The following is a 72089-nucleotide window of genomic DNA, read 5'->3' as shown; positions in this document are numbered from 1 at the left end:
GACGATTCACCAATTTCCACCATGAAAACGAAATGATTTATTAGGTTTAATTGGATTTGAAATTCCTAGATTCTTTTGAGATTCATTGAACTTTTCAATGGCATGTTTCAATCTCGATTGTGCCCTTCAAGTTTTGTGACTGGGATGCCGAGGATCACAAAACAAGGTGTGAATAACCATGCTAATTCACTTGGTACTCTTAATATTATCACCTAATCAATGTGTCGGTTAACCACACATGCTCCATTGATCTATGACAAACATTAAGTCACCCTTCGTGATCCTTACTAGTCCTAGTTAGTGTGTCGGTTAACCACACACGCTCCACCAACGACTTGGTAAGGTACAAAGTGTGAATTCCATGGACTAGCACCGTGTTCACATTTTTTCTAAAATAACTAAGATTGGGAATTGAAAGAGTTTAGTAATTTTATAATACTCATTATACTTTTAATGAGGATTTAAAGTCATTGTTCTACCCGTTCGGCTAACGACCCTACACCGATCAAGCAAGCGGTGGGTGAGAGTATACACCCATTAAATCGCCATTTTATAGGCAACAACCTTATACCCACCTTATAGACCGCCTTCGTGAATGAGGCCTCCTAATGGTAAAACAATTTATTCTTATACATATATATAATAATTAACCATTAATGTTATAAATAGTATAAGGTTTGAATTTTAACTATTAAAACTCTAAGAGTTGGAATTAAAGTTTATTAAAGTGTGTGAAACTTTACAAATTCCAAAACTTGAGGGCAAGTTTTGTAACTTTGCAAAACTCTTCATTTCATAACTTATGAATTAAAGGTTCATAAAAATGAAGACTCTTCATTTTCATGTAACTTATGTGTTTTAACTGTGTGTTAAATAAAAGTGACCTTTGGTAATCCATAACTTGAGGACAAATTATGGACTCCATTAAAACACATAAATGATCAAGAATTAATCCTAAACAATTCAGCAAATAATTCCTATCATTTTCTAAATTCATAAGAACATGAACATGATCATCAAAAATTCAAGAATTATATGAACACATAAAATCATGGAATTTTGATATATGCTATTGTAAATGGATTAGAACAACCATTACACCAACTAAAATATGTTTTATAACACCAAAACAATTTAGGGTAATGTCTCTATTCCATTTCCAGCAGGAAAAGTCGAAAAGCTGCATTCTTTCGATCCTAATCGTCGAGTGCATGAACTGACTCGTCGAGTAGGTTGAAGTTTGCCTTGGACTCGTCGAGTCCCCCCAATGGACTCGGCGAGTCCACCATGCAGACAGCAACGATTTCGACCTTTTTCACTATTTTGCATCAAGTATCAAACAAGCAAGCCTAGGCTCTGATACCACTGTTGGGTTTTGAGCAATCTAACACTCCTAAGTGTGCATGCAACCCTAATAAACCTTGGATCTATGTTTGTCTAAATACATGCAAAATAATAATTTTCCAATGTTTATAACCTATCTAACATGACATGGGGAACATTTCAACATAAAAGAGTTAGAATAGATTACATACCTTTTGGTGAGTTTTGTTCTAAGGAGTTTGAGGGCCAAGCACCAATAGTGTGAATGCCTCAAATGGAATCACAAACACCACAAACTCTTGGAAAACTTTGAGAGCGTATACACCTTGTATAAAATCGGCCACACGCATGCACACACACACTAGTTCACTAGTTTTCTCTTAGGCTCCATTTCATGCTCCATAAGCATGCTTATATAGTGTGCATGGTTAGGGTGAAACCCTAATAACCCATGTCTTTTCCTTTCCAAGGATCCATGGGTTAAAAGCTCCATGGATCATCCATGGACTTCCACATAAGCCTAGTCCATTAACAAATGAGTATTAGCCCACACTATATAAAACAAATAACCCATAATCTAATTAGTATTCCTTTTAATCTCTAAATTAGTTCATAATTAATTTAAGACTAAAACTAATTAAATAACGTAACTTTATATTAATATATATAACCCATAATATATTAATAAACATATGTGTATAACTCTCATAAAATTATCCATAATAATTTGGATGAGATGCAACCCAAATGGACCATGCCGGTCGGGTTAAGTATATACCAAATAAGTTATGGACTTAGACACCTTATCCAACAGTAATGTCTTTGCTAATTCATTTACAACAACTAGTTATCAAAATTACAAAAGTTTATGTGTAATTTTTGATTCATGAAAGTGTTCATATTCATGTTCTTGTTCTTATGAAGTTTAGATGATCATAGGAATTATTTGTAACCTATGTGGTAGATTAATTTTGATCATACTGTGTTTTAATGGAGTCCATAACTTGTCCTCAACTTATGGAAAACCAAAAGTCACTTGGATTAAAAAACCATTAAAAGAACACAAGAGTTATGAAAATGAAGAGTCTTCATTTTATTACTCTATTAAACTCATAAGTTACAAGAAATGAAAAGTTTTGAAAGTTTACAAAACTTGCCCTCAAGTTTTGGAACAAGTAAAGTCAAGTTAATCTTTAGTTCCAACCCTTAGAATTTTAAAAGTTAAAATTCAACCCTTATACTTATATTATTATGATTTAATAATTATATATATATATATATATATATATATATATATATATATGTATATATATATATATATATATATATATATATATATATGTATAAGAACAAAGTCGTCTTACCGCTAGTACGCCTCATTCACGAAGCCGGTCTATAAGGTGGGTATAAGGTTGTTGCCTATAAATTGGCAACTTAATGGGTGTCCACTCTCACCCACCGCTTGCTTGACTGGTGGAGGGTCGTTAGCCTAACGGGTAAGACAAGGACTTATCAATTCTCATTAAAAGTATGATGAATATTATAAAGTAACTAAATGTTTTATGAAATTCCCAATCTTAGTTACTTTAGGAAAAATGTGAATAACGTGCTAATCCATGAAATTACACTTTACACTTTGTCTAAGTCGTTAGTGGAGCGTGTGTGATTAACTGGCACACTAAATTAGACTTAACAAGGTAGGTAAAGGGTGACTTAATATTTATCATAGTATCGATGGAGCGTGTGTCGTTAACTGGCACATCGATTGAGGGGTAATTTATTAAGGGTACCAAGTAATTTGCATGGTTACTTCACACCTTGTTTTGTGATCCTCGGCATCCCAGGCACAAAACTTGGAAGGCACACTCGAGATTGAAACATGCCTTTGAAAAGTTCATTGAATCTCAAAAGAATCTTGGAATTTCTAAGCACCAAATCAAAAACATAATATTTACTATTTCGTTTGTTGGTGGAAATTGGTGAATCGTCATTCACCTACCTTTCAAATATGTTATTACTTAGACTACGACATACCTCTTCTAAGTTATAATATATTGTGATTGGATTGTAGCCTTAATACTACATTTAGGTGTTTTATTAAGGACTATCTCTATATCTAAACTAAAACCTTCTTTCTTCTTTTTCAGATGTCTGCAAACACTACTGCTTCTGGCTCTAATCCCAATGGCTCCTTTACTCTTATAAACTTATGTGGGAAAGTCACTTTTGATGGATCCAACTTTAATGAATGGATCAGAAACATCAGAATGATTACTCGCTACGAGGACAAGGAATATGTCCTCGATAAGGAGCTTAAGGAGATTGATGAGACAGTTGCTACTCCTCAAGAGATCGCTGAGTTTAGGGCACATGAAAGGGATGCCACCAAAGTGGCATGCATCATGATGGCCACTATGACCGCAGGTCTCCAAAAATCCTATGAAGATTTCTACCCCTATGAAATGCACCAAGATTTGATGGAAAGATACCATCAAAGTGCTCGTCAAGAGAGGTATGAAATCATCTCCTCCATGATAACAACTCGCATGAAGGATGGTGAACCCATCACGGGCCACATGCAGAAAATGCAAAGATTTGTGGACCGTTTGCTGAATCTAAATGTGAACTTCCCTGAGGAGCTTGCAATAGATATCATTTTGCACTCCTTACCTTCATGTTATGATCAATTCCGCATGACATACCACATGAACAAGGAAGAGGTCACACTCAGCAAACTTCAAGGACTCTTAAAGACCGCGGAAAGTGGTCTTAAGGGTAAGGCGGTTGTTACTACTCCTACTTCTACAAACTCCGCCCCTATCTTGGCAATCGGGAAAGGACGAGGGAAGAAGAGAAAGATTTCTTCGAAGGGTACCAAGGTTAGGAAACTTGATGGCTCTTCTTCAATTGGAACCAAGAAAGGTTTCATTACTCCTTTTTCTGACCCAAAAGAGGTTGAATGCTTTTATTGCCATGAAAGGGCACATTGGAAGTGGAACTACCCATAGTACCAGCAAGATGTAAAGGATGGGAGAGTTAAACCCAACCATGCAGGTATTTACACTATCATTTCTAATAACTCACCCCATTCTAAATCTTGGGTCCTTGATACCAATTGTGGTATTCATATTTGTTGTGACTTGCAAGGACTAAGAAGAAGTGAGAATGTGGAGCAAGGAAGAATAAATTTAATCATGGGGAATAGGAAAGTTACACCTGTCACCAAGATTGGAGTTTATACTTTGTCGCTAAGTAGTGGGTTTAGTTTAGATTTGAATAAATGTTGTTATTCGCCAGAAATAACAAGAAATATTATTTCCTTTCATGCATTGTATAAACAAGGTTTTACCTTTTCATTTAATAATGAAGTTGGTTCTATTGATGCTTTCTTTAATAATGTTCTTTATTTTAAAGCATTACCTTGTGATGGCGTGTATGAAACAGTATTTGTGGTTGATAACTTAGGAAATAATGTGATGTGTATTGATTCTATTAATAATAATAACTTGGATAAAGCATCGTTATGGCATTGTCGACTTGGACATATAAGCAAGAAGCGCATAGCCCAACTCCAAAAGGATGGAGTCTTGGAGTCATTTGACCTAAAGTCAGATCATAGTTGCGAATCATGCTTACTTGGAAAAATGACAAAGTTACCCTTCACAGGCTCGTGTGAGAGGGGTGAAGGTTTGTTGGACCTTGTACACACGGATGTGTGTGGACCATTCAAACATGCCACAAGGGATGCTAATCGTTATTATTTGACTTTTACCGATGATTACAGTAGATATGGATATGTCTACTTAATCAAGCATAAGTCAGAGACTTTCGAAAGGTTTAAGGAATTTAAACAGGAAGTCGAGAATCAATTGGGCAGGAACATTAAGATGCTTTGATCCGATCATGGTGGTGAGTATCTTAGTTCAGAGTTCCTTGAGTATCTAAGGGAATGTGGGATAGTCTCACAATTGACACCACCTAGGACACCACAGTTGAATGGTGTAGCTGAGAGGCGTAATCGAACCTTGTTGGATATGGTTCGTTCCATGATGAGTCAATCTTCGCTACCAATCTCATTTTAGGGGTATGCCTTAGAGACTGCTGCCCATATCCTTAATCTAGTCCCTACAAAGAAAGTTGCCAAAACTCCTCACGAGATGTGGACTGGTAAAGTACCCAAACTAGACCACATCAAGATTTGGGGTTACAAAGCTTTTGTGAGGCGCGAGTCTCATGATAAGCTAGAACCCCGAAGTGAGAGGTGTATTTTCATCGGCTACCCACAAAGATCCTTTGGTTACCTCTTTTGCAGACCTAGTGATAATGTGGTCTTTGTAGCAAGAAGAGGAGTCTTTCGTGAGAGAGAATTTATAAGCCAAGGAGACAGTGGGAGGCAAATTGACCTTGAAGAACTTCAAGAGTCAAGTGGTGAAGGAACTTCAAACCCTAGCCCTCAACTTGAGGAGCAAACTCCTGTTGAGCCATTTGACGATTTTGTACCTCTGAGACGTTCCACGAGAGTTAGGAATGCACCTGAGCACTACTATGGTTTTCATATTACTGCGGAAGGTGAGACACTTATTAGTGATGAGACACTAGTAGGTATGGATGAACCTAATAGTTACGTGGAAGCCATGGCAGGCCCCGAGTCTGTGAAATGGAAAGAGGCTATGGATAGCGAGATACAATCCATGTATGACAATCAAGTTTGGAACTTGGTTGAGAATGTACCAGGTCGTAAGACTGTAGGGTACAAATGGGTCTTCAAGAAGAAGACTGACATGGATGGTAAAGTACACACTTATAAGGCTAGAATGGTTGCAAAGGGCTTCTCTCAAATTCCTGGAGTGGACTATGATGAGACCTTTTCTCCAATAGCCAAGATTAAGTCTATTTGGGTTCTGTTAGCCATAGCTGCATTTCATGACTATGAAATATGGCAAATGGATGTCAAAACCTTTTTCTTTAGTGGAAAGTTGGCTGAAGATATTTACATGAGTCAGCTAGAGGGTTTTATCAGCAACGAGTACCCTAATAGAGTGTGTAAGCTTGAGAAATCCATTTATGGATTGAAGCAAGCACCTCGCAGATGGAATCTTTGCTTTGATGAAAAGTTCAGGGAATTTGGCTTTTCTAGGAGTGAAGATGAATCTTGTGTTTATGTCAAGGCTAGTGGGAGTATAGCCAGCTTCTTGGTATTGTATATGGATGACATACTACTCATAGGAAATGACATCCCAACTTTGCAGCAAGTAAAGTCCTAGCTTGGGAAGTGTTTCGCTATGAAGGACCTCGGTGAAGCTACCTATATCCTAGGGATAAGGATTTTGAGAAACAGGAGTAAAAGACTAATTGGACTTAGTCAAAGCACCTATGTGGACAAAGTGTTGAAAAGATTCAACATGCATAACTCCATGAAAGGTGAGTTACCCATTCAGAGTAATGCCAGATTGAGTAAGACACAGAGCCCTAGTACTGAGGTTGAGATAGCAGAAATGAGTCGACTACCTTATGCTTCTGCTGTAGGATCGATCATGTATGCTATGACGTGTACTCGACCTGATGTAGCCTTTGCTTTGAGCATGGTTAGCAGGTATCAGGGGAACCCTGGCAAGGAACACTGGACTGCGGTAAAGAATATCCTCAAGTACCTGCGAAGGACTAAGGACTGGGTCCTTACCTTCGGTGGGAGTGATGACTTGAGAGTTGTAGGGTATAGTGATGCTAGCTTCCAGACTGATAGGGATAATTTCCGCTCTCAGTCGGGCTTGGTCTTTTCCTTTAACGGAGGAGCAATCACTTCGAAGAGTTCCAAGCAAGAGACAGTGGCTGATTCCACTTGTGAATCGGAGTATATAGCAGCAAGCGAGGCAGTAAAGGAGGCTATATGGCTAAAGAACTTCATCGGTGACCTTGGAGTTGTACCAGCCATAAAAGAGCCAATGGAGATTTTCTGTGACAGCAATAGTGCGGTTGCCTTAGCCAAGGAACCAAGCGATCATGGGAGATCCAGACACATTGACAGAAAATATCACTTCATCAGACATCGAATAGAAGAAGGAATCCTCATGGCGAAGAGGGTATCATCGGATGAGAACCCAACAGATCCCCTCACGAAGGGACTGAGTAGGGTTAAGCATCTCCAGCATGCTCGGAGCATAGGGCTGAAGGATGATATAAGTTTTAGTAGTTAGATAAATTATGAAATTTGTAAAGTGCAATTGACATTTGATGATGAATAAAAGGTGTTTTATTTATGAGTAAAGTGTTGCTATCTCTTGTCAATCGTTTACTTTATTTCTTTTTGCATGTTTTGACTTCCAGAATAATTATGTTGGTATATCATATTATTCAAACCTCCACAGTCGGTCATATGTCGGAAGTAGGTATGAATCAAGACTGTCATGATTGATTGCAGAGGTCTAAGGTGTTGGACATGGCTACAACAATCATGAGTGCTCATAAGTTCTAAGCATTGGACTCAACCCACGCTCACTGGAATCACTTCATGGAATTCTATATCGAGTGATCATGAGACAGTAATATCATATAAGTCTTCAAACCTGGAGATATGATTTGTTACTTACAAGTTGGTTATGCATTCATTGTACGAAAACGCATTGGTAACTCGACATTATAAAACGTGCTTTTGTGTGTAATTCAATGAGTGGTAGAACAAACATATGAGTCGAAGTTTATCTGTTCCTTCTTGGATTAGAAGTTGATATCTGGGCCCCTCGATGATTATGTTGTGACCTATGTACCGGGCTTGGTCAGAACTAAATTGATGTGTTCAGTTAAGTTCTATGTCAAACAAATCGGAAATCGGGAAAAAATGCTGGACAATAAGCAAGACCATGTTCCATGTATTTGTCCGGCTGATATCTAGAACAGAGGATTATATGATCACTTATCTTAAATGGGACGTTCTAGTTCAACAGAGTTTAAAGAGCTACGATTGCTGATCGGTTCCTGAAGTCATACCTGCAACTATAGTTATCAGACTTATCCAAGTGGGAGACTGTTGGATATAGTGTCTAAGTTCATAACTATATTTGGTATGTACTTGACCCGCCCCGGCATGGTCCATTTAGGTTGCACTTCACCCGAACAATTTATGGATAATATTTGAGAATAGTACAAGTTATGATTTATTAACATATTATAAGTTCTAATATATTAATATAAGATCATATTTTTTAATTAGTAGTGATCTATAATTAATCTAGGATTAATTTGGAGATCAAAGATATTACTAATTAAATATGGGCTTCTATATTTATAGTGTGGGCTAAAGCTTATTTGGAATGGGCTAGGCTTGCATGGAAAAGTCCATGGATACTCCATGGAGCTATAACCCATGTATCTCATGGAAATGAAGAGACATGGGTTTTAGGGATGTAACCCTAATCCTCCACACTATATAAAGGAGGCTTTGGTTCTTGAAATGACACTAGTTGACACTTGTTGAGGTGAGGGCAAATTTCAAGATAGTAGTGACTATTCTCTCAAAGTTCCAAGTTTGTGGTGATTTGTGATTTCCACTTGAGGCATCCACACTATTGGTTCTAGGCTCAAAAACTCCAAGCAATCAACTACAACTTCAAGGTAAGTATTTCTTCTAGCTTTATTTGATTCATGTTCCCCATGCCATGCTAGCTAGGATATAAACCTTGGAAAAATTAATTATTTGCATGTATCTTAGACAAACATAGATCCAAGGTTTATTAGGGTTGCATGTACACTTAGAAAGTGTTAGAATGCTCAAAACCCAACAGTATCTCCATGGAGTGTTCTCTGAGGACATGTCTCCAATTTATAACAATAACAAATTTACTAGTAATAATACAAAAATATCAAATGACGATCCTCCACTCTCGTATCTCTATGGAGTGTTACCGAGGACAAAAAAATATTCTAAGTTTCATGTTCAAAGTCAATGTTATGCTTTTAACTGTTATGATGTGGGAAAAACCATTTGTGAAAATATAAAATACAACAATTTATAATGTTTTTCACAAATAATACGATAATATGTTCTGCAGTTCAAACGAGTGTTTGTTACGACTGTCAGTGTTAAAAGCATATGGAATATGAAATACAACACATATAAAACAAGTTTTGAGTACAAGTATTTCTTGTACTTTGCTTGTATTCCCCCTGAAATCAGGGAAAACATTGAAAATGGGTAGGGGTATGAACTCACCAGACGAGAAAACGTGACGGTTTGGATGCTATGTGTCGGTTCGGGGCTTGATAATGCACGAGGTTCCTATGTAATATGAAATGGTATACAAATGTATCTAATTAGACTTTAAATCACTAATTAGATATGATTATACACTCCAATATGAGAAAATACTTCAAATCAAGTGTTTGGAGTGACCCGGGTGACATCTATGGACATATAGGGCTTTGGAAAATGAGTTTGCTCTTCAAGAGTAAACTCCATAGGGAGTTTACAGCACTAAGACCATGAACACATGATTTCACGGCCGTGAACTCATGAATATGGTGTTTTATGGTATCAAACGGTCAAATAACACTTGCGAAGGGTTGTTATGATTTAATCTAAGGCATAGAAATGAGTTAAACCATCAAAGGGAGTTTACAGCCCTAAACTAGGAGTTTACGGCTGTAAGCTCCTATATACCCATTCCTTTCATTATTTGGTGGCCCTAGATCAATCACATGTGATTCAAACCAATTTTACAAGCCTTAGAATGAATTTAGGGCATCATTTGGTTATTGTTTATGAGTTTACGGCCCATGAACCCATTCTATGGGGGTTTACGACCGTGAACTCTCAAATGGTGGTTTTCATCAAGTTTAAGGCCCCTAAATCGATTATGGTTGATTCTATAATTTAATCCAAGGCTATTGGTGTGTTTAAGTGGCATTTAAACATTCAATTTTGAGTTTACTCTCTATGATGATGAGTTTATGGACCAAGCATGTTCTTGGGCAGTAAACTCATGTTTACTCCCCAAAAATTTGATTCAAGGTGTTCTAAGTCCAATCCATTAAGTCATTTAGCCATATCTAAGCTCCAAAAGTGGATTGGAACGGTTTAAGGGCTCAAACACCCATTATATGTGTGTTTACGGCGCAAGCATGTTACAGGGCCATAAACACATGAAAATGGTCCTAAATCATTGTTTGAACTCGGATTTGAAGGTCTAAGATGCTAATCTATGAGTTAGGGAAGTTACCTTGGTGATTTGGAGCTCAAATTTGATGATTTTGGACCTTAGATTTGGTTTGATGAGAGAGGTTAGAGAGAGAGTAGTGAGAGAGAGAGAAAAAAAAAGCTTCAAGTGAAAGATTAAACCACTTTAAATATGTTCCAAGTTTGTGACACGGTGGAATTCTACCCGATACCGGCGTTAAACGATGCTTTTGGTCGCACCCGATTAAGTTACCGTAACCCGATATGGTGGATTCTAAAATGTTTCCAATTACTATTATGGAGTGATAATATGAGTTCTAAACATGTTTAGACACCCATTAAGTCATAATAGAAATCCCACAATTATGACTTAATTTGATGACGTAATGGAAACGAAATTGAAAACGACGAAGATATTAATGAAAAGGGTTAAAATTGATGGAACGAACTTCGGGTTGTCACATTATCCCCCCGTTAGAGAGAATTTCGTGCCGAAATTCAGAATTAAGATACAAATTATGGATCTGGGAAGAGATGCGGATATTTCTATTTCATCGAGTCTTCACGCTCCCAAGTGAATTCTGTTCCCCGCTTGGCATTCCAGCGAACCTTCACTATCGGGTTGCGACTTTGTTACGTGCGTGTAATCTCTCGATCCATGATTTCGATTGGTTCCTCCACAAAGTTTAGATTTTCATTGATCTTGATTCTTGTCTAGGGGAATCACGAGGGTTTCATCGGATAAACACTTTTTAAGGTTCGAGACATGAAAGACGGGGTGGATGTTGCTAAGCTCGTGAGGTAATCGAAGTTTATAGGCTACCAGACTGATCCTAGCCAAGATCTCGAAGGGTCCAATGTACCTCGGATTAAGTTTCCCACGCTTTCCAAAGCATACCATGCCTTTCCAGGGCGAGACCTTCAACAAGACATAGTCTCCAACCTGGAACTCCAGAGGTTTCTGTCGGTTATCAACGTAACTCTTTTGGCGATCTTTTGAAGCTTTCAATCGTTCCCGGATTTGGATGATCTTTTTGGTGGTTTCATGTATAGTTTCAGGACTAGTGAGAGCATTATCGGGGAATCGACTCTTGGCTAGTTGCGTGTCCCCTACCTCGGCCCAGCACAGAGGGGATCTACACTTGCGACCGTAGAGGGCTTCAAACGGGGAAGCCTTGATGTTGGTGTGGTAACTGTTGTTGTACGAGAACTCAATCAAAGGAAAATGTGTGTCCCATGACTGTCCAAAATCGATGACACATGCCCTAAGCATGTCTTCCAGGGTTTGGATAGTTCTCTCACTCTGTCTGTCGGTATGAGGGTGATAGGTCGTGCTCATATCTAGTTTGGTTCCTAGAACCTTCTGGAGAGATCGCCAAAATCTTGAGGTAAACCTACTATCTCGGTTAGAGATAATGGACGTAGGTACATCATGCAGTCAAACTACCTCCTGGATGTAGAACCGCGCAAGTCTTTCCATTTTGAATGATTCTTTAATCGGGATGAAGTGAGCAGATTTTGTCAAACGATCGACAATTACCCAAATGGTATCGTATCCACTCGGACATTTGGGTAACTTGGTGATGAAATCCATGGTAATCATCTCCCATTTCCACTTAGGTATCTCGGGATGCTGAAGTAGACCTGAGGGTTTCTGGTACTTGACTTTCACTTTGGCGCAAGTCAGACACTTGCCCACGAATGTAGCGATCTCGGCTTTCATGTTTGGCCAGGAGTATTGTTTCTTGAGATCCATGTACATCTTATTCGAACCTGGGTGAACATAGTATCTGGTCTTGTGTGCTTCCTCCATGACAATCTCCCTAAATCCTCCGAACTTTGGAATCCACATTCGGTCCATGAAACAGTAGACTCCGTCACTTCTGACCTCAAGTTTCTTATCGATTCCCCTCAAGGCTTCGCTTGATTTGTTCTCGGGTTTGAGGGCTTCTATGTAACGACCTAAAACTTAAGACCAAAAATTTCTTTTAATAAATCATTACTTAAAGTAAAGTCATCATTCCAAAACATATTATGAGTATAAGTTTTCAAAACACATGTTCATTATCAGAGTAAACATTACCAGGCTGTCTAATCTATGGTGTGTGCCATGCGATCACCTCGAGCTTTTCCCTCCGCTACCGGAAGTACCTGAAACCAAAACTAAAAACCATAAGCACGAAGCTTAGTGAGTTCCCCACCCTACCACATACCATGCATAACCACATACTACACATATTGGGCAACACCTACTATCTTGGGCCTCGCCCCCTACCTCGGGCCTCGCCCGCTACAACGGCCCCGCCTGGCTTCGAGCCCCGCTCGGATACAAATCTGTTTTACTTAGGCCCTGCCTGTCACAGGGCCTCACCTGCCAACAAATAATAACACATAAACATTTCACAACTAACACATACAACTGGTTCTGTCCTAAGGCCTCGCCTATCCTGGGCCTCGCCCATGTCCTGCTATTGATGAGTCATGGGACCCCGTCCACGCTCCTAATGGTAGAGAGGTACGGGCCTATCCCACTCTCACTCCTGTTCTAGTTCCGGCCTCGCCCCTATTCTGCTACTAATGACATATGGAACCCCATCCACACTCTGCTACTAGTGAGATACGGGACCTCGCCCACACTCACCTCCCTACCAGGCACATACATGTATCACACAGACAACAAGTATAAACCATCATATAAACAATTCCTTGGGCACCCGCCCGCTATTACTGGACCTCGTCCTGAAAATAATACTAGCATACTGTGCCAAGGGCTAACCCCGGGTCTTCTACTCATAACTACATGGGCCGACATTGTGGCCTTAGACCCATTCATAGAAAGGGAAACTCACCTGCACTGGCTGAACTTGCTGATGATCTCACTAGTTGCTGCCTGACAACTCACGGAACTCCTGCTCCCCTTGCTCCCCGAACTACCAATATCAATGCAACACTGAGTCTAACTGACCCCCGAAAGGCAACCAAGTCCACCCTGGTCCAAAGTCAAAGTCCTGGTCAAAGTCAACCTTCCAGGTCAACCCTACTCGTCGAGTCACCCTACTGACTCTCCGAGTTCAAAATGATCAGATATCTTCCATTTGCGACTCCACTCGCCGAGTTAGTCCATGACTCGCCGAGTCTGCCGATTTTTGAGTCCAGACCTATCCAACTCACTGAGTCTCCACCCGACTCACTGATTCGAGTCACTACTTGAAGGGTTTGGGGGGTTTTGCGACTTGACTCGCCAAGTTCAAGAACAGACTCACCGAGTACAAGGAAATCTTCATACGACTCGACGAGTTGTTCATCCCACTCGTCGTGTTTCTCCACAACTTCATGCTACTCACCGAGTCCACTCAAAGGACTCGCCGAGTCCTTTCAGTTCTCCTTACATGCAAAGGACTTTTGAGTCATGCATGGACTCCAAACTGTAGATCTACCCTTCCTAAGCCTATTCCCTACGTAAAGTTGCAAGCTTTACGTGTAGAGAAGGATATCTAGGAAAAATATGCCAAAAACTAGGGCTTAAGGCAAAAAGACTCCATGATCCACTCAAGGGCTGATAGTTTACGGAATTCTAGACCAAAACAAGCATGGATCTAAGGTAGCAACCTCAGATCTGGACCTCAAGCTCGAGATTGATTTCAAACGTGGCTTATAAGCCCCAAAACTCATAACCAAGGAAAATCTGGAGGAGAGAAATGACTTAATACCTTCAAATGCTCTGAAATGATCCCCAAACTTCGGATCCAATGCCACTCCTTGATGCTTCAAAGATTCCCACTTCTTCTTCTTCCTTTAAATCACTCAAAAATGGCCAAAAGCATGAATGAGCACAATGGGGGCTTAGGGTGCAGCGTTCTGGGTGTGAGAGACAGTAAAGGAGCACTAGGAAGAAGAATGAGGCGATTAAATAGGCTCCAAGCCTCGGATTTAGGGTTTTCGTCGCACGGACCCTACTCGCCGAGTCGTCTTGGCCGACTCGCCGAGTTGGTCACTTATTCCTCGACTCGGATCCCGCTCGGACTCGTCGAGTCCTTCCTTAGACTCGCCGAGTCGACCCTTAAATTAGGGCTTTTCTTTCCTTTCTTGGCCTTTGAAACTTTGGGTGTTACAACTCTCCCCCACTTAAACTAAACTTCATCCTCGAAGTTTACTATACTCTACTGCCGGCGATCTGCCTCCAAAGCCCCACCATCTACTCTAGCACCAGCTGCCTAACTTTGTTGGCCTTCCGTTCAATCATTCAGACCAACGTCAATCCTTACAGATAATAATCTCGGGTCCATCTTGAGCCTGAACATCCTGTAACACAACTTACTCAACCGACAATCATTTTGGTAATTTCCAAATACTGCACTGACCCCGTAGGGGTTCACCCTTTCTTTCCTTACGCGCTTTCCTTGCCTCTCCCAAGGCAATGCTCCATAACCATCTATCCCTTCTGTCGCGGTGAAGACCCTTTCCTCACCAAATCTATTACTGCCGCCACTCCCAGTACGGGTCATCATTGCCAGTACCCACTGGGCATTCTTCCTACTATCATTCGGTGTCGAGCACCCCACGATCGACTAACTGAATTCCACCATACTCTGCATCCCCGCACTGCTATAGACTAGAAATCCTGCTATTCTTATCCGGCTTCCGAATGAACTGAGACCATCATGGTCCCTACCAACCTATCAATATCTGGATTACCGACCCTCACCGATTATTGACCCAGCACAACCACTAGTCGCTCCCAGCGACATTCGAAGACACTTCCGCCACATATATACTGCTCAATCTATTCTACCATGCTGGCACTACAATTTCCTGGGATCCTCGATCCCCTTTCCTACTCGCTAAGATCCTTACCAGGTCCCACCTATGCTGCTAAAACTCACGGGCCTCACCCACGGGTCTCACCCAACCATACTACTGAGCCACCCTGCTCTCAAGTCTCACCTATACTGCTATCCTCATACGGGCCTCGCCCACGGGTCTCTCCCGACTATATCCTAGAGCGGCCTCTTCGAAGGTCTCATGTCTCAATGGCTATACAGGCAGCTCCATACCATTCTCATCCATTCCCTATTCCCGATCCCTATTTGAATGCTAGGAGATAAGGGCCTCGCCCCGACTTCGCCAACGAAGCTAGTACAAAATGCTACTGCTGCCCCGTAGTCTGACGACACTTCCACCACTGACTACTAGTGAATGCTACGGCCGCCCCGCAGTCTTACATCACTTTCCACCACTGACTGCTAACACGAAAACATCTCCTGCTATTTGACCTCAAGATCTCCATTCCGACTCACACGAGTTCTACATGCAGCCCTTTAACCTGAATCCGAACGACATACCCACCATTACTCTTTACACGCACGCACTGATGGGAAGTTCTCAAACTCCCAACCCTGAACTACTCGATTCGTCAAACGCTGAACTACCTTCTTTCCTTCTCAGAATCATATACCCGATCTGGATTTGCATGCCTTTACCCTTATACACTCAGAGGATTCTCCCCCACTTTGATCCTGCTTACACCTCGATGATCGATGAGAAGAAATCCCAATCCTTGCTACCATAATCAATCCGCTGAGGAATCCCAAGCTTACCATAGCGAAGGATCTAACCTGTCCATTCTAAAACTTATACGGCTCCGAACTAGCGAGACATACCGAGTCTCTCCAAGGCATGCTACGGATACTGCGCTCAAAGTAACCTTCTTCAATACAACCCATCCCTTAATTACTAACCAATAACCAAGATATGCAAATGGCATATAACTCGATCACAATGAACCCGCTCGAAAATAAAATGCTCAACCGCTAATGATGAAGAACCATAACAATATAATCATGCACAAAATAAGAGAACTGAAAACGGAAGTCACATACCTGCAATGTCCGGTGCTGCTCGCATCTCCAGAGTAGCCATCTGAAAAGCCCGGCCTCCTACCACAGGCGCCTCCGCACGGCCTTGACGGCCGTCTGTGATCCTCAAAGTTGCAGGGGCAGGTGCCAACACCCGTCCTGCTGAAAGCAAACTGGGGCACTGGGGCTTCTTGTGGCCCCGCTGATTGCAGTGAAAACATATCAAGTCTGATCCCTGAGAGATGGTAGCAGTACAATCTCTGCTAAAATGACCAGTCCGACCGCACCTGAAACAAACAGACTCACCACCACTACCCCTCCTGCGCGCCCCCGTGCGTCCTCCCACACCTTCCGCATCGACTGCGGTCCTGATAATCCCTCGATCTCGATTCTGATCCCTTGGGCCTTTTGCCCAAACTCGTGGCTACCTGAACCACATCCGGATTCCTCTTCCGGATCTCCTCTAAATCAATTTCCCTCTCCCTGGCCTGAGAAATCATATCTTCCGGCGTCTTACAACCGGACCTGCTCACGAACTCCCTGATGTCATCCCTCAACATCTCGTGATATCGTGCCTTCTTCATCTCCTCATCCGCGAAATACTGCGGAACAAGAAGGGCTCTCTCTCTGAACTTGGCGGTGATCTCCGCCACAGTCTCAGTAGTCTGCGTCAAATCCTGAAACTCTCGGGCCAACTGCTGCACCACAATAATCGGCGAAAACTCTGCTCTAAACCTCGCTGAGAAATCACTCCAAGTCATCGCGTCCAACGCGACATCATCACCCAAAGCGTGACCAATCTCCTCCCACCAATCCCTCGCTCTGTCCTTCAGAAGACAGGAAGCGAGTCTTGATGGGTTTTAGCCATAAGAACTTTCCTATGTGCGCATGCAAAACCCTATTGCTTGGATCTAGGCTTTCTAATAAACATGCTTTTGAATCCAAGACTTCTAATGGCTAATTAGGTTAAACAACAATATTAAAACAGATCTAGAATCATACCTTTGAATTCCTTGTTGATCTTGTTTGTCTTGGAGCTTCTAGAGTCACAATTGTCACTCCTCTAATGGGTTACAAACACCAATAGTAAGCAAGATGATTTAGGAGAGAGGAGAGGGGAGGAATTCGACCAGAGGTTCCTTGCTTAAGGTTGTGTGTCGAATTCCCTCATCCATAGGGGCTATTTATACTATTAGACTCCTTAAGGGTTTCACCCTAAACCCTAATTGGATAATCTTCTCTTAAGGATATCCAAATCCATTCCATAGATAACCCTATGGACGATTTGAGCTATCCTAAAGCTATTAGAATCCGTCCGAGATATATCCTAATGGATTTACAGTCTAAAGTCTAACTATCAAACAATTGACAGTTTACACCCTCTTATTTAATTAATCTCTTTAAGTCACCAAATTAATACCAATTAATTTATGACTTATATTAATCAAATAGCTAAATATTATTCCTTATAATATTTACTCTCTCTTAATAAATCATCCTTCAAGTTGCTATGGTGAAGGCAACCCAAAAGGACCATGCACCACCGAATATAGTTATAGCCTTAGACACTATTCCAACAGTCTCCCACTTGGATAAGTCTAGTAACTATACAAGTACAATACAGTTTGCAATCGTAGCTCTCAAAGACGCTGTCAACTCAAATCTAATCAATCTTGTCCTTTAGATAAGGGATCGTACAGTCCTCTGTTAGATATCATGCTGACAATCCTACGGAATGGTTAGTCTAGCATTTAGATTTCTCGATCTCCGATTTATTTGACATAGAACTTAATCGAACACATCAATTCAGTTCTGACCGGGCCCGGCACATAAGTCAAATCAAATCATCGAGTGGCCAAGATATCTCTTCTACCCTCTTAGGATAAAATTTACAGATAAACTTCGACTTATATGCATTTACTTATTCATTAACCAACTATACACAACAATGCGTTTTATAACATCAAGTTACTGATGCGTTTTCGCATTATCAATGCACAATCAATTAACAAATAATAAACCATATATCTAGGTTTTAAGACCATATGATATTATCGTCTTGCGATCACCTTTTATATCGTATTCCATAAGGTGATTCCAGCAAGCGCGGGTTTATTCCAATGCTCAAAACCAGTTCATAAGCACTCATGAACGTTGCAGCAACCCTTGCTATGTCTAACACCATTTAGACATTCTACACACCAATTCATGACAATCTTCATTCATATCTACTCCCAACATATGAACGATTGTGGACCATTTGAATAATTCGATTATTCCTAATAAACTCAATTATTTTGGAAGTCAAAACATGCAAAGTGAAACAATAGTTAAACAACTAACATGTGACAGTAACTTTACTCATAAATAAAACTCCTTTATTTAATCATCAAATGTTAATTACATTTATCTATTATACGTTTCTAATACTATCTAATCTATACTAATATCATCCTTCAGCCCAATACTCCTAGCATGCTTCAAGTGCTTAACCCTACTCAGTCCCTTCGTAAGCGGATCTGCTGGGTTATCTTCTGATGATATCCTCTTCACTACGAGTTGTCCTTCTTCTACACGATGTCTAATGAAGTGATATTTTCTGTCGATATGTTGAGATCTACCATGATCCCTCGGTTCCTTGGTCAAGGCAACCGCACCTTCGTTATCACAGAAAATCTCCATGGGCTCCTTTATGGCCTGCACAACTCCAAGATCACCGATGAAGTTCTTCAGGCATATTGCCTCCTTCGACGCTTCGCTCGCTGCGATGTACTCTGATTCGCACGTTGAATCAGCTACGGTTTCCTGCTTGGAACTCTTCCAAGTCACTGCTCCTCCATTTGGGGTAAAGACCCAGCCCGACTGCGAACGGTAGTTGTCCCTGTCGGTCTGAAAGCTGGCGTCACTATACCCTCGCACCTTCAAGTCATCACTCCCTCCAAGGACTAAGAACCATTCTTTCGTCCTCCGAAGGTACTTAAGGATGTTCTTCACCGCAATCCAATGTGCATTGCCAGGGTTCCCTTGATATCTGATAACCATGCTCAAAGCGAAGGCTACATCAGGGCGAGTACAAGTCATAGCGTACATGATTGAGCCAACTGCGGAAGCGTATGGTACTCGGCTCATTTCTGCTATCTCAGCTTCAGTACTCGGACTTTGAGTCTTACTCAACTTGGCATTCTGACTAAGTCCAATTAGTCTCTTACTTCTTTCTCTTACTATCCTTATTCCCAAAATGTAAGAAGCCTCTCCGAGGTCTTTCATAGCGAAGCACTTCCCGAGCCAGGACTTAACCTCCTGCAGAGTCGGGATGTCGTTTCCTATGAGTAATATGTCATCGGCATATAGAACGAGGAAGCTTACTATACTCCCACTGGCTTTGACATATACACAAGATTCGTCTTCGCTTCGTACAAATCCAAACTCTTTGACTTTCTCATCGAAGCAAAGATTCCTTTCTGCCACACCATTCAACTGTGGTGTCCTAGGAGGCGTCAATTGCGAAACTATTCCACACTCCTTGAGATAATCGTGGAATTCAAGACTTAGGTACTCTCCTCCTCGATCGGATCGAAGCATCTTGATTTTCCTGCCCAATTGATTCTCCACTTCATTCTTGAACTCTTTGAACTTTTCAAAGGTTTCTGACTTTTTCTTGATTAAATAGATATACCCATATCTACTATAATCATCGGTAAAAGTCACATAGAAGCGATTCCCATCCTTCGTGGTTGATCTAAAAGGTCCACATACATCGGTATGTATTAGGTCTAATAGTCCCTCACCCCTTTCACAAGTACTCGTGAAGGGTGACTTAGTCATCTTTCCAAGTAAACAAGACTCGCATGTGTCATCTTCCCTAAGGTCGAATGACTCCAACACTCCATCCTTTTGGAGTTGGGCTATGCGTTTCTTGTTGACATGTCCAAGACGACAATGCCATAAGGATGCTTTATCCATACTAGTGGAAGAATCAATATTCAAAACATCATTTCCTAAGTTTTCAACAATCATAACAGTTTCATATATTCCATCACATGGTATAGCTTCAAAGTAAAAGACACCATTTAGATAAGCCAAAATAGAACCATTCTCATTATTAAAAGAAAATCTAAATCCTTGTCTATATAAACCATGAAATGAAATGATGTTTCTAGCCATTTCTGGTGAATAGCAACAATTGTTCAAATCCAAAACTAAACTATTCTTAAGCACTAAAGAATACACTCCAGTCTTGGTCACAGGCGACGATCTTCTGTTCCCCATGATTAGATTGATCCTTCCTTGCTCCACATCCCTACTTCTTCTTAGTCCCTGCACATTAGAACAAATGTGATAACCACAACCGGTGTCAAGAACCCAAGAAATAGCATGATTAGAATCTTTAGATTTGATTGCATATATACCTGCGAAAGATGGCTTGATCTTTCCTTCCTTGATGGCTTGCAGGTAATCCGGGCAGCTTCTCTTCCAATGTCCTATCTTGTGGTAGTGGTGGCACTCTGCCTCCTTCGGGTTAGAGCAGGGCTTAGAGGGATCAACTTTGGTCCCACTAGAAGAGGAACCATCTCGGGCTTTCACCTTGCGATAGTTGTTCGAAGAAGCTTTCCTCTTCTTTCCCTTCCCTTCACCAATAGCCAAGACAGGAGCAGCGGATGGATTGGGAGTTGGTGCAACAGACTTGTCCTTGAAATTGCTCTCAGCAACCCTCAAGAGACCTTGGAGTTTGCTTAGAGTGACCTCCTCTTTGTTCATGTGGTAGGTCATCCTAAATTGGTTGTACATCGGAGGCAAAGAGTGAAGCACCATGTTGATCGCCAAGTCTTCGCCGAAGTCAACATTTAACTTGCGAAGGCGGTCGACATACCTTTGCATCTTTTGCAAGTGCACGGTAAGAGATTCTCCATGACCCATCTTGGCGGAAATCATGTTAGTGAAGATCTCGTAATGCTCTTGTCTCGCGTTTTGGTGGTACCTCTCCAACAAGTCTTGATGCATCTCGTATGGATACATGTCCTCGTAGGACTTTTGGAATTCGGAGTTCATGGTGGCGATCATGATGCAATGTACTTTCGTTGCATCTCGCTCATGAGTTTCAAAGGCGGTGATTTCGGCGGGAGTAGCAACTTCGGGGTTGATTTTCTCGAGCTTCTCATCGAGGACATACTCTTTATCCTCATAGTGAGCAATGGTGCGAATGTATCTTATCCATTCGCCAAAGTTCGTTCCATCGAAGGTGACCTTTTGGCAAAGGCTCATCAACGTGAAAGAACTAGCAGCAACGTTGTTTGCGTTTGACATCTATAGAAAGGACAAAGATTGATTAGAATAAGAATCCCTAATTATCACCCAATAAGAAAAATTAGGGCTAGGATCCAACAATAACATTTACATACTAGAAAAGGGATGCCGTAATCTAACATGCAAATAAATTGAAGGTAAGTGAATGACGATTCACTAATTCTCCATCACAAAACATAAACTATTAGTCCTAAGTGTTTTTGAGAATTCCTAGGTTCGGATGAGATTCATTGAACTATTCAATGGCATGTTTAAATCTCGATATGCCCCTCTTGTTTGTGACTGGGATGCCGAGGATCACAAAGCGGGTGTGAATTACCATGCAAATTCACATGGTGCCTTCATTGTAACGATCACCTATTCGATGTGCCGGTAAACCACACACGCTCCATCGAACTATGATGAACAATGAATCACCCTTTTCCACCTTCTCTTAGAACCAATTAGTGTGCCGGTAAACCACACACGCTCCACTAACATCTTAGCAAGGTGCAAAGTGTAATTTCATGGGATTGCATCAATTCACTTTTCCTAAAGTAACTAAGATTGGGAAATTTTAAAAATTTAGTTACTTCGTATTTCTTATTATACTTTTAATGCGAGGATGAGGTTGCCCTATCCTACCCGTTCGGCTAACGACCCTCCACCAATCAAGCAAGCGGTGGGTGTGAGTGTACACCCATTAAGCGCCATTTTATAAGCCGCAACCTTATACCCACCTTATAGATCGGCTTCGTGAATGAGGCCTACTAGCGGTAAGACTAGCATTTAGTTATACATATACATATTATTCTAGTAATATCATATAAGTATAGGGTTGCATTTTAAACTTTTCAAAATCTAAGGTTTGAAATTTAAGATGTCTAAATTAAAACTTTTAATCACAAATATAAATTTCATAACTTTAGGGTAGGTTTTAAACATTTAAAACATGGAGGATCAAATAACAAATAATTCCAATTCACAATTAATATTCTAATTACCTTTATTTGATTTATCTTGATTTCTTTGAAGATAATTACCAAAATAATTAATCATTATCATATAAGGAAATTAAATATTTTGTTAGATGATAAATATCTTTAATTAGATCAAGATAATAGTCATATTTATCAAAAAATCGGATTTACATTGATCTAATATGATTAAGGTAAGTTTCCATAAGATAATTATGAAAAAATCCCGAATCTGGCCATTCCTGACGCCTGGACTCGCCGAGTGCACAAGGGGACTCGCCGAGTCAGGCCTACTCGACGAGTCCACCTTGGAACTCTCCGAGTCAGTGACACAAAACCCAAAAAATCGAATTTTGCAGGTTTGTTTCAGTTATTCAAGCAACAATTTAAAGAAAACCAATCTAGGCTCTGATACCACTGATGGGTTTTAGCCATAAGAACTTTCCTATGTGCGTATGCAAAACCCTATTGCTTGGATCTAGGCTTTCTAATAAATATGCTTTTGAATCCAAGACTTCTAATGGCTAATTAGGTTAAACAACAATATTAAAACAGATCTAGAATCATACCTTTGAATTCCTTGTTGATCTTGTTTGTCTTGGAGCTTCTAGAGTCACAATTGTCACTCCTCTAATGGCTTACAAACACCAATAGCAAGCAAGATGATTTAGGAGAGAGGAGAGGGGAGGAATTCGACCAGAGGTTCCTTGCTTAAGGTTGTGTGTCGAATTCCCTCATCCATAGGGGCTATTTATACTATTAGACTCCTTAAGGGTTTCACCCTAAACCCTAATTGGATAATCTTCTCTTAAGGCTATCCAAATCCATTCCATAGATAACCCTATGGACGATTTGAGCTATCCTAAAGCTCTTAGAATCCGTCCAAGGTATATCCTAATGGATTTACAGTCTAAAGTCTAACTATCAAACAATTGACAGTTTACACCCTCTTATTTAATTAATCTCTTTAAGTCACCAAATTAATACCAATTAATTTATGACTTATATTAATCAAATAGCTAAATATTATTCCTTATAATATTTACTCTCTCTTAATAAATCATCCTTCAAGTTGCTATGGTGAAGGCAACCCAAAAGGACCATGCACCACCGAATATAGTTATAGCCTTAGACACTATTCCAACAAGTCTGACCTTGTCCTCCTCAGGACATCGGCTCGTACGGAATGCGTTGGCAACATCAGCCAACCATCTGCTGCTAGCGATGGGGTCCCTAGCCCCATGATAATCTGGTGCCCCGCAAGCCCTGAACTCCCGAAATGTCAAGGTACGTGCTCCCAACAAAGCTATCATCTCAGTACGGAAGGCTCCCAGCCGCTCATCCAAAATCTCCAATATACCCTCCTTGACCATGCCAAAGATCACAGGAGTCTGAGCTAGAATACTGCGTGTAACCTCCGCTGATATGAACTCTCTCATCCGCTCCTCGAGCTGCTCGGCCCCTAAACCCGAGCCTAATCTCTCTCCGGCACCTGATCCGCCCGCTGGTCCCTCTTGGAATGTCACCATACTGAAACATATAACATAACCACTATCAGAATACTCCTCACTGCTGCGAGACCAAACATACTCACTACTAGGTTCCCGGTCTTGTCTCAGCCTTTCCCGAATCGAGTACGGATCCTCTGCTTTCAGTAGTACGGGCCCATACTACCTTCCACATCTATCCGTACTTTCCTCATGAACTGCTTTGACTCAATCAGGTCCCTTTTCTACTTCTACTGCTCCTAGCACTACCTCATCCTAGGCTTACCCTAGGGAAACCTTTAACTCAACTTAAACCAGTCCTCAGCTGCTGAAGGCCTCCTTGCAATGCCCATTATCCATCACCTGGATACCATCACAAGTGACGAGGCTCAGATAATCCTTCAAGTAAAAGACTTGTTCCTACAACGGTTGGACTCAAACAAGAGTTGCGCAATAGGACCAAATCCAACACTCTGAGATTATTCAACCCTGATCACATGTGACGTGACGTATCCACCTAATGGCTAACTCCCATCACTTAGAATCCCACAATGCACAAAGCAAGCAGCATTCAGACAAGGGAAAATCTAACCATAACATACTCAAGCAATCATATCCACATAGCAAGAATCTGAACTAGCATGCAACACAACTCATAAACTCAGGCGTAACCTAATCAGGCTATCCTACTACTGACTATTCAGCACTATCATGCAGATCAAAAGCACATATAAGAGGCAAATAAGGCATCCTCCCTAGATCCTTAGTCCTAGTCTAGCATGTTGTTCTATTAACTGATAATCAAACCATAAACTTGTATGCGTATTTTGGGGTACTTACTTGAGCTCGGTTGATTGCATGCACCACACCTCTTTTCTCTTTTCAAAGTTTTTATCTTTCCGAATTCTTTTTTCTTTTCAAAAATTATTTTCTTTATCAAAACTCCCTTTTTACAAAAATTTCTTTTCATTTGAAAACTTCTTTACCAATTCCTCAGTTTTAGTTTGGACACCCCCGAGGGCATGTCCGAATCCCTCAAACCAAGGCTCTGATACCAACTTGTAACGACCCAAAATTTAAGACCAAAAATTTCTTTTAATAAATCATTACTTAAAGTAAAGTCATCATTCCAAAACATATTATGAGTATAAGTTTTCAAAACACATGTTCATTATCAGAGTAAACATTCCCAGGCTGTCTAATCTATGGTGTGTGCCATGCGATCACCCCGAGCTTTTCCCTCCGCTACCGGAAGTACCTGAAACCAAAACTGAAAAATGTAAGAACGAAGCTTAGTGAGTTCCCCACCCTACCACATACCATGCATAACCAAATACTGCACATATTGGGCCACGCCCACTATCTTGGGCCTCGCCGCTACCTCGGGCCTCGCCCGCTACAACGGCCCCGCCGTTCCAGGCTCCGCCTGGCTTCGAGCCCCGCTCGGATACAGATCTATTTTACTTAGGCCCCGCCTATCACAGGGCCTCACCCGCCAACAAATAATAACACATAAACATTTCATAACTAACACATACAACTGGTTATGTCCTAAGGCCTCACCTATCCTGGGCCTTGCCTATGTCCTGCTATTGATGAGTCATGGGACCCCGTCCACGCTCCTAATGGTAGAGAGGTACGGGCCTAGCCCACTCTCACTCCTGTTCTAGTTCGGGCCTCGCCCCTATTCAGCTACTAATGAAATATGGAACCCCATCCACACTCTGCTACTGGTGAGATACGGGACCTCGCCCACACTCACCTCCCTACCAGGCACATACATGTATCACACAGGCAACAAGTATAAACCATCATATAAACAATTCCTTGGGCACCCGCCCGCTATTACTGGACCTCGTCCTGAAAATAATACTAGCATACTGTGCCTAGGGCTAACCCCGGGTCTTCTACTCATAACTACATGGGCCAGCATTGTGGCCTTAGACCCATTCACACAAAGGGAAACTCACCTTCACTGGCTGAACTTGCTGATGATCTCACTAGTTGCTGCCTGACAACTCACGGAACTCCTGCTCCCCTTGCTCCCCGAACTACCAATATCAATGCAACACTGAGTCTAACCGACCCCCGAAAGACAACCAAGTCCACCCTGGTCCAAAGTCAAAGTCCTGGTCAAAGTCAACCTTCCAGGTCAACCCTACTCGCTGAATCACCCTACTGACTCGCTGAGTTGAAAATGATCAGATACCTTCAATTCGCGACTCGACTCGCCGAGTCAGTCCATGACTCGCCGAGTCTGTCGATTTCTGAGTCCAGAGCTGTCCAACTCACTGAGTCTCCACCCGACTCACTGATTCGAGTCACAAGTCGAAGGGTTTGGGGGGTTTCGCGACATGACTCGCCGATTCTAAGAACAGACTCGCCGAGTACAAGGCAATCTTCATATGACTCGACGAGTTGGTCATCCCACTCGTCGAGTTTCTCCACAACTTCATGCTACTCGCCGAGTCCACTCAAAGGACTCGCCGAGTCCCTTAAGTTCTCCTTACATGCAGAGGACTTTTGAATCATGCTTGGACTCCAAACTCTAGATCTACCCTTCCCAAGCCTATTCCCTACGTAAAGTTGCAATCTTTACGTGTAGAGAAGGAGATCTAGGCAAAACATGCCAAAAACTAGGGCTCAAGGCAAAAAGACTCCATGATCCACTCAAGGGCTGATACTTTACGGAATTCTAGACCAAAACAAGCATGGATCTGAGGTAGGAACCTCAGATCTGGACCTCAAGCTCGAGATTGATTTCAAACATGGCTTAAAAGCCCCAAAACTCATTTCCAAGGAAAATCTAGAGGAGAGAAAGGACTTAATACCTTCAAATGCTCTGAAATGATCCCCAAACTTCGGATCCAATGCGACTCCTTGATGCTTCAAAGATTCCCACTTCTTCTTCTTCCTTTAAATCACTCAAAAATGGCCAAAAGCATGAACGAGCACAACAGGGGGCTTAGGGTGCGGCGTTCTGGGTGTGATAGACAGTAAAGGAGCACTAGGAAGAAGAATGAGGTGATTAAATAGGCTCTAAGCCTTGGATTTAGGGTCTTCCTTACACAGACCCTACTCATCGAGTCGCCTTGGCCGACTCACCGAGTTGGTCAATTATTCATTGACTCGGATCCCGCTCGGACTCGTCGAGTCCTTCCTTGGACTCGCCAAGTCGACCCTAAGATTAGGGCTTTTCTTTCCTTTCTTGGCCTTTGAAACACTGGGTGTTACATTCTATCTGGGCGTCTCGGATTTGCATGGGTAAATGGGAATGGATAGTCATCGTCAGTGTCCTCACTTTACAGCTTGAACTTTCCTTTCGGCTAAGGGCATCTGCTACCACATTGGCCTTGCTGGGATGGTAGCGAATCTCTTACTCATAATCGAAGAGCAGCTCTACCCATCATCATTGCCTCATGTTTAGGTCTTTCTGATTGAGGATGTGTTGCAGGCTTTTATGGTCAGTGAAGATCGTACACTTGATTCCGTAGCTCCAATTCGTGTGTGGTGTAGTTGACCTTGTGTGCCTTCAGCTGTCTCGAGGCATAAGCAATTACTTTTCCTCTTTGCATAAGAACACAACCTAAGCCCTGATTAGACGCATCGCAATAGACAACGAAGTCTTATGTCCCTTCGGGTAAGGACAGAACAGGCGCGCTGCACAAGGCTTGCTTTAATGTTTGGAACATTGATTCTTTCTTTTCACTCGAAAAAAAGGGTAACCCTTTCTGTGTTAGAGTAGTTAGGGGTTTGGCGATTTTAGAAAACTTCTGGATGAATCTCCGATAATAGCTGGTGAGACCCAAGAATTGACGGATTTCTGTGGGTGTCCTTGGTGCCGAACAATTCTCTATCGCTTTAATCTTGGAAGGATCAACATGAATTCCCTCCTCGCTTACCACGTAACCGAGGAAAGTTACATTCCGAATCCAGAATTCACACTTGGAAAATTTCGCGTACAACTTTCTGGATCTAAGAGTTTCCAACACTGATCTGAAGTGTTGTTGGTTATCTTCTTCGCTCCTGGAGTAGACAAGGATATCATCAATAAACACGATGATGAATTCGTCTAAGAAAGGACGACACACCCGGTTCATCAGGTCAATGAACACTATCGGTGCATTGGTTAAACCAAATGGCATCACTAAGAACTCGTAGTGTCCATACCGAGTCCTGAAAGTTGTTTTGGAAACATCACGCTCATGAACTCGTAGCTGATGGTACCCTGACCTAAGGTATATCTTCGAGAAATAGCTGGCTCCATGAAGTTGATCGAAAAGGTCATGTATTCATGGAAGGGGATATCGGTTTTTGACGGTCAACTTGTTCAGCTCGCGGTAGTCGTTACACATCCAGAAGGATCCATCTTTCTTCTTCACAAACAAAACCGGAGCTCCCTAGTGTGAGGAACTCGGTCTGATGAACCCTTTGCAGAGTAACGCGTTGATTTGGCTGGATAACTCCTGCATTTCTGCTGGAGCTAAGCGATATGGAGATTTGGCTACGGGGGTAGCTCCAGGAATGAGGTTAATGCGAAATTCGACCTGACGTTCGAAAACACATAAAGAAAGTTATAGACTTTGGGGATGCTCGCGAGGTCTTTAATGTCCTGTTTCTCGTTGATTACATGGGCTAGGAATGCTTGGCATTCCTTTCACAAGATTTTATGAGCTTTGATGCAGGAAATGATGTGAAGATTGGAGCTGAGTTTATCGCCATAGATCATGAGAGTTTGACCCGTAGGAAAATTGAGACGGATGGCTTTTTCATAACAAAGGATATCAGCATAATTGGGACTCAACCAATCCATGCCAATGATGATATCAAAGCTCTTTATGGAAACTGGCATAAGATTGATGGGAAATGAATGATCGTTTAGGGTAAGAGTGCAGCCTAAGAATATATCACAAGCGCTTTCTTTCTCACCGTTATCCATATCGACGGTAAACATTTCGGTTAATGGTTGGGGATTAGGTTTTAGATAATGTTTGAACGAATGACTAACAAAGCTTCTTTCAGCACCCGAATCGAAAAGAATACTAGCATAAGAGTTGTCGAGAAGGAACGTACTCGAAACAACGGTGGGATCGGCGACAGCCTCCTCCCGTCCCATGGCTAGGTCTCTCCCGATATTATCAGATGTCGCCTTCTTGGGGCAGTTCCTCTTGTAATGCCCAACTTCTCCACATTTATAGCAGGCTTGACCAACACCTGCTCCAGAAGATTGATTTACAGATTGGGCTGGTGCCTTGCAGAATCGAGTCGTGTGCCCCTTTTTGCCACAGTTGGTGCATGTTAGGTCACGGCAGGGGCCACGGTTATGGTGGTATTTACACTTTTCACACAGAGGAAGGTTACCATCATACCTACTTGTAGGGGTTTGAGTTGTAGATCCCACAACAGAAGCAGCAGCAACGGGGGTAGTATCAGCATGGACTGCTACAGTCTGCTATTTCTTTGAGGATCCTTGAGAAGGTTGGCCTTTCTTCTTCTTCCAAAACTTTCTTTTCTCACCACTCCTCTAGGTCGTTTCAAGAGTGGTGGATGTTTCCTCAACCTCATCATTGTGGTCAATCAAGGTCTGGGATAAACTTTTGGCGTTGTCATAAGTATCCGGTCTCGCATATAATACATTTCCTTTAGTCGGTTGGGTTAGCCCCCAAATAAATCTATCTATCTTCTTACTCTTCGGGGTAACCATTCCCGGACAGAGTAGTGCCAGGTCATCAAACCTTGAGGTGTATGTGGCAATATCGGAACCCTTCATCTTCAGGTTCCAGAGTTCGTGCTCTAACGTCTGTATTTTGCCTCGAGGGCAGTACTCAGCTAGCAAATGATCTTTCATTGCTTCCCAACCCATAACATTTGCTACAGGTAGAGTCAGGGATTTGACTCGGCCGTTCCACGAAGTTAGGGCTTTATCGATAAAGGTACAGGTTACGAACTTTACTTTATCGGACTCCGAACAAGCACAGATTTCAAAGATGGATTCGATTTTCTAGAACCATCAAGTGAGGGAAATGACACCTCCAATGCCATCAAAGGACGTGGATTTCATGCTCATTAAGTCTTTATAAGAACCCTCTTTTCGGTGTCTCTGGCTATCTTCTAGGTTTTGGGGCTGGCGACACCTCCTGAACTACCAGGGTTCATTTGTGACATGGCGATTGTCACTACGGCAGTAATAGTTGTTTGAAGCGTTACAAGATCAATTTGAGGAGAAGGTGGTGGTGGAGGGTTGTTGGTCTTTGACTTGGGTCTCTTTCTTGGAGGCATCTTGATCTAATAAGATCAGGAAAGAGAGGATGATAAGTCCTCCGAATTGAATTGAGAGATATGAGAGATGTATATTCCAAATAAGCGATAAAGCAGGAAAGAGTTATCAAAACAGATAAATTATCGCTAAAGGAATGATCAGTGAATAACGTTTGAATGAGGATTTTTACAAAGGATTGGCTTGAGAAATACTCCCATAGTATTTCATGATTCGTTACGACCACGGTTCGATGTTTGGGATATTAGGGTAAGTTTTAGTCATGCTGAACACTATCGTCACTCCCAAGAACATGTTGGCCATGTCTTGAATGAATATAGCTGGCCAGGCTATATTGATCCTAGACACGACTACATAACTGCCCAGGTTTAACCGCAACATACAATACCCATTTACTTATGTTTGGTTCTACTTGTAGTTACGGATCTCGACGGTTAGGGATACTTGTATACTTTTGAAAATACTTATACTTTGAAGTATACTTTTAGTTCAGAGCACTTAGGCCCCTTAGTGTTTATAGTTTTATACAATGTAAGGTTTGGTATACTTTATTCACTATAAACAAGGGCTCTGATACCAATCTGTCACACCCGAAAACCAAGGCGGAAACATTTCCGGGGCGGACTCCACGTTGAGTATCAAATCCAATGCACATAGTAAGCAAAGTAAACAACCATTACATTACTTATGAAAATTTACATTTGTTCAAAATTAAAGTTGAACAAGTGTGATACATATGTATAGATATGAACAAAAGCAAGACGTGTCTTCGACGCACTCCGTCTTCGCCAAAAGGATCATCGGGTACCTGTCTAATGCGGACTTGAGAATACAAGAGGTGTTGTTTTCTCCAAAAGGATCATCAACATAAAGCTGGTGAGTTCATAAGCGGATTTGTTTTCTGAAAATGTACGAGTTTCCTTTTGGTTTCTGAAAATGTTACGACCCAAGAAAATCCCATATTTTCTTATTTGTAAAGGTTAGTTGTCTGTTATGTTACACGGTTCTGGATATGTTCAATTGTTTTCCCAGGAAAATCCCATATTTTCCTAAAAGTTGTCTACCGATCTGAAATGTAATGTGAAAGATGTATACTGAAAACCTAGTTTTCCTTGTGAAATGTATGTTAGTTTACCAACACGAAATATAATATAAAAGATGTATACTGAAATATATTAGTTTTAACACGTATATAAAACTAATAACCACAAAGTAAACCAGTTACTGAAATCCATTATTACTAAAAAGTAAGTCTTTGTTATTCAAATTGCGAGTTCCATAACCATACGATAGACTAAATATGGCAATAAGTAGTCCATCACCCTTTATGAATTTCGTCACCCTTGAACCTTTTGGTTCGACTGTAGCTAGCAGCCAAGTGTGGGGTAGTCAGCCCCATATAGATCTATACACTCAAGTTACGCTCCCTATCTAAGAGATTCTGGTTACGGGGGCGGTCCTCCACTCGTGTATATCTTTGGAGTGTTCTCCGAATACGTGTCTCCAATTTATAAGAATAACAAATTTACTAGTAATAATACAGAAAGATCAAATGACGATCCTCCACTCGCATATCTCTGTGGAGTGTTACCGAGGACAAAACAATATTCTAAGTTTCATGTTCAAAGTCAATGTTATGCTTTTAACTGTTATGATGTGGGAAAAACCATTTGTGAAAATATAAAATACAACAATTTATAATGTTTTTCACAAATAATACGATAATATGTTCTGCAGTTCAAACGGTTGTTTGTTACGACTATCAGTGTTAAAAGCATATGTAATATGAAATATAACACATATAAAACAAGTTTTGAGTACAAGTATTTCTTGTACTTTGCTTGTATTCCCCCGTGAAAACAGTGAAAACATTGAAAATGGGTAGGGGTATGAACTCACCAGACGAGAAAAACGTGACGGTTTGGATGCTATGTGTCGGTTCGGGGCTTGATAACGCGCCAGGCTCCTATGTAATATGAAATGGCATACAAATGTATCTAATTAGACTTTAAATCACTAATTAGATATGATTATACACTCCTATGTAAGTGTTTGGAGTGACCCGGGTGACATCTATGGACGTATAGGGATTTGGAAAATGAGTTTGATCTTCAAGACTAAACTCCTTAGGGAGTTTATGGCACTAAGACCATGACCACATGAAGTCACAGCCGTGAACTCATGAATATGGGGTTTTATGGTGTCAAATGTTCAAATAACACTTGGGAAGGTTTGCTATGATTTAATCTAAGGCATAGGAATGAGTTAAACCATCAAAGGGATTTTATCACCCTAAACTAGGAGTTTAGGGCCGTAAGATCATATATACCCATTCCTTTCATCATTTGGTGGCCCTAGATCAATCACATGTGATTCAAACCAATTTTACAAGCCTTAGAATGAATTTAGGGCATCATTTGATTATTGTTTATGAGTTTACGGCCCAAGAACCCATTCTAGGGGGGTTTACGGCCGTGAACTCTCAAATGGGTGGTTTTCATCAAGTGTAAGGCCCCTAAATTGATTGTGGTTGATTCTAGAATTTAATGCAAGGCTGTTGATGTGTTTAAGTGGCATTTAAACACTCAAATTTGAGTTTACTCTCCATGATAATCAGTTTACGGCCCAAGCATATTCTTGGGCAGTAAACTCATGTTTACTCCCCAAAAATTTGATTCCAGGTGTTCTAAGTCCAGTCCATTATGTCATATAGCCATATCTAATTTCCAAAAGTGGATTGGAAGGGTTTAAGGGCTCAAAAACCCATTATATGTGTGTTTACGGCCCAAGCATGTTCCAGGGCCATAAACACATGAAAATGGTCTTAAATGATAGTTTAAAATCGGATTCGAATGTCTAAGATGCTAATCTATGAGTTAGGGAAGTTACCTTGGTGATTTGGAGCTTAAATTTGATGATTTTGGACCCTAGATTTGGTTTGAGGAGAGTGGTTAGAGAGAGAGAGAGAGAGTAGTGAGAGAGAGAGAGAGAAAAAAAATCTTCAAATTAAAGCTTAAACAAATTTAAATATGTTCCATGTTTGGAACACGGTGGAATTCTACCCGATACCGGCGTTAAACGATGCTTTCGGTCGCACCCGATTAAGTTACCGTAACCCGATATGGTCGATTCTAAAATGTTTCCGATTACTAATATGGAGTGATAATATGAGTTCTAAACATGTTTAGACACCCATTAAGTCATAATAGAAATCCCACAATTATGATTTAATTTAATGACGTAACGGAAACGAAATTGAAAACGATGAATATATTAACGAAAAGGGTTACAATTGTTGGAATGAACTTCGAGTTGTCACAACTATGCAACATGCTATGATGTTTCACACCAAGGAATGGGATGTGTATTAATGCAAACAAATAAGTTCATAGCCTATTCATTGTCTTGTGTCCGTAAATCGCATGGGTTTCATTTTTTGGTAGGGGTAATCATACAACCTTATAATAACATATAATCTCCACTCTATGGGTTGATAACCAATCCATTTCGATAATTACATCGAAACATCCAATGGTCATGGGCATTAAGTCAACATGGAAATGTGATAATTTAGGGTGACAAGGCAACTAGTGATCATTTTTAAAGTGCTTTCTATTGAACCATTTGTTACTTCTACCAAGTAAGCTTCATTCAATTTGAATGATTCATGATTTATCATCTTCCTAAACTTGTTGGAAATAAAGCTTCTATTGGCACGACTATCAAATAAAACAGAAGAATAAAAAAATTTGTTGAGAGGAAACGTACCAGTAGCCACAGTTGGTTCTTGGCATGCATCTCCCACACCTATCACGAATGCTATTCCTTTACCACCTGGATTCTTCAGCATAGGGCAGTATTTCTTCAAAATGTCCGGGTTGGTTTCATTCCAAGCAGGCTCGACTTACTCCTGCAGAAGTAGTTTGGGTGGTGTTGTTCGAGGCTTTTTTGCAAAACGTAGCGGTGTGAACCTTTATGTTTCAGTTGCTATAGTTCATGTAATTTCCAACATGATGTTAGTTTCACTCACTGTAGTGAGGTAGAGATCAAGAGTAGGGCTTTGTTGGAGTGATAGTGTTTGTGACTGTAGCCTACAATATTACATGTTCTGGATTTGGCCTGCAATGTTTGAGGTTCCCTTTCGGCTTTCCATGGGACTTCCTCTTTGTGCCCATATTTGTTTCTTCTATTTTGATGGGGTCATGGTATCCTGAAGGATACATTGCTAATTCAACTAATTGGCCAATTGCTTAGCACTATCAAAAGTGGATGGTTTGGATGCAGTAACCAAACCTTGTACCGATGATGCTAGTCCCCAAATGTACATCTTTGTCTTCTTATCTTCCGAGCTCATCATTCCTGGTTAAAGGTTATCCAGGTCATTGAATCGAGAAGTGTTGGCAGCTACCTCAAATCCTTGCATGGTAAGATTCAAATTTCTTTTTCTAGAGCCTGGATTTCCTGTCAAGGACAGTATTCTATGATCATTATTTGTTTCATTAGTTCCTAGCCCATGAAATAGGCTTCAGTGATTCCCATATATTTTTCATGGTTATTCCGCCAAGTTAAAGTGGATTCCATCAGTATGCAGGTAGTGTACTTGAACCAACACTCATCAAGGAAAGAATAGATGTGAAAAAATACCTCCGTATTTTTTATCTAATAGGATCGATCGACAGCTCCTTTAATACCATAGAAGGATCGAGGTTTAAAGCCCAGGAATTCCTTGTAAGAGCAATGTTTGGAGATGTTTTGGTTAGTTATTCAACTGCCACATCCACTATTCCCAGTATTCCCATTTCGGGGAGCCTCGTATGTTGCAAATGTTATAGTAATTCCTTGATCAAGCACATTTTGCATCACAGTGGGATCCATTTGGAATGTTGGGTTTGCATTTGTTTCTTCTAGAGATCTTGCATGGTTCGGAGTTTCTACGGTTTTTTGAGTTACTTCTAGAGTACTTCTTATGTTACCTCGTGCAGTTAGTGGTGAACGGATCCGTGGACTTTTTCATGAAGGCATTGTCCTAATACGTTTTACATGTAGATGTTAAGTTGTTTTTCACTATGTAATTATAAAAAGTATACATTTATTTTGTATTCATTAATTTTTGTTTTCCGAAATCATACTGATTTACAAGTCATAAATTGAAAGTTTTACTTAATATAGACTTCTGCAAGCAATACATAATAAGGGAAAACATTTAACAAAATACTGAAATATTTTCATTGGAACTGGTTTTTTTGGTTATAAAATTTATCAAACCAGGTAATGTTAGAATTGGAAAAGCTTTACGAAAGATAAATACAAATCAGGTAGTCATAATCACTTGAATAATAAAAGCCGACCTAGATAAAGCAGCTATCTCCTAAAGTTTGCCAACATATAGATGACAAACTCCTCAAACTGATCTAGGATGTAGCATCTCTCCTGTGCAGCGACAACCGCCTGATGCGGAGTTGTAGCAACCTCTCTTTCAAGGATCTATATCATGTATCTTGTGCTATATAACAGGTACCTGACTGAAGTAGATCCTGAGTCTCTGTGAAAACTCTCCAAATACCCAACTCTATCAATTAACTAATCAGTTTGGGACATGAGGCGCAATAGTAGGTCCTTCTCAGGGTCATCCATGAGTAGTGCCGGTGAAGATTTCCCAACCTCGAATTGTAGCGGTAAATTAGTAATCATCCTCTTGTAGAGGAGGTCTAGGAGACAAGATGGCTCATTGGGTCTGATCTGTTTCCCTAATTGACCATAAGTGGGTCGGGAAACCTATGCTGCTGGTCCAAGTGGTGATTAGGAAGAGCACTCGTCGTTGGGGCCCTCATCAACCAGGGACCCTTGTCGTGAAGGAGGTACAACTAATAATATGGTCTAGGTGGATAGACTGGTGGAGTAGGAAGGGTTGGTATCTCATCAACAAGTTCCTCCCCGTCCTCGATAGGACCATAATCGTCATTCTCTTGGGCATCCTGAAATTTAGGATCATCCTCCTATTCATCCTCAGATTGTTCCTCGTCATCTGGGTGATCAGCTAGAGTGTCTTAGGTAAAGTATGTTAGTCATCTTTAATGTATTAAAGTTGAATTAGTGTTTTAAGGTTTACATAAGGACTCTAGGGTACTAGGTAGCTGGAAAAAATCTTGGGAACATTCTTCAACTTCTAAAAATCTCAACCTTTGTAGCCTATCAAACTCCTTGCTTAAGGTTGGTTGTGCACTGTCCCTAACCATAAATAACATAAGGGCGTGTTCCAGGTTAATTTGTGGTATGGATTATGTATGGTACTACCATTAATTGAGGCTTCTAGCCTAAAAGGTTTAGCCAGTAGTTTTATTTGAAGGGATGTTTAGAATTTTATTAAGTGTCCTCATCGCGGGTCAGAGTCTCTATAAATCTTTTATATTATGGTTGGTGGGGTTTATACTATTACTAATCTTTGTTTAGCATTTCAACACTACCAAGCAAATACGAAGGCCATGCATGAATCACAAGAAGGTAAGATCATTTTAGGAATTAAGTCATTCAATAATCCAACAACCCAAGTGTCCCTTACAGCATGATTCCTAGTTGCGTAAGTACTCGAGAAGTACTATTATTATTAATAATACTTTCATTAGAAGCTAGTTGTTATAGTTGTATTTCTCTTTCGAGGATACGAGTTATTTTTAACCCATTTCGCTTGGTTACCAATATGTCACACCCCAGCCGAGGCGGCTGAACATGTTAGGTTGTGCGCCTAAATTCATGGATCACAGATAAACAAAATATATAGCAAAAGTAGAAGAATAAAAGAACACAACATTCGTATTCCATCTTTAGGTTTGAATACAGGGTTCTTATAAATAATAGTAATACATGAATTGCCATAACAGTTAGACTTGACATTACAAAACTAGAAATTTAAATTTCCTACAATCCTTGATTTTCCAATGTTTGAATATGCTTGAAATCACTGATTCCCTGAGAATACATGTAGTTTGAAAGTCAACACAAGGTTGGTGAGATTTTCAGATTTTCTGCTAACCGCAGTAAAATAATTTTAAAAAGTCTAAAAAGTATTTGTCTTTGTAAGTATAACCATACATAGAAATAGTTTGAAAACAACAAAATCCATGGTTTTTTTAAAATGAAAGTTTTTAGTTAATGTTTATAGTGAGTTCTATAATCGAGCTGTGTGACTGCATGTACCCCATACAATGTTTCATTGGACGTTGTAGTAACAAATATAGACCCTTATCACCCGCTTCGTTTGATCAATTAAGGTTGTAGCTAGTAACCATTGGTGGGGATGTCAACCCCATATAGATCAATACATATGTATCTCGCTCGGATGATTAACGGTTATAGTAGTGTGGGTGTACTAGTGTGTTAGACTCAACTAATGAAAAACTCTCACTAAAAATCCCTTAACTACGGTACTTGAAGATCTCACCTTAACTTATAAGTGGATGTGTTATTAGACATAATTAATTTTTATAGAGTATATAAAATACGAGCATAAATGGTATGCATGGGTAATATAAGGTACAATCTTTATAAACTAAGTATGTTTCTTGTATATACTACATAGTAAATAGGAAAATGTTATTTTAATAGTTGTATTATTCTAACAACATAACATACTAGGATATTAAAGTTTAAGACCCTATTTTTTACATATAATATATGTGTTAAAAAATGTTTTGTAACTACTATGTGTAGACGAGGGCCAGACACGAACCATCAAACATGAGTCCCCGTACCATAAGTAGTCAAAAGGTAGTGTTGTAATGTTTTTGTTAATTTATAATACTTACTACATGTATTCTCTCCAAAATTAAGTAAATACAAAAGAGGGGTCGTAACACTCCCATTAACGTGCGGTCATCGAGTGTTTTTTTTTTTTTTTTTTTTTTGGAATATTGGATGCGAGAAACATGATGTATTGTCGTGAATTGAAACTTTCGGGCTTATTTTAATTCTCTAAAATATTTCGATACAAAATAATATTTAGAATGGTATTTGGTATTTTAACAAAGTATAGGACTTATTTAATAATTTTAAAAAGTTTAGTTAATCCAAAAATAAAAAATCAAAATTTATTTAAATAAATTTTGTCTAAAAATTAAGTTTAATATTTTTCAAAATTTTGATTTAGTCAAAAATTTATTTGAAATAATTTTTTCCACATAGGGGTAGTATTTGAAACTTTTAAGTAAAGTTTGAAGGTTTGGATTAGTTTTGTGATAGAATTTCAAAATGGAGGGGGCATTTTGGATAATTTAAATAAATTTATTGTCATTTGGACTGAAATTGTACAGTTTTAAAACTAGATATAAATGGTTTATTTGCAATTGAAGTGTGTACAGTACTTGAAGGAATTGCACAAAAGATAATCCCTCCTGCTTCATCGCTGCCATGTATCGAGAAAAAAAGAGCAACGATTGGCTTCTTGTTCGGGTTAGATAAAAAAATAACAAAGTTGGTCGGGAGGACTTATAGTCGGTGGCGGACACAGAAAGTTGTCATAGCAGTGGCACAATTTTTTTTTGTCCAAATATAATAACATAAAAAAAGATTAAAAATACTAATACATCAAACCGATCCATTATATCTTAATATTTAAATTTGACATCTATGGGTACATATTTTTTGAAACCGATCCATTACATCTTCGATCTTCACTTTCATAAGTGCTTCTTTTTTAACATAAGAAATCATGACATCATTCAAAAAATCATCACCTATTTTGTTACGCAAATCCGTCTTTAACAACTTCATTGCTGAAAACATCTTTCGACTGTTGCGGTTGCAACGGGTAAAACCAAAACCAACTTCAAAAACCTATAAACCATAGGATACGATCGATGTTTTCCCGTTTCCACCATCAAACAAGAAATGTCGGAAATTCCTTGCAAACTAGGGAACCAGTCATCTTTATGTAAAGTGTGATAGTATATTTCAAGTTCACCATCAAGTTACATCCTCTCCACATCATCAAAATCTTTTTTGTACAACTCCATCAACTTTAACTACTTTGTTTTGTCAAATTTAGCAAATGAATCACATGGACTCAAAGCCCCCATGTATTCTAGTAATCGGGTGCTAAATTCACTAAATCGGTCCCCGAATTCTATAATTTGCATATCCATGACGGTGTTGAAAATTTCAACTTCAAATTGAAATTGATTCGTAACTTTAGTCTTACGGCCTCTTGATGTGACATAATTTTCCGTCATCTCCACAATATTAATATCACGTTTTTGACAAAAAGAGAATACCTTTGATAAAAGTTTGGCAAACCTCGTGTCTCTCAAAGACATCAATGCGTCCATTGTCCCTCTAACCAAAGAAGCCGCTTATAATATATCTTGATCATTTTTTTGAAGATGCTTTGAGAATACGTTTGTGAGATGTAAAATTTCATGCATAAAATGTAAGTATAACACGAAATCTAATGTCTTGAAATATTTTAAGATACCAAATGCTTGATTTCGGTTACTTAAAGTGGATCCTTCCTCTTCGACATAAACAAGAACATGACGAACCTCCGAAAATAAGTTCATCAAACTTGTGATGGTTTTGAAATGTGAACCCCATCTTGTATCTCCCACTCGAATAAGCGAGCTCTCTTGATTTAACCCTCTTCCAGTTGCAAGTTCACCATTTCCAATTGACAATTGCACCCTTTATCTTTGACTTTCCCGTAGCATGTCTTGTCTTTTACATGATCCAGCTACCACATTAACCACCAAAGAAAGTTGCTCAAAGAAATCGTCCACACCATCATGCTTCTTTGCTACACCCACAATAACTAACTGAAGTTGGTGTGGAAAGCAATGCACATAATGCACTGAATCATTTTCTTGTAAAATCAAAGCTTTTAGACAATTAAATGCCCTTCGCATATTGCTTGCCCCATCGTAACCTTGTCCTCTTACCTGATAAAAAAAGATATTAAACATTAACTCCAATAATATTCAATTAAAATTCATAATAAGGAATAAAAAGTTGTTATATTTACCTGGGACACACTCAAACTTTTACGAGTAAAAACATCATCTATGGCAGCTTTAGGAGTCAAAGAGGATGTATCCTTCACATGCACCACTCCAATGAATCTTTCCTTTATTACTCCAAAATTGTCGACATACCACAAAACTATGGTCATTTGTTCTTTTTTTGATACATCCCTAGATTCATCAACCAATAAAGAAAACACATCTTTACCAATTTCTTTGCAAATATCTACAACTATATCTGTTGAAAAGCATTCAACAATTTGCTTTTGAGTCCTCGAGCACGTCACTTGATTATCTTGAGGAGCATTTTCTAAGGTAACATTGTGAATGCCTTCATTATGGTCTCTTAAGAAAGATAATAACTCCATGAAAAGCCCTCTATTAAGAGAGTCACTCGACTCATCATGAACCCGAAATGGTAAACCATTTTTCAATAAAAATTTACAACACCAAATTGAAGCACCTAAACGAAGTTTATAATTACTCTCCTCAATCTTGGTTTGCTTCTTGAAGGCTGCACTAATAGATTGTTTTTCTTTCAATAAAAATTCACAATTTTCTTTTGCTTTGTCATGAAAACTATCAATACCACCCATATGATCTCTTAATGACTGTCTTTTATTCTAACGATCAAAACCTTGTGAAACAAATGCATCTCTCTTATGTTGTTTTCCCAACATGTTTCCACATACATAGCAAAATAAACAAAATGCTTTGTTCTCTTTTATGCTATATTCTAACCAATCAAAGTCATCAAACCACTTAATAACAAAACGTCTTTCTTTTGAACCTATTTTCTTTGAAGGGAATGTATGACCACTTGGTCGACAAGGTCCTTGAAGCAAATATGCCCTCCTTATTTCATCTCTTTGATTTGGATTGTAACTTGTAATCTTTGGTCTAACACCCAGGTCTCTTGGAAGATCTTTCAATTCAACAATTGTAATTGGAGTAGTTGTAGGTTGTGAATTTACATTAGAAACCGAAGGGAATGATTGATTAGAAGGATATGGTCTTTTAGAGGATTCTTCAAAACATAAATCATTGGAGCATGGTCTTTTTGAGGATTCTCCAACACTCGATTTATTGATTCTTGTTCTTCCAAAAAAGGACCCAATTTTATTCTAACAATTCAATATCAAACAAATAGCCATCCAATTGTTGAAAACCTCAATGGAAAACAAACAAATTTGAATAATTTTAAGGTTAACAATCTAAGTATCGAACATTCTAACAACAAGTTACAAGTAAACGTGTAATTTCAAGGTTAACAACTACTAATTTCACTAAAAAATAGGAAATTTCAACAAAAAAGCAACTAATTTGACTAATTTCATAAACCTAAAATTATCAATACTTAGGTGTTTCATTGTATTTGTAGGTTTGAAAGGATTGAGAAGCCAAGCCAAGCAAAATCGATTGAATGGAGGCAGGAAGGGAGGCTGATTTTTTTTTCTTCTCGTTGGCTTGTTCGCTGTTCGCAGGTTTCACATAGGTGTTGTGCTAATTTTTTTTCTTTTCAGGATCGATATCTTCTTCTTTTCTTTGGCTAAGATGGGTATTGGGTAACGGGTAGGTATGTGGATCAATTAGGTTAAAAACTTAATAAGGAACTTGGGCCACTCACAATGCATTTATGCTAATAGGCTAATTTTCTTTATGTTTTTTGGACTACCATTTTTTACACTTTATATTTTATGGGCCTCGAAAGTAAAGTGTCACCGGAAAGTATAGTGTCACCCGAACAAATTTGAAGTCGGTGCACCTAATAGAATTTTTTTTACCTTTATGAACCGAAGCGGAGTAGTGGCCCGAGACCCCTCGGGCACCACACACATCTGCCCCTGCTTACAGTGGAAGATGGAGATCGAAGGGGGTGGTGATCGGTAGTGGAAAGCTGGCAGTGGTGGTCCTATGAAGATGGAAGAAGTATGGCGGCCTCCAACTGTAGGTTTTCTTTGTTTTTCGGTGAAGAAGAAGACATAGGGGGATGGAGGGACCTAACAAGCAGTAGTACAACAACAATGGAGGGTTATTTTTGGTAGTGGCAGCAGTGTGATTGGAGGTGGCAGGAGAGGAAGTCTAGCAGCCTCCTGCTGCCGGTTTCTGCTGCTGTTTGATGAAGGTAAAGTGAAGGAGAAGATAGATCGGAGGTGGAGGGGTGTTTGGGAGGGCTGTTGGTCAAGAAAACAACAAAAGGTGGTGATGGAGTGTTGGTTCGGTGGTGGCATTATGGTGGTGTTATGGTGTTACAAAATCAGAAGAACTGATTTATCAATTGGTAAGGATGATCAAGTCCTAAGTGCCTCTATTTTTAGCATAACAATTCACCCTCAAGGATTAATAAGCTTACTTCAAAATCCAATTTACACACCATTTCCTTATACATGTAGCTTTGGGTGGAGTGTAAGGAAGCAGGAATGCACTCAGGAAGATGAAAAGAAACATCGGTATAAAGGCAAGGAGTGGTTAGTCATTTGAAGTAGGGCCCACCAAGACTAAGTGCTAAAAAACCAAATCAGGGAAATCGCGTTCAAAGTTTCACATCTAAATATTTTTGTTAAATATATTTTGAGTATGAAATTAAATATTGGGATGTATTCTAAGTCCAAAAATGCTCTCGTAAATTCCATCGGATGTGTGTAAGTGCCTCAACAGATCGATTTGGTTTCATGCAATTACAGAAAACAATTCTTTTATTGTCTGTGTTCTTAAAACTGTCATATCTTTTGCATACGAACTTTGTTTTGGATGTTCTTTATATTTTTGGAAACATGGGAACATGTACTATATGGTTTTAATGTTTTCTTTTGTCGTAACAACTTAATACAATTTTACAGTTTTTCAGAGGCATTAACCAGAGACAGTTTAGACATTTGGAAATAAAGTATCGTTTGATATCTTATAATATTTGAAATGAACTCATTTATTTTACATTAGATGCACTAAAACTAAATGAGTTAAATTATAAAAAGATTTACTCTAATTTAGTCCTTCGTAGTCGATGACCCAAATTCCAGCATGTCAAATTTTCTGACGATACACTCGTCATTGCACTTGATCAAATTCAGGTTAACCTTAAGCCGAACTTCATGGAAGAACAAGTCGAAATAATGGACAGAGAGGTCAAACAAGTCAAGCAGATTTAGATTCCCATACTTAAGGTACGATGAAACTCTAACCAAGGCGCGGGGTATACATGCGAAAGAGAAGATCAAATGAAGAACAAGTACCCTCGGTTATTCTAAAATAAATCCATCCACCAGTTAAAATTTCGGAAAAATTTTTTCTAAATAGGGGAGACTGTGAGAACCCAAAGAAAATTATGTCACTTGTCACTGTTAGGAAATAATAGGAAAATAATTGTAAAAGAAAGCATTATAACATTCGATTTTTAAGATTATAAAATCAGATATGTTGTTACATTTATTTGCTAAAAATAATCCATTAGGCTCTAAAAATTAGCGATCAAAAAGTTGTAATATTTTCTTATTTGGTTAACCTACATGGATAGTACATGTTAACATGATCTTAAGGATATAAGATTCATAAATATCAGACTGCGAAGAAGAGAGTTATGGATTTTATAAAAATAGAAATCAACCAGGTAGTTAGAATTAATTACGTCAAAACGTTACATACAAATTTGTTCAGTTTTGACTAAAAGTTTAAAAAGGAGTTTCGTAGTACTCCTTGAGATATAAACTTTAGGAAAAAGTTTGTCGAAAATGGGATCCATATGAGTATGTTATGATTTTTATAAATCCGTTTATTCTTACCCCCGTCGGGCTCGAAAATGAAAGTCAAAACCGGCCAAAACAACCAAAAGGAAAGTTGTAGTACCCATTGAAATTGTCACATAGATATAGAGGGGGTGTAGATTAGAGCACGAACGAGGAAGTAATGATTTTTGAAAAATATTTACTTGCGCGTCAAGTGCGCGCCACTATGCTTCGTGCACCTAACATCGGATTCAAAAAGATTACGAGTGACATGGCGGAGTAGGGTGGGGACACGTGGCAACTTCCTATGGAGTTATAGTGTTTCAATGCAAAACCCACCTAGGAAAGTCACGACGTGCACCCCCAAAACACGACTATAAATAGAGTGTTTTTCCATTCACTCCAACACATATGGTTTGTGTGTTACCTCGTGGAGCAGTCCTCGGAGTTCGGAGCTCGTCTCTACCCTACATTAGCGGTTTCAAACCCTAGAGTGACTTCATGACACCTATTTTACTGTTTCAAAATGTTTTTAGGGGGGGGGGGGGAATAGATGCTTAACAAATCAGTTTATAAAAATATTTATTTTTTAAATATTAAGTCATTTTATAATAAGCTACATATCGTAGGATAGTATAACTATAGATAGTATACCTAGATTTCAGTTACAATCTGTATCCAAATGAAATCATGTCTGATAATCTAGGAGTAGCTATTACCCATATATTATGATCCTAAATCCCTAGGAAAACATAGTACCTAGGAGTTATGCTAGTCAAGATTTAGGATTTCCATTGTACTTACTTGTTAACTTGCCTAAATATCCAGTTAAAATAACAATAAATATAATTATCGAATACGTATATACACGATAAAAACTATATCACTACGAGAAAAAAAACCCTTTTAAGATGTGTAAACCACGACACTCATTGATTTATGTTACGCAAAAGAAAGTGACATTAAAAAGACTGTCATCTCTTCAAAAAATTTAAGGATTTAGGTCACGCATTATTGTGTGCTCTTAGTATAGTGTCTTATGTAAAAAAATTAAAAGCATAGAGGACACTTTATCTAAAATGTGTGTCCTCTATGAATGTCGTTTTATATATTTTTTTAAGAAACACGCGTCTCCTGGGAAAATGAAATCCCTAAAAATTTTAAACCTCGGCCTTCTTCTCCCTCATATCCACCCTTCACCCTCATCCACTGCCTCCAATCCTCATTGCCTCTTCTAGCCTCAAACTACGACGATGCGCCTTCCTTCTCGAAGAACACTTCATTTCCACAATCTTCCAATTATGTGAGCCCAAGGAATTGACGGAGACAAAGAAGATTATGGATCAATTGCTTCACATCATGTTTAAGGTTAACGGTTTGAGATTTCTTCCAAATTGATGCTCACACTAAATGGTTCAGCGACTGCAACTCCTTTCGATTGTAAAGTCGATCGAAAACTTCGACTCTTTAACCGTCAATCAAAGCTACCAGTTGAACAACCCATAATAGACACATCCACCTTCTCATCTCTCCTTCTCCATGTAGTTTTCTCTCATCTTTATCCTCCACCATATGAATATTTTCGAAGATGTGAAGGGGGTAACCGAAGGAAACCCTAAATCCCTCTCACAGTCAACCACTACAACCCTAATCCTCTATTCTCCACCATTTTCTGCCTCCCTTCTCATGTGTTTGAACAATCCGCTGGACCTCATCCCGGGGGAGGATTTAATGGTCTGCCATGTTCGTGAATCCCACCTCCCGCACAACACCATCAACAGTCGCAGCCCACTCATCCTCAACCATGTCACATATAAACCCAATAGAGGGAATATCATATTGGAGCACCCTAGAATTGAAGCCAAAAAGATCCTTTCTTTTGTCGGAATCTACATGGACGTCGTCACTGCTAATCCTTATGAATGGGTGTGTATTATCCTCTTATAAAATCTCATATCATTGTTGAATTTCAAGTAGGAGTAGTTTTTTTGTTTATCGTGATTGAATGTTATTCAACTGTCTTAACATCATATTTTTATGGGTTTGTGTGAAACATCTATCAACTAGGGTTCTTCAGGCTAAAATGGAGAAGCATGAAAATAATCAATAATTTCTGAAATTGTACAGGATTTTGATCCATTTTCAGTGAGCATTAAAGGAGACAAAATTTGAGGGTTCGGGACAACAGATTGTTTGGGACATGTTGCCCTTGTAACCGAGCTACTGAAGAAGCTTGGGTAGACAAAGCCAAAACTTAAATCCAATGTGGTTGTTGTTTTCATAGCCACTGAAGAGAACTCTTCCATTCATGGAGTTGGTGTTGATGCACTTGTTAAAGATGGACTTCTTCATAAGCTAAAAACTGGACCTTTGTAAAACCCTTTTTTTATTATTTCTTTCCAAATCATGTATAAAAACGACTCATCAATAAAAATAGCCTGATATAGTTGGTCCAAATTCCAATCATGCTATTTGTAACAAATGTACCTTTAAAGAACAATGATATAGATTCTTAAATGTTTTATGTAAAAGATTTTAAATTTATGGAATGCTTCAACAAAAATGTAAATAATGATAAAATCTAAATCATATAGTTTTTTTTGTTATTGAAGATTTTGGATTGACACAGCTGATAAGCAACCTTGCATTGGTACCAGTGGTATACCATGGAAGCTTCATGTTATAGAGAAGCTTTTTCATATGTTCAGGCACACAAGTTGTATTGATTATCGAATAAAAAAAAGTTTCTTTTGGTTTTAGTTATTGCTATAAATTTATTTTATTTAATATTAAATAAAGATAAATAGAGGTCATCTAGTTCATGGCATGTTTGGTTGACTATGGTAATGGATGGAAGGGACTTCCAAACAAGATTTTACAAAGATTTTCCTCCACATTCTAATAAGGAAGTTTATGGATTCGCAACACCTTCAACCATGAAACCAACTCAATGGACATGTAACTTCTAAAAAACCTCTTTTTCTTTTCAATAACATTTTCAAACAACAATATTTTAATATGACAAAAGAAAAGCATGATGCTATAAATAAATATAATAAACAACCTATTTATTACAAACCCCTAGGTGGGATCAATCAAATTCCTACTGATTGCATGCTTTCAGGAGATGTAAGGCTGCTCCTTTTTACAAGTGAGTTTATTCGTCATTTGATTTATTTTTTTGTTATTTATGGTGTCTTTTTAAATTTATATTTTATTATAGTATAACGTTATGATATGATTTCAGTGTGCTAGATGTAACTAAGAAGCTAAAGGAATATGTAGAAGATTTAAATAAAAATATAGAGAAAATTGGTACAAGGGGGCACGTGTCATAATATTGCTTACCAGATGAGAACCTTAGAGAGAGGTATGTGTAACAACCCGAAATTTTCGTACCACTTCTTGTAACTCTTTCGTAGTTCAATTCAAGCAACCAATCGTCGTTTCCAAATTCAATTCTGATTTTCTCGTTTAATTAAGTCATTAACTTGTTCGTATCTAAAATGACTTAAGGGGTGTCTTACTACATTTAGAAATCATTTTAACACCCCATAATAGTAATCGGAATAATTCTAGAATTCACCATATCGGGTTACGACAACCTAATCGGGTACGACCAAAAGCCTCGCCTAACGCCGGTATCGGGTAGAATTCCACCGTGTCCAAAACTTAGACACTATATAAAGTGTTCTAAGCCCTCATTTGAAGCTTTTGGACATTATTTCATAAACACTTCCGACCTCTCTCCTCATCCATAATCAAAGGTCCAAAAACAAAGATTTAAGGCTTCAAATCAAAGTGGTAACATCCCTAACTTGTTATCTAACCTCTTTAGCCTTCAAATTCATGTTTAAATTAAGTTTTAGGACATAGAACATGTGTTTACCGCCAAGGATCAAGCTTGGGCCGTAAACACTTAAAAATGGGGTTTTTAAAGCCAATTAACCCTTCCAAATCATAGTTGGGACTTAGATATGACCTTGAGGCTTGCAAATCTGGACTTGGAACACATCAAACATACATTTTGAGGGACAAACAAGAGTTTACGGCCAAGGCATGTGCTTGGGCCGTAAACTCCTCAAAAATGGGGATTTAACACCTTAAATCATGTCTAAATGCCTTGTAACTCAACCAATAAGTTTGTGGTAAATCCTAGATCCTTCTAAAAATAGTTTGGGGGTTTATAACACATAAAAAATACCACATAGAGGAGTTTACGGCCTAGGAGCATAACCTTGGTCGTAGACTCATGAAACTATGTCAAAAGATGCATCTAATTCACTCCAAAGGCTTGAATAAATTTCTAGAATCACATGTGATTGTTTTAAGTGTCAAAAACTAATTTTTCATGAGCATAGGAGAGTTTACGGCCATAGAACATGCTTCTAGGCCGTAAACTCCTAAAAATATGTTAAATGGTGCTCTAAATTCATAACAAGGCTTGGAAAATTAACTAGAATCACATGTGATTGCTCCTTGTACCTCAAACCAATTTTCCTTCATCCTATGAGAGTTTACGGCCGTAAACTCCAAGTTTACAGCCGTGAACTCCCTTTTATGTGGTATTAATTCATTCTAATTGTTCCAAAGCATTTTAGTAAATCATTCCAACAATCCCCAAGTCCAAACAAGTCAATAAACCCTCAAAATCATACCCACATGAGTTCACGGACGTGAACTCATGTATGTGTGTGTTATGTGGCTGAAAAATCCCTTAAATGTTTACTCTTGGGGAGTAAACTCAAGTTCCAAGTCCCTAGTGCCAATACACGTCCATAGATGTCACCCGGGTCACTCCAAACACTTGTTTTGAAGTGTTTAACATCGTCGGTGTGTAATGTTTCATATAATTAGTGAATGTATCCCTAATTGAATATATATGGACATTATTTCATTTTACATAGGAACATCGCGAGTAATCAAACCCCAAACCAACTTCTAGTGTCCGAAACCGTCACATGCCCGAGTCTAGTGAGTTCATACCCCTACCCTTTTTCACTGTTTTCACTGTTTTCAGGGGGGAACACAAGCAAAGTACAAGGGATTACTTGTACTTAAAACATGTTTTGATATGTGTGTTTCACATTTTATATGCTTTTAACATTGATTATTACAACTGATAATCGATTGAACATATAGATCACGTAACATATATTTGTGAAATGAGTTTTAAACTATTATGTTTTACATATATTTCACAAATGGATTCCCACATTTTATCAGTTAAAAGCATGACATTAGAATGTTTGAACATAATACATGTACACTATTTTGTCCTCAGTAACACTCCACATATATATGCGAGTGGAGGACTATCCTATTATTACTAGTAAATTTGTTAATCCTATATGATTGGAGACACGTCCTCGGCGAACACTCCACAGAGATACCCGAGTGGACGACTACACCCGTAACCAGAATCTCTGGGATTTAGAGAGCGTGACTTGAGTGTATAGATCTATACGGGGCTGACTACCTTACACCTGGATGCTAGCTACAGCCGAACCGAAATGGTTCAAGGGTGACGAAAGTCATAAGTATGTGGACTACTTATTGCCACAGGTTTAGTCCATTGTACGGTTATGGAACTCGCAATTAGGATAACAGAGATTTACTTATGGTAATAATGAACAACCTTATACAATTCACAAGATAACCAGTTCTCTAGTATACATCTTTTACATTGGAAACCAACATTCAGGAAAGTATGGGACTTTCCTGGGGAAACATTGAACATAACCACGTATTCTGAAAACATCTTTTACATATAGTAACTAACAGTCAGGAAAGTGTGGAACTTTCCTGGGAAACATTGTATATAACCAGGTCTAACAAGAATACATCATTTACATATGGTAACCAACATTCAGGAAAGTACGGGACTTTCCTGGGGAAAACATTACATAACTAGAAGGGGTAACAAATCAGATAACCTTACTTTACATCTTTTACAATTGATAACATACAAATCAGGAAAGTATGGGACTTTCTTGGGAATACATTGGTACATAACCAGAACAGTCTGTCAATTCAGATAACCCAACTATACATTCTCACAAAAGTAAACATGTTTTCAGTGTACAATTCTACTTTACTTGTTGACAAACGATAATCAACCTTCTTATGAAAATATGGGATTTTCTTGCTGTGTGTAACATTTCAGAAACATAAAGGAAACTTGAACAATTTCACAAACAAAACCACTTATGAACTCACCAGCGTTATGCTGATTTTCAAACCGCTTGTGTTCTCAGGCCAGCATTAGAACAGGTACCCGGAGATCCTTTTTGGTTGAAGATGGAGTACTCAGAAGACCCGTTTCATTTTGTTCATATATATATATATATATATATATATATATATATATATATATATATATATATATATATATATATACATACATATATATATATATGTTATGTATCACAGTTGTACAAATTTTACTTTTGAAACAACTATAAAACTTTTCTTATGTAATGTAACGGTTGTTTTACTTTACTTACTATGCGCATTGGATTTGATACACAATGTGGAGTCAACCCCGGAAATGTTTCTGCCTTCGGTTTTCGGGGTGTGACAGATTGGTATCAGAGCCCTTGTTTATAGTGAATAAAGTATACCAAACCTTACATGGTATAAAACTATAAACACTAAAGGGCCTAAGTACTCTGAATTAAAAGTATCTTCAAACTACAAGTATTTTCAAAAGTATAAAAGTATATCCAATCATCGTGATCCGTAACTACAAGTAGAAAAGAACATAAGTAATTAGGTGTTGTGTGCTATGGTTAAACCTGGGCAGTTATGTAGTCGTGTCTAGGGTCAATATAGCCTGGCCAACTATATTCATTCGAGACACTGCCAACATGTGCTTGGGAGTGACTGTGGTGTGCGGCATGCCTAAAACTTACCCTAATATCCCAAACATCGAACCAATGTCGTAATCAAATCATGAAATACTATGGGAGTATTTCTCGATCCAATCCTATGTAGAAATCCTTATTCGAGTGGCTTTCTGTGATCATTTTTAGCGATAAATTATTTGTTTTGATAACTCTTTCCTGCTTTATCGCTTATTCGGATCATATAACTGCCATATCTATCGATTCAATGTAGAGGACTTACCATCCTCTCTCTTTCTTGATCTTATTAGATCAAGATGCCTCCCAGAAAGAGACCCAGCTCAAAGAACAACAACAATCCTTCTTCACTGCCACCTCCTCCCCAATTTGACCTTGCATCACTCCAGATGGTCCTAACTGCTACAATGGTGGCAGCTATGTCACAAATGAATCCTGGTGGTTCAGGAAGTGGTCCCCAATCCCAGAACCCCGAAGTTAGCCAGGGACACCAAAGAGGGGGTTCCTATAAGGATTTCATGAATTCGAAACCAACATCCTTCAATGGCGCTGGAGGTATCATTTCCTTGTGCCGATGGTTCGAGAAAATCGAATCCATCTTCGAAATCTGTGCTTGTGCAGAATCTGATAAGGTCAAGTTTGCGGCCTGTACCTTCGTTGATAAAGCCTTGACTTGGTGGAATGGCCGAGTCAAATCTCTGACCCTACCCGTAGCAAATGCCATGGGTTGGGAAGCCATGAAAGAACTCCTCATAGCCGAGTACTACCCCCATGGTGAAATGCAGAAACTAGAACACGAGCTCTGGAACCTGAAGATGAAAGGTTCCGACATTGTTGCATACACTTCCCGATTCGATGATGTCGTACTTCTCTGCCCGGGATTAGTGACTCATGAAAACAAAAAGATCAAAAGGTTCATTTGGGGGTTATCCCAACCGTCAAAGAGTCATGTTTTGGCTGCTCGTCCGGATACCTATGATAGTGCCAAGACTTTAGCTCAAACCCTGATTGATCACAACGATGATGTTAAGGAAATCACTACCACTTCTTAGCCGACTCAAAGGAGTGGTGAAAAGAGAAAATTATGGAAGAAGAAGAAGGCTCAATCTTCTCAAGGATCTTCCAAGAAACAGCAGACTATAGCAGTCCATGTTGCTACTACCCCTGTTGCTACTGCCTCTGTTGTGGGATCCACAGCTCCAACTCCTACCAGTAGATATGCTGGTAATCTTCCTCTGTGTGACAAGTGCAAATACCATCACAATCCTGGTCCCTACCGAGAACTATCCTGTACCAACTGTGGTAAGAAAGGGCACATAGTTCGATTCTGCAAAACTCCTACCTAATCAGCCAACCAATCATCTAGAGCAGGTGTTAGTCAAGCCTGCTACAACTGTGGAGAAGTGGGGCACTTTAAAAGGAACTGTCCCAAGAAGTCAACTATTGTTAACACCGGAAGGGTTCTAACCATGGGACGGGAGGAAGCAGTCGCCGACCCCACTATTGTTTCGGGTACGTTCCTTCTCGACAACTCATATGCTAGTATTCTTTTCGATTCGGGTGCTGAAAGGAGTTTTGTTAGTCACGCATTCAAACTTAACCTAAAACATAATCCCCAACCACTAACTGAAACATTTACCGTCGAGATGGATAACGGTGAGAAAGAAAGCGCTAACGATGTATTCATAGGTTGTACGCTTACCCTAAATGATCACTCATTTCCTATAGATCTCATGCCCGTTTCCATTAAAAGCTTTGATGTTATCATTGGCATGGATTGATTGAGTCCCAATCATGCTGATATCCTTTGTTACGAAAAAGCCATCCGTCTCAACCTCCCCTCGGATCAAACTCTCGTAATCTATGGCGATAAACCCAGTTCCAATCTTCATATTATTTCCTGCATCAAAGCTCGAAAGCTCCTACGAATGGAGTGCATTGCATTCTTAGCCCATGTGATCAACGAGAAACAGGAAGTTAAAGACCTCGCGAGGATCCCCGAAGTCTGCAACTTTCCAGATGTGTTTCCCGAAGAACTTCCAGGAATTCCTCCCGAGCGTCAGGTCGAATTCCGTATTGACCTAATTCCTGGAGCTACCCCCTTAGCAAAGTCTCCGTATCGCTTAGCTCCAGCAAAAATGCAGGAGTTATCCAGTTAACTCAATGAGTTGCTCAGTAAAGGATTCATTAGACTGAGTTCCTCACCCTGGGGAGCTCCGGTATTGTTTGTCAAGAAGAAAGATGGATCCTTTCGAATGTGTATCGACTACCGTGAGCTGAACAAGTTGACCGTTAAGAACCGATATCCTCTTCCGCGAATAGATGACCTCTTCGATCAACTCCAGGGAGCCAGTTACTTCTCAAAGATAGACCTACGGTCAGGGTACCATCAGTTACGAGTTCAGGAGAATGATGTTTCCAAAATAGCTTTTAGGACTCGGTATGGACACTACGAGTTCGTAGTGATGCCCTTCGGTCTAACCAATGCACCGGCTGTGTTGATGGATCTGATGAACCGGGTGTGCCATCCCTTCTTAGACAAGTTCATCATCGTGTTCATTGACGACATTCTCATCTACTCCCGAAGCGAAGAAGACCACAAGCAACACTTGAAGTTAGTGTTGGAGACCCTTAGATCCGAAAAACTATACGCGAATTTCTCCAAGTGTGAATTCTGGTTATGGAAGGTAACTTACCTCGGTCACGTGGTAAGTGAGGAGGGAATTCACGTGGATCCTTCCAAGATTAAAGCTATTGAGAATTGGTCGGCACCGAAGACACCTACAAAAATTCGTCAATTCTTGGGTCTCGCCGGTTACTATCGGAGATTCATTCAGAATTTTTCCAAATTTGCCAAACCTTTAACCACTGTAACACAGAAAGGTGTACCCTTTTGTTGGAGTGATAAACAAGAAACTGCATTCCAAATGTTGAAAGGAGCCTTATGCAGCGCGCCTGTTCTGTCCCTGCCCGAAGGGACAGAGGACTTCGTTGTCTACTGCGATGAGTCTAATCAAGGCTTAGGTTGTGTGCTTATGTAAAGAGGAAAAGTGATTGCTTATGCCTCAAGACAGCTGAAAGCACACGAGGTCAACTATACCACACATGACTTAGAACTAGGAGCCGTAGTCTTTGCATTGAAGATTTGGAGACATTATCTCTATGGAACTAAGTGCACGATCTTCACTGATCACAAGAGCCTGCAGCACGTCTTTGAACAGAAAGACTTGAACATGAGGCAACGGCGATGGGTAGAACTACTCAGTGATTATGAGTGTGAAATCCGTTACCACCCCGACAAGGCCAATGTGGTAGCAGATGCCCTTAGCCGAAAAGAAAGCGCAGGCCACAAAGTGAAGAACCAGACGATGACTATCCATTCCAACTTACCCATGCAAATCCGAGAAGCCGAGTTAGAAGCACTCAAACCTGAGAACGTGTTGATCGAAACCTGAAGAGGAATGGAAAAGAAGCTTGAGATCAGAAGGGACGGAGTCTATTGTTTCATGGATCGGATCTGGATTCCAAAGTTCGGAGGATTCAGGGAGATTGTCATGGAGGAGGCACATAAAACCAAATACTCCATTCACCCAGGTTCGGACAAGATGTACCTGGATCTCAAGAAACAATACTGGTGGCCCAACATGAAAGCTGAGATAGCTACATTCGTGGGTAAGTGTCTGACTTATGCCAAAGTCAAAGTTGAACACCAAAAACCCTCGGGTCTGCTCCAACAGCCCGAGATCCCCAAATGGAAATGGGAGATGATTACCATGTATTTCATCACCAAACTACCCAAGTGTTCTAGTGGGTATGATACCATTTGGGTATTGTCGATCGTTTGCAAAATCCGCTCACTTCATTCCGATCAAAGAATCATACAAGATGGAAAGACTCGCACGAATCTACATCCAGGAGGTAGTTCGACTGCACGGTGTACCTGTATCTATTATCTTTGATCGAGATAGTCGGTTTACCTCTAGATTCTTGCAGTCCCTCCAGAAAGCCATTGGAACCAAACTAGATATGAGCACGGCGTATCATCCTCAGACTGATGGACAGAGTGAGAGAACAATCCAAACCCTAGAGGACATGCTTAGGGCATGTTTCATTGACTTTGGAAAGTCATGGGACACACATCTATCCTTGATCGAATTCTCATACAACAACAGTTACCACACCAGCATTAGGGCTGCTCCGTTTGAAGCCCTATACGGTCGAAAGTGCAGATCCCCTATGTGCTGGGCCAAAGTGGGGGATACACAGTTAGCCAGGAGTCGAGTCCCCGACATTGCTCTCACTGGTCCGAAAATCATCCGTGAAACCACCGAAAAGATCATTCAAATCCGTTACCGATTGAAAGCTTCACGTGATCGCCAAAAGAGTTACGCTGATAATCGTCGGAAACCACTGGAATTCTAGGTTGGAGACCGTGTCCTGTTGAAGGTCTCACCCTGGAAAGGCACTGTACGCTTTGGTAAGCGTGGGAAAATTAACCCTAGATACATTGGACCCTTCGAGATCCTCTCAAGGATTGGTCTGGTTGCCTATAAACTTCCTTTACCTCACAAAGTCAGTAACATTCATCATGTCTCCCATGTTTCAAATCTCAAAAAGTGCCTATCCGATGAAACCCGAATGATTCCCATAGACGAGATCGAGATCAACAAAAACCTCAACTTTGTGGAGGAACCGATCGAAATCATGGATCGAGAAGTCAAATGTATAAAGCAAAGTCGCATCCCGTTAGTGAAGGTTCCTTGGAATGCCAAGCGGGGACCAGAATTCACTTAGGAGCGGGAAGATTCAATGAAACAGAAGTATCCACAACTCTTTCTAGATCCATGATTTGTTTTTTTCTTGTGTTTTAAACTTTGAATTTCGGGAAAAATTCCTTCTAACGGGGGGATAATGTAACAACCCGAAATTTTCGTACCACTTCTTGTAACTCTTTCGTAGTTCAATTCAAGCAACCAATCGTTGTTTCCAAATTCAATTCTGAGTTTCTCGTTTAATTAAGTCATTAACTTTTTCGTATCTAAAATGACTTAAGGGGTGTCTTACTACATTTAGAAATCATTTTAACACCCCATAATAGTAATTGGAATGATTCTAGAATTCACCATATTGGGTTACGACAACCTAATCGGGTACGACCAAAAGCCTCGCCTAACGCCGGTATCAGGTAGAATTCTACCGTGTCCAAAACTTAGACACTATATAAAGGGTTCTAAGCCCTCATTTGAAGCTTTTGGCCATTCTTTCATAAACACTTCCAACCTCTCTCCTCATCCATAATCAAAGGTCCAAAAACAAAGATTTAAGGCTTCAAATCAAAGATGTAACATCCCTAACTTGTTATCTAACCTCTTTAGCCTTCAAATTGATGTTTAAATTAAGTTTTACGACCTAGAACATGTGTTTATGGCCAAGGATCAAGCTTGGGCCGTAAACACTTAAAAATGGGGTTTTTAAAGCCAATTAACCCTCCAAATCATAGTTGGGACTTAGATATGACCTTGAGGCTTGCAAATCTGGACTTGGAACACATTAGACATACATTTTCAGGGACAAACAAGAGTTTACAGCCAAGGCATGTGCTTGGGCCGTAAACTCCTCAAAAATGGGGATTTAACACTGTAAATCATGTCTAAATGCCTTGTAACTCAACCAATAGCTTTGTGGTAAATCCTAGATCCTTCTAAAAATAGTTTGGGGGTTTATAACACATTAAAAATACCACATATAGGAGTTTACGTCCTAGGAGCATTCCCTTGGCCGTACCCTCATGAAACTATGTCAAAAGATGCATCTAATTCACTCCAAAGGCTTGAATAAATTTCTAGAATCACATGTGATTCTTTTAAGTGTCAAAAACTAATTTTTCATGAGCATAGGAGAGTTTACGGCGATAGAACATGCTTCTAGGTCGTAAAGTCCTAAAAATATGTTAAATGGTGCTCTAAATTCATAACAAGGCTTGGAAAATTAACTAGAATCACATGTGATTGCTCCTTGTACCTCAAATCAATTTTCCTTCATCCTATGAGAGTTTACGGTCGTAAACTCCAAGTTTACAGCCGTGAACTCCCTTTTATGTGGTATTAATTCATTCTAATTGTTCCAAGGCATTTTAGTAAATCATTCCAACAATCCCCAAGTCCAAACAAGTCAATAAACCCTCAAAATCATACCCACATGAGTTCACGGCCGTGAACTCATGTATGTGTGTGTTATGTGGTTGTAAACTCCCTTAAATGTTTACTCTTGGGGAGTATACTCAAGTCCCAAGTCCCTAGTGCCAATACACGTCCGTAGATGTCACCCGGGTTACTCCAAACACTTGTTTTGAAGTGTTTAACCTTGTCGGAGTTTAATGTTCCATATAATTAGTGAATGTATCCCTAATTGAATATATATGGACATTATTTCATTTTACATAGGAGCATCATGAGTTATCAAACCCCAAACCAACGTCTAGTGTCCGAAACCATCGCATTCCCGAGTCTAGTGAGTTCATACCCCTACCCTTTTTCACTATTTTCACTGTTTTTAGGGGGGAACACAAGCAAAGTACAAGGCATTACTTGTACTTAAAACATGTTTTCATATATGTGTTTCACATTTTATATGCTTTTAACACTGATTATTACAACTGATAACCGATTGAACATACAGATCATGTATCATATATTTGTGAGATGAGTTTTAAACTATTATGTTTTACATATATTTCACAAATGGATTCCCACATTTTGTCAGTTAAAAGCATGACATTAGAATGTTTGAACATAATACCTGTACACTGTTTTGTCCTCGGTAACACTCCACATATATACGCGAGTGGAGGACTATCATATTATTACTAGTAAATTTGTTAATCCTATATGATTGGAGACACGTCCTCGGCGAACACTCCACAGAGATACGCAAGTGGAGGACTACACCCGTAACCAGAATCTCTGGGATTTAGAGAGCGTGACTTGAGTGTATAGATATATACGGGGCTGACTACCCCACACCTGCCTGCTAGCTACATCCGAACCGAAAAGGTTCATGGGTGACGAAAGTCATAAGTATGTGGACTACTTATTGCCATAGGTTTAGTCCATTGTACGGTTATGGAACTTGCAATTAGGATAACAGAGATTTACTTATGGTAATAATGAACAACCTTATACAATTCACAAGATAACCAGTTCTCTAGTATACATCTTTTACATTGGAAACCAACATTCAGGAAAGTATGGGACTTTCCTGAGGAAACATTGAACATAACCACGTATTCTGAAAACATCTTTTACATATAGTAACTAACAGTTAGGAAAGTGTGGAACTTTCCTGGGAAACCTTGTACATAACCAGGTCTAACAAGAATACATCATTTACATGTGGTAACCAACATTCAGGAAAGTACGGGACTTTCCTGGGAAAACATTACATAACTAGAAGCGGTAACAAATCAGATAACCTTACTTTACATCTTTTACAATTGATAACATACAAATCAGGAAAGTATGGGACTCTCCTGGGAATACATTGGTACATAACCAGAATAGTCTATCAATTCAGATAACTCAACTATACATTCTCACAAAAGTAAACATGTTTTCAGTGTACAATTCTACTTTACTTGTTGACAAACGATAATCAACCTTCTTAAGAAAATATGGGATTTTCTTGGTGTGTGTAACATTTTAGAAACATAAAGGAAACTTGAACAATTTCACAAACAAAACCACTTATGAACTCACCAGCATTATGCTGATTTTCAAACCGCTTGTGTTCTTACGTCAACATTAGAACAGGTACCCAAAGATCCTTTTTGCTTGAAGATGAAGTACTTAGAAGACCCGTTTCATATATATATATATATATATATATATATATATATATATATATATATATATATATATATGTTATGTATCACAACTGTACAAATTTTACTTTTGAAACAACTGTAAAACTTTTCTTATGTAATGTAATGGTTGTTTTACTTTACTTACTATGTGCATTAGATTTGATACACAACGTGGAGTCAACCCCGGAAATGTTTCCGCCTTCGGTTTTCGGGGTGTGACAGTATGTCTTTCAATTTCCAAATTTGCCCCTATCTATTTTTTAATCTATCATGTCAAAACGTCGATGAAGTCCTCAATTTTCAAATTTCCCTTATCTATTTTTCCACTTTGGTGGGTCACTCACATACTCATTTATACCACTTTTTTTCTACCTAAATGCATGATTCTCTTGGTGGGAACTCAAACAAGAAAATCATAACAAATAGTAGCCCCTCAATATGGTCAGTATATTTGTCTTATGGTTATTATCTATGTGGATGTTTTGGCATTATTCTACTACTTTGTATGTGTGATTATAAAATATTTGCATGCAGTTCTGCAAATGAGATGTTAAGCCCTCTAAAATTTCCTCAGCGTGCCAAGCTTATTCAGTACAATGTACGAACATTCAAGTCTTATTTCATTTCTAATACAAATCTGAAATCCCAAATTTTGAATGTTATTGCATGAACTTGTTGTATTTATTTAGGACTGCGATTGAATGGTATCCAAGGGAAAATTTGTCACAAAAGGTTCTGAGGAAGAAAGCTAAGAAGGGTTCAAGATTGTGAAAACTTCTTCAAGTTTTTCAATCCACCACAAATTCCTGATGATGAAGATGTTATAGACGAGGATACGGTAAGTTTAGCTCTGCTTATTTATTTTAAAGAGAAGGGTAAAATGGTCATTTTAGTGGAAAACAGAAAGTCTTTGGCCATAAATACTAACCCCATACACACATCATTTATTCAGTTACCATATTATCGATCTCTGTACAGAAATGAAGTAAGGATTCATCTTCCTCTCCTTTATTTTCCTGGTACTAGGGAGAAGAATTATACTTTTTCTTTTATTTCCAAAACATAAAACTCAAAACTGATAGGGTTAATAACAGGAGATAACTTTCATTCTTTTTTCTTACCATATTGTAGTTTTCAAAAGCTACCTAATTTTAGATATTTGTTATAAAAGCTAGATATAATAGTCATTAACTCCCTTCTGTTGCTTATGTATTATGATTCTCTTCCATACTATTTAAACAAGATGAAAAACTGTAGAATCAGATGGAACATGATTATGACATTGGGTAGGTACTCTTTAATTTGCAAATGTATAATTACATGAAATTCATCAAAGATTTGCATTTTTCTCTTTTATTTGCCAGAAAAAAAAAACTTTAGATTGATCAACTTGAGTTAATATAAATTTATTTTGCTGTTTCTTTTTTTTCCATCAAATTTTGTATTAAAAATATTTTAGAAAATGTAACAATACAATTGGGGCAGAAAGGACATGTGATGTTTCATTTATATCTTTTCCACGGCCTACCAACTGATATTGTTGATGTAATTCTCAGATTCCAAAAGGAGGGAAGTGGATGACAATGATTCCTTCATGTTTAATGATGTATTTACTGCTCCTCTTTATCGTATAAAGGTGAGACCAGTCAACTTTTATACAAATATATAATGTGAAGTTCGTATGAAATTGTAATGGAATGAATCATTCCATTCCCTTGCTTATGTCATTATTCCATTCCATTCCGTGTACATGGTTAGTGTGTATACATGTATACATGTGTATATATATATATATATATATATATATATATATATATATATATATATATATATATATATATATATATATGCATTCTGATGTACTTCTAAAGGTTGTTGACATTACTTGCCATCTACACCCGGTGGACATCAACCAATTTTTTGACATGTAGGATTTTTTTGACATGATATCTGAAACATGGTATCCCTTAATATCAATGTAGTATTAGTTTATAGAGTTAGGGAAAACCTCTTAATGCCAATGTACAGTCATATCCCCTTAATACCAGTGTATTACAATTTTTTGTCATACTGTTATTAGATGAAATTGATTGTTTTGGTTTATATTTGTTTCCGTATTTTTGTATTATGCATAAATAAGTATCGTAAAGACGGGTTGTAAATGCATATTGTAAATGGTTGTTGAAGTTTATAACACGCAAATGCGTGTCATCTTCATTTATGCCAGCGGATTTAATGATACGCAATGCATGTCCTAAACGTGCGTCGTAAGCTTATGACACACAAATGTTTGTCGTCTTCCTTTATGACAGGGTCTTCCGTGATACGTATCAAGTGTCATAAATGAGCATCAAAAATTTGTGTTGTAATTGCGCGTCGTAAATGCTCATCGTCTATAGACAGTGCGCAAAAGTGTGTCGTCTCTCGTTATGACAGGGCCTTCCTCGACATGCATTTGCGCGTCGTCTTAGCTTTTACGACACGTATTGTCCGTCGTAATAGGCTGTTTTTCTAGTAGTGTATATATATATATACACACACAAATCATTTGATGATATACGGAGAGGTATATACAATGATAGTGTGATGTGTGTGTCTATATATATATATATATATATATATATATATATATATATATATATATATATATATATTGTATAAGGGTACTTATGTTAAAGATAAAACATAAAGGCCTAAGGTTAATGTGTTAGTAAGTTGGTTATTCATCCAAAAGCCTTGATTAAATTCAACATATCTCCAATACCAATAATCATTAATTTTTGGAGAGCTAGGAAGTTATGTATAGATCTATACAGGCCCATGATAACCCCGCCTGCGATTGCTAGGTACAATCCCAATAAGATACTTCCATATAAGTTACTATTTGATGTCCAATGAAGCGTCCTGATTATGGATATATTTAAGGTTGTAGTGTTGATTATAAGGGCTCACGTTAATAAATAAAAATTTGCCTTAGAGCTTAGATTACCATTATGGATGCCTGGTATGGTAATTAAAATACGTTAGGATCGTTAGATATCCTAAAAAGATAGTAAAAAGTATTAATAAAAGATATCCTAATTAAAATATGTTAGGATCATCGGATCTCCTAAAAAGATAGTAAATTAGGATTAATGAAATATATCCTAATTTAAATATGTTAGGATCGTCAAATATCAAAAGATAGTAAATTAGGGTTAATAAAAGATATCCTAACTAAAATCCGTTAGGATTGTTAGATATCCTAGAAAGATAGAAAGCCAGATTAATAATTAAGAAGGGTTTTCTCAAAGAAAAGGATACTTAAAAATAATCAAAAAATAAAAAATCCTTCACTCACCAATATTAGGATGACTTTCAATATACATCTATTCTTCGGAAGAGGAGTGTGGAAGAGTGTTGCCCAAGTATGAAGGAAGTTGAAAGGAAGCTGTTGAAGTTTACTATAGTTATTTTAGGAGTTTGTGCCTGTCCCTAAAACAATGTAATCCTTGGAAAATGAATAATAAAATAATGTTTAAAATATACATTTGTTTTTTATTGTACATGTTTCCTATATACAATTATCCCTACATCACGTTGCCCAGTGTTTCAGTCAATGATTGGGCAGGGTGTGACATCCAACAACTCTTCTCCTCACAATAGTGCAGATACTGAAGTGGTTCCTATACTCGATCAAAGAACATAGGTTAACGCTTCTTCACCTATTCAGTTTGGTTTTCGTGGAAGTGAAGATGAAATTGAAGATGCCAGGTCCTCTCCTCCAAGACCAAATAAGCACATTATTTTTCCCTCCTCTTCTTTATATCCATCTCCTTGACCTGAACCCATCAATGCAGCATGAATCAATTCCTCCACAAGTTGATCCATCCATTTCTCTAACATCTCCATCCCACAATATTCGACAACTCCTCCACTCGTTGATACACGTAGCACTCCTCCGTGGGCATCTCGGCATGAAGTTGGTGCTACTTGTGTTCCTTCTACACAGTTACCTCCCTTTCAAACTACGGCTACTTTTCATGGGATTATAGTTCATCATATTTTCATTCAGGTATTCTCTCCAAGATTACACTATTGGTCAACATGATTTTGAGGTTGTTATGGCTCACATAAATCATATTGTTTCCATGGTAGAAGATACTGAAGATATTGCTGACTCTCCCTCCGGTTCTCCTCACGATGATCAGCCTTCTCCACTACCTCCACCACCACCTACTGGTAACAATTTTCTAGCTCTATTTCAACCTCCTCCACCGTCAAATCCTCATTCTCCAATTACATATCCACCTCTCAACACTCCTCTAGGGTCTCTTACACATGTTGATGATTCCATAAAGGGAGAGAAGGATAAAGGAGTTGTAGTGTATGCTTACAATTATGATGATGATGATGATGATTAGCCTGACACTAATGATGAGTATGGTTTTTTGGTTATGGAATTCATGTCACGAGTATGCCTTCAAGTGTTAATAATACAGAAGCTACTCTTAATGTAGAGATTCCTAAAGATGCTGATAGTGTTGTTGAGTTAGATGATGATTAACTCATCACAAGGAAAAGGAAGGCCACTACGTCCTCAGGGGGAGTTCACGATGCTGGTGAAGGCACCTTTACTCCTTCCAACAGGAAAAGGAAGGTCAAGGTCAATCTAGACTTATTGGACAGGGACTAAATATTGCCAATTGAGGAGGTCAAAAAAATTCTCTTTTAGTATAATGCCTCTAGGAAACAAGAGAATGTTGAATGTCGTTCCTCCAAGATTACACTGATATTTGTCTTTACTAAAGGAGGCATCAATGAAAAACGGTCAAATGTCCAACACTTTAGTAATCTGGATGCCAAACAAAAAAGGATTTCTGAGCTGAATGACCATATTGACCAGAGGAAATTCGAGAACCTTTTAATTCGAAGAATTAAACTAGATCCTATAATTATGGTTAGGTATACTAAACCCAAGGATGAAATACTGAAGGTTCATCTAACCAAAAAGAAAGCTTAGTATGCATAAACTAAAATTGTATCCGCAAATTTTATGGTCAAGTACGGTTATGGAGAGTGGAATTAGATTTAGGATTGAATTTCCAAACACAAAAGTATTCAGGCTCAGGAGCTAAAGTTGGCACTACAACAAATGAGCCCCAAGGTAAACAAGTTAAATCTAGAATCTTCAACATCTCCTTCTCGCCTTCTGCCTTAGCATCAATGCAAAAGCAAAGCTAATCCAAATATGCCAAGTTCATTATTCCTTTTGGAACTGTATACATCAACAATAGGTTGCCAGTAGGTGTTGATTCGATTGAATGCTTGTTCATTCAAGAGCCTTATCATGGTATATTTTATCTCGATGGATAAAATCTTATGTGTTTTCAACGTATTGATGTCACACCCCGAAACCTAGGGTGGAAACGTTCCAGGGCGGAGGTGACTTCATGTGAATATCATAACTAATGTACATAGTAAGCGAAGTAAACACAAAACACTACATTACATAGATTTCATTATTTCAGTTTGAAAGTAAAGTAGTACAAGTTTCATAGATACATAAGTTTAAACAAAAGAAAGACGTGACTTGCATGCGCTCCGTCTTCAAAAGAACGTAGGATACCTGTCTAAGGAGAACCTGAGAATACAGGCATTTTAAAAATCAACATAAAGCTGGTGAGTTCATAAGCGGTTTGTTTTATGAAAATGAACAAGATTCCTTTTGTTTTCTGTAAAAGTGGATATCCAAGAAAATCCCATATTTTCTTAAAAGTAATGTTTAGTTTTCTGTTATGTTACTCAATTCTAGTTATGAATAGTTATTACCCCAGGAAAATCCTATATTTTCCTAAAAGTTGGTTACCAATCCGAAATGTAATGTAAAAGATGTATACTGAAAACCTGATTATCCTTGTGAAGTGTGTGTTAGTCCACCAATCCAAAATGTAATGTAAAAGATGTATAGTGAAAACTTGATTATCCATGTGAAATGTATGTTAGTTTTAACACATATATAAAACTATAAACATAGTAAACTAATTCTTAAGGATATTAATTTACTATATCCATTACTACTAAAAAGTAAATCTCTGTTATACAAATTGCGACTTCCATAACCATACGATAGACTAGATATGGCAATAAGTAGTCCAACACACTTTATGACTTTCATCACCCTTGAACCTTTCGGTTCGGCTGTAGCTAGCAGCCAGGTGCGGGGTAGTCAGCCCTGTATAGATCTATACACTCAAGTCACGCTCCCTATTTAAGATATTCTGGTTACAGTGGCGGTCCTCCACTCACGTATCTCTGTGGAGTGTTCTCCGAGGATGTGTCTCCAATTTATAGGAATAACAAATCTACAAGTAATAATGCGGAATATGATGTTTAAGTTCTATCTACAAAGATGATCCTCCACTCGCGTATCTCTGTGGAGTGTTACCGAGGACATAACAATATACTAAGTTTCATGTTCAAATTTCAAAGGTTATGTTTTTAACTATTATAATGTGGAAAACCATTTGTGAAAAATATAAAGTACAACAATTTATAACGTTTTTCACAAATACTACGATAATGTCATCTAGAACTTCAAACGGTTATCTGTTATGATTGACAGTGTTAAAAGAATATGTAATATGAAACATAACACATATAAAAAAACTTTTGAGTACAAGTATTACTAGTACGTTGCTTGTATTCCCCCCTGAAAAAAGTGAAAAACATTGACAAAGGGTAGGGGTATGAACTCACCGGACGAGGAATGTGTCGACTAGGATGCTAAACGTCGGATCGAGGCTTGAAAACCTGTGAGGTTGCTGTGTAATATTAAATGATACACAAATGTATCTAATTAGACTTTAAATCACTAATCAGATACGATTATACACACCAATACGCGAAAACACTTCAATTTAAGTGTTAGGAGTGACCCGGGTGACTTTTATGGACGTATATGGCTTGCGTATAGAGTTTACTCTTCAAGAGTAAACTCTTAGAAGATTTTTTCAGCCCTAAAAACCACATCCCTATGAGTTTACAACCGTAAACTCATGGATGGTGTTCTTAAGTGCTAAATTATCTTATATCATTTGAGGGGTGATGCTAGGTTTGGTTCTAGGACATTAGAAAGGGATGTAATCAATCATATGGACCATTTGATGAGTTTATGGTAGTAAATTATGAGTTTAAGGCTATAAACTCTCACCCACTCAATCCTTATGTGCTTTGAAGGTCATAGGTTAATCACAAGTGATTCTACTCACTTTTACAGGCCAAGGGGTGAATTTAGGGCACCATTTAACCAATTTATAGGAGTTTATGGCCTAGGGATCCATTCTTGGAGGGTTTACGGCCGTGAACAGATAAGGGAAGGGTTTTCATCAAGTTTAAGGCTTTCTAATTCGATTGTGGTTGCTTCTAGTTATTAGTTCAAGCTTTAGGAGGTGTGTAAATGGCATTTTAACACCTAAAAAGGAGTTTACTACCCATGATATCGAGTTTATGGCCCAAGCATGTTCTTGAGCAGTAGACTCATGTTTACACCCCAAATGATGAGTTTAAGGTGTTCTAAGTCCAATCCAATAAGTCCTTAAGCCATATCTAAGCTCTAATGGTGGTTTGGAAGGGTTTTAAGGTTCAAAAACCCTATTTATATGTGTTCACATCCCAAGAGTGCTCCAGGGCTGTAAACACATGTTTATGGTCCTAAATCATGAATTGAACATGAAATTGATGGTTAAAGATGTTATACTGGGAGTTTGGATAGTTACCTTGGTCATTTGAAGCTTGAAATGAGTGATTTTGGATAAATAAGTTGGATTTGAGGAGAGAGGTTAGAGAGAGAGTGAAAAGGCTTCAAATGAGGCTTAAACAACTTTAAATATGATTTGGATTTGAGACACGGTGGAATTCTACCCGATACTAACGTTAACCGAGGCTTTTGGTCGCACCCAATTAAGTTGTCGCAACCCGATATGGTCAAAACTAAAATATTTCTAATTACTAGTTTGGGACGTTTTCATGTGTTTCTAACATGTTTGGATGCTTATGAGGTCAAAATAAAAGTCTTAACTTAAATGACCTAATCCAAAAACAAAATCGGAACAATTCGCTTAAGACGAGTTTTACGGACGGAACGGGTTGCGGCGATGTAACAACTTCGGGTTGTCACATTATCCCCCATTAGAGGGAATTTCATCCCAAAATTCAAAGATTTAGATAGAAGTTATGGAAAAAGGGTTGCGGACATATATGTTTCATCGAATCCTTTAAGTTTCCAAGTGATTTCAGGTTTCTGCTCGACATTCCAGCGAACCTTCACTATCGGGATGCGGCTTGGTTTCGTACGTTTGATTTCTCGGTCTATGATTTCAATTTGTTCAAGAGGTATTACTAGGGTTTCATCGGACAGACACTTCTAAACATTTGGGACATGGAAGACAGGATGGATGTTTCTATGTTTTAAAGGTACTCGGAGTTTGAAGGCTACAGGGTCGATCCTAACGAGGATCTCAAAGGGTCTAATGTACCACGTGTTAAGTGATCTGTGCTTTCCATAGTGTATCCTATCTTTCCAGGGCGAGACCATTAATAGGACACGATCTCCAGCCTGGAATTCCAGAGGTTTCCGTTGTATATCAGCGTAATTCTTCTATCGATCTAGTGAAGTTTTCAATCGTTTCTTGGATCTGGATGATCTTCTCGATGATTTTGCGGATGATTTCAGAACTAGTGTGGGTACTACCGGGAAATCGACTCTTGGCTGGCTGCGCGTCTCCTACCTTGGCCTAACACAAGGGAATCTGTACTTTTGACTGTAGAGGGTTGCAAATGGTGCAGTCTGGATGCTGGTGCGATAACTGTTATTATACGAGGGCTCGATCAAAGGTAAATGGGTATCCTAAGTCGCTTAGTAATTTATGACACATGCTCCCAGCATGTAGTCCATGACCTGAATAACTCTCTCACTTTGTACAATTTTCTGAGGATGATAAGTTGTACTCATGTCTAGCTTGTTCCGTGAGTTTTCTGAAGGAATCTACCTAAATCTTAAGGTAAACCTGCTATATCAACCAAAGATAATGGACGCAGGTATACTATGCAGTCGGACTACTTCTTGGATGTGGGTTCGTGTGAGTCTTTCCATCTTGAATGATTCTATGATCGGAAAGAAGTGAGCATATTTTATCGAAGGATCGACCATTTCCAAATGGTATCGTACTCACTCGGGAAAACTGGGTAACTTGATGGTGAAATTCATGCTGGTTATCTACCATTCACATTCGGGTATCTAGGCTGCTGGAACAGTCTTGATGGTTTATGACTAGGCTTCTCAGGTCTGAGCGAGTAAACGGGGACAGATAGTCAATGTTAATGTCTTAGTCTTGCTATCTAAGCTTTCCTTGTCGGATAAGGGCGCCTCATGTTCATGTCTTTCTGATCGAATCTATGCTGTAGTCTCCTAAGATCAGTGAAATTCGCGTACTTGGTTCCATTGAGTTCATTTCTCTCATTCTTCAGTGCAGCGATTACTGCGCCAAATTCCAAGTCGTGAGTTGTATAGTTAACTTCGTGTGCCTTTTGTTTGTCATAAAGCGTGAACGACAATTTTTCCTTCTTTCCTAAGTACATGATCTAAATTCTGATTGGATGTGCTGCAAAGGACAATGAAATCCTCTGTTTCTTCTGGCAGGGACAGGTTAGGTGTGATGCATAAGTCTTACTTCAATGGTTGGAATGATGTATCTCACTTTATACTCCAACAAAAAGGGTACACCTTTCTGTGTCGTAGTGGTTAAGGGTTTGGTGATTCTAGAAAATTTTTTGAATGGGTCTGCGATAACAGCCAGCGAAACACAAGAATTGACAGGTTTTCTGTGGGTGTTTTCGGTGCCGACCAATTCTCTATTGCTTCGACCTTATGAGGATCCACGCATATGTCTTCATCACTCACTACATGACCAAGGGAAAATGGTTTGACCGAAAGGTATCAATACGAACTCTTAGTGATCATATGGACTCCTGAATTTTGTCTTGGAAACATCATCATCGTGAGCTCATAGCTGATGGTGTCTTGACCTATGGTCTATCTCGTAGGAGTATCTAGCTCCCTGAATTTTATCGAAGAAGTCATCTAATTAAGGAAAGAGGATATCGGTTTTAACAGTCAACTCATTAAGCCGACTGGATAACTCCTGCATTTCTGCTGAAGCAAAACGGTATGGAGATTTGGTTACGGGGGTAGTTCCAAGGATTAAGTTGATACGAGACTCAACTTAACGTTCGAAAGTAATTCTTGGGAGCTCTTCGGGAAGATATCAGGAATATTACAGTTTTCGGGGACGCTCTAGAGGTCTTTAACTTCTTGTTTCTCGCTGATTGCATGGACTACGAATACCTGACACTCCTTTTGCAGAAGCTTTCGAGCTTTGATATAGGGAATGATGCGAATATTTGAGTTAAGATTGACACCATATACCATGAGGATCCGGTCAGAGGGAAGATTGAGATGAATAGCTTTTTCATAACAGATTGTATCAGTATGATCAGGACTAAATTGATACATGCCAAAGAGAACATCAAAGTTCTTTATTGAACTGACATCAGGTCAATGAGGAAAGAATGATTACTCAAGGTAAGGATACAGTTTGGGGATAAGTCATTAGTGCACTCATTCTCATCGGTAACCAACTTGACAGTAAATGTTTCAGTTATTAGACGAGGGCTATGTTTATGAAGATATTTGAATGAATGACTAATAAAAATTTCTTGACACTAGATTCGAAAAGGATACGAGCATAAGAATTGTCGAGAAGAAATGTAGCCGTGACGATGGTGGGATCAACGGCTACCTCTTCTTGCTTCATAGCTAAAACCATCTCAGCGTTGTTGACGTTGTTGGTGGTTGCTTCTTTTGGGCAGTTTCGCTTGAAATGCCTAATTTCTCCACAACCATAGTAGCCCCGATCAGTACTCGATCCGGAAGCTTGATTGATTAGTTGGGTTGGTTTTCTGTAGTTTCGAGTAAGGTGGCCCTTCTTGCCACAGTTGGTGCAGAGTTTTTCGCGACATGGTCCTGGAGTATGATGATGGTAGCTGCACTTGTCGCACCAAGGAAGATTACCAGCATACCTAGTGATATGTGCCTGAGCTATAGACACAGCAACAGGAGTAGTGGTAGCTTGAACTGCCACAGTTTCATGCCTCTTGGAGGGTCCTTGGGAAACAGCCAACTGGAACATCACAGGGTCGAATTGAGAATAACCCAGTCCTTGTTGCACCGAACCTGTCAGGGTAAAATAACATCATTATAGCCATCACTATGGCAGAAACAGCCAACTGGAACATCACAGGGTCGAATTGAGAAGGAGGTGGTGACGGAGGGTTGTTGTTCCTTGAACTGGGTTCTTTCTTTGAAGACATTTCGATCTAAAATGATTAGGAAAAAGAGGATGGTAAGTCCGCTGCGTTAAATCAAGAGATATGAGACAAGTTGGTATCTCTTTATGATAGACATATCATTCTATTAATCGATAAAGCAGGAATGAATTATCAAAGCAGATAAACTATCGCTAAAGGAATGATCGAGGGGCAACACTTGAATGAGCATTTTCTACAACAAAGTTGGATCTAGAAATACTCCCATAGTATTTCATCATTCGCTGCAACGACGACTCATAGTTTGGGATATTTGGGTAAGTTTTAGGCATGCCGAACACCACAGTCACTCCCAGGCACATGTTGACCGTGTCTCGAATGAATATAGTTGATCAGGCTATATTGACCCTAGACACGATGTGACACCCCGAAAACCAAAGGCAGAAACGTCTCCGAGGTTGACTCCAAGTTGAGTATCAAATCCAATGTACATAGTAAGCAAAGTAAACAACCATTACATTACATATCAAAGTTTACATTTGTTCAAAAGTAAAGTTGTACATTCGTAATACATAGTATATATGAAAAAAAGTAGAGACGAGTCTTCTGTACGCTCCGTCTTCTCCAAAAGATTTGCTAGGTACCTATCTAATGTTGACCTGAGAATACAAGCAGTTTGAAAATCAGCATAAAGCTGGTGAGTTCATAAGATGTTTGCTTTGCAAAAATGTACGAGTTTCCTTTTTGTTTATCGAAAAGTTGTTATCCAAGAAAATCCCATATTTTCTTAAGAGAGAAGGTTAATTGATTCTTAGGTTACACGATTCTGGTTATGTTTAACTATGAACCCAGGAAAGTCCCATACTTTCCTAATTGTACATTACTAGTTGTGAGAGATGTAATGTTATTCAGTTTGCTACTCTTTCTAGTTATATAAGTATTACCCAGGAAAGCCCCATGCTTTCCTGCATGTTGGTTTCTAATGTGAAAAATGTTAAAGATGTAAAAGATATACACGTGATTAGGTAATGTTTTGTTTTCCCCAGGAAAGTCCCGTACTTTCCTACAAGTAATTGTTATTTATTGAACTTCGATATACTGATTTATTACTATTCATACCTATTGTATTATCTAGTTATGCTGATATCCTAATGGTAATATTTCAGAATGCACTTAGATTCACATCTTCATATTCGTGTTCTTATTCTTAATTAGTTATGATTGTACTAATTCATGTTCGTATTCGTATTCGTTAATGTATTCGTTTCCTTATTCCTACTCCTATTACTATTCGTATTTGTATTCGTATTCGCAGTCGCATTCGTATTCGTATTCGTAGTCACATTCCTCTTCCTAATCCTACCCCTAATACTATTCGCATTCGTATTCGTATTTGTATTCGTATTCGCAGTCGTATTCGTATTCGTATTCGTAGTCGCATTCCTATCCCTAATCCTACTCCTAATACTATTCGCAGTCGTATTCGTAGTTGCATTCCTATCCCTAATCCTAATCCTAATACTATTCGCAGTCGAATTCGTATTCATATTCGTATTCGCAGTCGTATTTGTATTCGTATTCGTTCTGTTTCTAATTATAGTTTCGTTATCCATTCTGTTCCTAGTTATAGATGCGTTATTCGTTCTGTTTCTAGTTGTAGTTTCTTTATTCGTTCTATTCCTAGTTATAGCTTCGTATTCATTCTCATATTCTGTAATTAGTTATAATTGGAAGTTAGTAGAAGTTATTCGTAGATTATGAAACATAGTTTAGATTAGAACATTTTATCGAGAAATCTATGATTAGTTTGAAAGCTAAATTCGTAATTCGAACTATTTGATAAACACAGTTATTGATATTAGAACATATAGAATGAAAACGATTAAACTGAAAACAATAAG

At 38.9% G+C, this 72089-nt stretch overlaps 1 protein-coding gene and 1 pseudogene across 1 annotated transcript; one reads left to right on the top strand and one right to left on the bottom strand.

The window, feature by feature from the left end:
• Positions 1–40045: 40045 nt before the first annotated feature.
• LOC145010911 (uncharacterized) lies at positions 40046–40974 on the bottom strand. The gene is made up of 2 exons (XM_078969487.1): positions 40381–40974; positions 40046–40297 (listed from the first exon to the last, which is right to left on the bottom strand). Exons 1-2 carry the CDS (start codon positions 40972–40974, stop codon positions 40046–40048), a joined length of 846 nt encoding a protein of 281 aa, XP_078825613.1.
• A 4698-nt stretch (positions 40975–45672) lies between these two features.
• Positions 45673–63227, top strand: LOC145010902 (acetylornithine deacetylase-like; annotated as a pseudogene).
• The last annotated feature ends 8862 nt before the right edge of the window (positions 63228–72089 follow it).

Source organism: Lactuca saligna, chromosome 1 (genome assembly GCF_052625555.1).
Source record: "Lactuca saligna cultivar CGN05327 chromosome 1, ASM5262555v1, whole genome shotgun sequence".
Classification (NCBI taxonomy): domain Eukaryota; kingdom Viridiplantae; phylum Streptophyta; class Magnoliopsida; order Asterales; family Asteraceae; genus Lactuca; species Lactuca saligna.
The sequence above is the reverse complement of the archived record's forward strand: the minus strand, read 5'-3'. Positions and strand labels throughout refer to the sequence as shown.

Coding starts and splice junctions, on each gene's coding strand:
- LOC145010911 (XM_078969487.1), bottom strand. CDS start 40,974: ATGGGTGGTATTGATAGTTTTCATGACAAAGCAAAAGAAAATTGTGAA. Junction 40,298..40,380: donor AAAGTTTGAGTGTGTCCCAG/GTAAATATAACA, acceptor TTTTTTTATCAG/GTAAGAGGACAAGGTTACGA.